This window comes from Amblyomma maculatum, chromosome 1 (assembly GCF_055883805.1).
Source record: "Amblyomma maculatum isolate TAMU_Amacu chromosome 1, ASM5588380v1, whole genome shotgun sequence".
Taxonomy (NCBI): Eukaryota; Metazoa; Arthropoda; class Arachnida; order Ixodida; family Ixodidae; genus Amblyomma; species Amblyomma maculatum.
In genome coordinates, this window is record NC_139344.1 from 432,478,919 (window position 1) to 432,551,007 (window position 72,089).

The 72,089-nt window shown below is 46.0% G+C and overlaps 1 protein-coding gene and 2 pseudogenes across 1 annotated transcript; 2 read left to right on the forward strand and 1 right to left on the reverse strand.

Annotated features, from left to right (window-relative positions):
- Positions 1-3,552: 3,552 nt before the first annotated feature.
- LOC146209406 (4-vinylphenol methyltransferase 2-like) lies at positions 3,553-33,651 on the reverse strand. The gene is made up of 4 exons (XM_084600096.1): positions 33,464-33,651; positions 25,592-25,937; positions 21,955-22,111; positions 3,553-3,990 (listed from the first exon to the last, which is right to left on the reverse strand). The coding sequence occupies exons 1-4, from the start codon at positions 33,604-33,606 to the stop codon at positions 3,821-3,823; spliced, it is 816 nt and encodes a 271-aa protein (XP_084456222.1). The 5' UTR covers positions 33,607-33,651; the 3' UTR covers positions 3,553-3,820.
- A 10,914-nt stretch (positions 33,652-44,565) lies between these two features.
- Positions 44,566-46,419, forward strand: LOC146209407 (uncharacterized; annotated as a pseudogene).
- A 10,996-nt stretch (positions 46,420-57,415) lies between these two features.
- LOC146209408 (uncharacterized) lies at positions 57,416-59,628 on the forward strand (annotated as a pseudogene).
- The last annotated feature ends 12,461 nt before the right edge of the window (positions 59,629-72,089 follow it).

Here is a 72,089-nt window from a genome sequence, read left to right on the forward strand (position 1 = left end):
ATTCATACGATCGCCCTTCACTAGTAGAGGGCAGCGCATTCATCACATATGTATTTCAATAAACGCGCTCGCATGGAGTCTATAGACCAACAGAGTGCTTGTAAAGTGACTCTCGCGGCGCCACAGTTGAGTGGAGGTGAAAATCAAGTATAGTCTTGTGCAAAGCACTCATAGAAATACATGAATGCAAAAGATTTTAAAACAGCTTTCTAGTTTCACAGCAAATCTATGGTGAAGCTTTTGATACACACTAAAACAGATAATGATAGCATGAAGCGCCATTTCAAAGAAGACATTTGTAAACATAGCCAAACATGTGATAAAATTGCATACAAGTTAATCACAGAACTGGCGTGAAGGTGCTTTGCGACTCGATAAATGTTTAGTAGCGTAATAATTCGTGTCTGGTGAGACACCTGTCTTTCGCACCTCTCGAATGTAGCAGTGTTGTCTGAAGAGTATTATTTAGATTTTCCGCACGTTAAAAACGCTTTTTATTTCTTTACCCCCTCGCAGATTTCCGTCTCAAAACGTAGAACAATGCCACACTGGCTCTTTTTTGCGACGTGGAGCCTTAAACGCTATTTTGTTAAATTAAGTATGTTGTAGTGAGCAAGGAGTGAGACAAGGCTGCATACTGTCGCCCTGCCTATTCATCCAATATGCTGAGGGCATCGTCAGGAACGCCGGTCTGGACGAGTATTCAGCTGGAGTGAAGATCGCTGGAAAACGTATCAACAACCTTAGATATGCGGACGATACAACTTTAATGGTAGAAAGTGAAGTGGAACTCGAGAGACATCTGATGCACGTACAAGGAGAGAGTGAGAAGTTTGGGCTTAAACTGAACATTAAAAAGACAAAGATCATGTCGTCTTGTCCTATCAAGTCCTGGAGCATCAAGGGACAAGAAGTGAAAACTCCGACAGATTTTCTCTTCTTGGGCTCCAAGGTTGCCCCGGAAGGAGACTGCAGCCATGAAATTAGAAGACGCCTGTTTCTGGGAAAGGGAGCCATGGCTAGCCTTGACCGCCTAGTAAAGAGCAGAGCCATTAGACTGCCAACCAAGATTCGTATAACTCGTGCTTTGGTCTTTCCAGTTGTGATATATGAATGCGAGAGTTGGACTGTGAAGAAGGGTGACCGCCGAAGAATTGACGCATTTGAATTGTGGTGCTGCCGGAGACTCTTGAGGGTTCCTTGGACGGCCAGACGATCAAATCAGTCGATATTGTCGACCATAAAGCCTGACTGCTCATCGGAGGGTCAAATCTAAAGTTACAGCTCAGCTACTTTGGTCATCTGATGAGAAGAAAGGAGTCGCTGAAGAAAGATTTAATGTTGAGAAAGGTTGAGGGTCCCCGGAGAAGGGGTAGGCAGCGAACGCGGTGGTTAGATGGCATCCTCGAGGCGCTGCAGATGAAGTTATGTGATGTTAGGAAGAATGTGAGAGACTAGAAAGCGTGGCGTTATATGGTCCATAGGGTCACGAAGAGTTGGACATGGCTGAACAGAACTGAACTGAGTGAAATGTAAAACTTCAACCTCGGCCACTGGCACGCGATATGTGCACGCTGCCATTATGCCACAGTGCTTGGACGTTTGAATCTGAATAATGAGTCATCTTATAAATGCAGTTGTCCTAAAAACGTCCCTTCTCACATATTTGAATTTGAAAATACCGTGCTTTTAATTACTCATGTAAGCCTCAATAAATGCGTAAGTCTATATTTGCATATGTATTGAGCCGCATATGGGTAAGAGTAGGGATTTCAATTACAGGCGTCATAATTATGTGACAACTAGCAAAAATGTCGCGTGAATAGATGGCAAAATGATATCAATAGATGAAGGGACAGAAAAAGGGATAAATAGTCTCAAAAACGAATAAATAAGGGCATCGAGAGACAACTGAGGCTCCTAGTATTTGTAACAGTGCATGCTTTAGCATTTTTACAATGCGGCAGACTGCAGAAATTTGAACACTTCCAGAGAGCTCCGCGAAGATATGATGCCCTTAATTTAGCTAACGCAGTGTTCGTCGAATAGGAGTCTGCGGATCCCAGCGAGTCCATAATGGGACTTTTAGGGTACGCGAAATTTACGCCAAAACAGATAAAAAATATCCAGTGATAGCTCTGCCAAGGCTGGGCACAGCTTTGCACGGATAAATGCACACAGCTTCAAAGCGATCTTTAGTTGCTTAAAGCGAACGAAACACGAGAGAGTTTGGCAACGGAGAGCGTGCGCTAGAGATAGAACGGCTACTGCGTTTGTTGTTACTTACATTGGTGAAACTCGACCAATGGCTAGATTGATGGGCGACTGCAATACAAAGGGCCTCGGCCGTTCAACGAGCGAACGGGGCGCTGTTGGCAGGAGTTGAATTCATTCTAGCAGCATGCATACCGGGGATGACACATCGCCTCTTCCTCACGTCCTCTGCAGGCCGTGGCGATCTGGCTTGTCGATTTCGCGTTTTTTAGAGCAGTTTAGGCATGACTCAATTCCAATTCAACGACATGCTCCCGCAACAGAAGCGGTACTCCGCAAAAGCTCTCTGCACAAGATCACCACCACCAGTTCAAGGGGTCTCCCAACCATAGCACCGGTTCACAAAGGGTACCCGACATACATATGGCTGAAAATCACTAATGTAACGAATGCACTACCCTTGATAAGAGGCTCTGCAATCTTACCTGCGGAACACTGTGCTGGGCTTAATTGTTGCCGCATATGTCATGCTTATACTTTCTGATCCCTTCGCTGTATTCCTGATTTCTTATGCTTTCATGAAATACGTTGTCGAAAGCATGCATAGCAGACATTGACTATAAATGCGTGATTCGCGAACATAAGCGTCACTTACCGTGGCAAATACACAGATAAATCCACCACTATTAACCATTTAATATCATTTCCATTCCTCTCTCAAAAGAAATTCAATGCGTTTCGTGGACAAAACAAAGCAAATCCAAACAAACTTTCTCCGTATTGTATGATGAACAGCTGAAATTCACTGAATTTCTCTTAGCGTCCATATCCGAACGAAAGGGAAGGAATAAGTGAGCTACCGATGAAGAAACGGAAGCATCGATGAATTCAGCACCCGTTGCCTGCAGATCTCTCCAAATTTCCTGAAGGGTCATACGCCCCGCCTGCAACACACCGCGGTGTATACTGCCGCTTCCTCTCTCGCACCCAATGCCTGAGGACTGCACTTGTCTATTCCAGCCAACCTATACGTTAGTTAGAGCCGCATTCGCGTAAGACAAACGAATAATACCCTGTGTATTGTTTCTGAGCACGGCTTATTGAGGAGGCAGTCTTTTGTGAAGTGCGTCTCTTTTACTGCTGTAGCGTGGCAGTCGGGTAAGCGTCACTACAGGCACTTCTGCTGGCTTCGGATCAGTTTACCTTGAAAGCTCGCACAAGCCAAATGTGAGAATGATGACGACGCTGTACGTCCGTGTAGTTTTATATGCACGCTTCGTAACCAAACCAGATGCAACGAAGAATACCGCGAACATTTTGTGGCTTACTGACCGTTTATAATGCTCGGTATTTTAGGTAGCGACACGGTCAACGGCCAATCACATTGCACTAAGCCTTTACATTGGCTAGTCAAGAACGTTGTGTGCAGTCATCTGTGATTACATATTGTTACAAAAATGTTTGAGGGTCATTATGATTGACAAAAGTTTATTCTAGCACTAAACAGACGCCCCTGTTCTCCAGCAGATATTAGTCAATGCTTTTAATAAACGTTTTTGACCTCACTGGCGCAGTTTGTTGAGAACAAAGTAGGATGCAGTCAAGCCTAATCGAAAGGTTTCTGCGCGTGGACAACCACCACCTTCCGGTCCATGTCTTTTCCTTCTTGTGTGTCGGCCCAAAGCTTGTCCGTGTACTCAGTTACAAACTTCCGGAGCTCTTCCTTCTCTTCATCATTGAGCAGGGGGTAAACGGGGTTGAAGGACAGAAGATTGCCTGAAAAAATATGGACGAGATACGAAAGTATTTTCAACGCGTTCACACTTCCATATTCTCTTCTAAATCTAGTTGTGCTTTCCCTCCGATACCCTGGCCAGTACAGCCTAAACTGCCATTAATGCGGCGAAAGAGCCAAGTACGACCACTCTGGAACTGCGCAGATTATCCGCCCCCGGATAATCCGCTGGAATACCCGCCAGCGGATATTATTTACACAGCTTCCTCTTCCTGAGCGATGGGGAACCGGGCTTGTCGGCTTGGAAACAAAGTCTTATTTACTGGCCAATGAGGTCGCTACCAACCATTGGCTAACGGCCATCAAGCGCGTCTCTCTTCCTACATGCTCTGAACGGCGAAAAAATGTCTTACAATGAAATACATACTGCATTTTTCGTTTTCCGTTGAAGCTGTCTTGAGAACAAAAAATAAAGCTTTGATCTGTTAACCACTTTTCTCTGCATAATGCACAGGATGCCGACAGTTTGCGTTTGCAATGGCCAGGGCACGGAGCTGCATTGGGTGTTCGAACACAGTTTTATATATTAAGCAAATGTTCCTCTACCGCGCCCAATAATTTATTAGAGAAAAAAAGCAGATGGGGTAATGAAAGCTCAACAAATAGCTACAAAGCGGTCAGGATCGGGTGCGAATTTCCTGCGAACGAAGAGCTGCTTCAGATTTATTTTGTTTATTTATTTATTTAAATACCCTAAGGGCCCAATTGGGCATTACATAGGGCAAGAAGCATATAAAAATGGTTACATAAAATGCGCATGGTTTCATGTCATACATAATACAAATACAGTAATAACAATAATGAAAGAACAGTGTGATTTGTTTTAAAATTTAGCTCAGTATTGTACATTGTGGGCGTGGTAAAGTATGCCAAAAACCAAAAATTATGTACATGTATAAGGCCGCCAATGGTGCAAAGCCGGCAAATTCAAAGCGACTGCGGAGCTGCGCTAGACTCAACAAATGTTAGTAATCATGAACGGAAAGATAATGCTTCGTTATTGGAAACACTGCTGCTTGGTGAAGCATTCCCCTCCTTTATAGGCAAGACTAATGGGGAATTGTGATATTTGTTTGTGCGGGCAAAAACTGTCTGAATTTTATGTGCATGGTCGGTAAGAGATGATATGTCATATGCTGCTCTGATGTGCGTGCACGCGAAAGATGAATTTGGGCAGTAGAGGGAGTGGAACAACGATAGGCGAAAGAATTTCCTTCGTATATCAAGGTCGAGAAGATTTAAGAATTTCCTTAATGCAGTGACGCTCTCGTATGGGGATTCAGTTCAATTCAGTCGTTCGGTCGTGTCCGACTCTTCGTGACCCAATGGAAAATGTCACGCCACGCTTTCCGGTCTCTCACTATCTTCATAACATCACATAACTTCATCTGCAGTGCCTCGAGGATGGCATCTAACCATCGCGTTCGCTGCCTAACCCTTCTCCGGTGACCCTAAACCTTTCCCAACATCAAATCTTTCTCCAGCGACTCCTCTCTTCTCATCAGATGACCAAAGTAGCTGAGCTTTAACTTTAGAATTTGACCCTCCAATGAGCAGTCAGGGTTTATGGTCGACAATATCGACTGATTTCATCTTCTGGCAGTCCAAGGAACTCTCAAATCTTCGCCAGCACCACAATTCAAACGCGTCAATTCTTCGGCGGTCAGCCTTTTTCACAGTCCAACTCTCGCATCCATACATCACAACTGCAAAGACCTTAGCACGAGTTATACGGATCTTGGTTGGCAGACTAATGTCTCTGCCCTTTACTAGGCGGTCAAGGCTAACCATCGCTCCCTTTCCCAGAAGCAGGCGTCTCCTAACTTCATGGCTGCAGTCTCCTTCCGAGGTGATCTTGGAGCCCAAGAAGAGAAAATCTGTAACAGCTTTTACTTCTTCTCCATTGATGCTCCAGGACTTGATAGGGCGAGACGCCATGATCTTTGTCTTTTTAATGCACAGTTTAAGCCAAAACTTCTCACTCTCTTCTTGTACGCGCATCAGAAGTCTGTTTTGTTCCACTTCACCTTCTGCCATTAAAGTGGTATCATCCGCATATCTAAGGTTGTTGATACGTTTTCCAGCAATCTTCACTCCAGCTGAAGACTCGTCCAGACCGTCCTTCCTCATGATGCACTCTGCATATAGGTTAAATAGGCAGGGCGACAGTATGCAGCCTTGCCTCACTCCTTTCTCAATTGGTAACCAATCAGTAAGACCATGCCCAGTTCTGACTGTGGCCTCTTGTCCTTCATACAGGTTCCTGAGGAGACAGATGAGGTGAATTGGAACTGCCATCTCTTGGAGAGCTTGCCACAATCTGCTGTGATCTACGCAGTCAAACGCTTTCGGATAATCAATAAAGAAGAAGTAGATGGGTTTCTGGAACTCTCTTGCTTTTTCCATGATGATGGGGATTACGACCGTAGAACGAAGTGGGCTGCCTTATTTTGCACAGATTATATGGAGCTGGATAATGCGTCTTGCTGTGGATGCCATACTACGGAACAATGATCTAAATATGCTCGAAATAAAAGTGCGTAGGGCTGTAGCCTGGTATCAGGGTGAGCTAAGGATAGACGACGTTTGAGAAGGCCTAATTTTTTCAAAGATTTGCTAGTAATATATTCTATGTGGCTATGACAATTGAGGTCCGCGGAAAGAACAACGCCTAAGTATTTGAAAGATTACGTGCGCTCAATTAGACTGGTATTTATATTATAGCGGGTAACAGGAGTTTTACAAGGTTCTGAGGAAATCATCTGTTTGGTTTTATCGGTTTTTATTTCCATCTGCCAAAGACTACCAATTACCTAGCCTATCTAGATCTGTTTGCAGGGCAACAATATCGTTAGGATTAGATATTGCCTTAAAAATATTACAATTGTCGGCAAAAAGGCGTGTGGAGGAGCTAATTTCTTTCACGATGCCAATAATATAAATAAAAAGCAAAGGTGGGCCTAAAATAGATCCTTGCGATACACCTGATTTAACATGTTTAGGTTCAGACGTAATGTTATTCGCATATACCATTGTTGCCTGTTTGATAAAAGTTGTTCTATTCACTTTGTAGTACTATGATCAAGTTGTAAGTTTAGTGTCCACACGCAAAAACTTCTTGCAAAGCTCGAATGCCAAAGTTTGTTGAAGAAACATAAAATTGAAATCGGAACTCCATTCGAACATATTTTCATTTGCAGCACATATAAAGCATTAATTTCGCGAAAAAAGAAGGTGATGTAATGAGAAGTGGCGGGGGAAGCATTTCAAAACATTTTTTCCCATAATGCAAACGCTTCCTGTAACCATTGAATGAAGTCAAAAGGGGAAGCTTATGAATATCTGTTTTTTACCGCGTCTCCACAGGCATGATGCACGATACATTTTGCGTCTAACTAAAGTCATTACTATTGAGAAATCCGCCAAAGACAGCCATAGAGGGAAAAAAGTAGGGGTGTAAGTGTAAGAATATTCGGAAGTTTCGAATAGCGAATCGAATATCATAATATTCGATTCGTTAAACGAATCAAATAGTGGTGAAAATTTTTCGAAGCTGTTCGAATGTATATCTTCGCAAATTTTCGAATAATGTTCGAATACTTTTCGAATAATTGGCACGAATTAACGTCTCGGTTACCTCCAACCGTTCTCGCGAAGGCAGCGTCAGCTCCGAGCAGGCACAGCTTGCTGCCGCAATAAACCTACGCGAGAAGCAGAGATCACCGTTTTAGGGAGCCTACATGCTTCAGCGTGCCCGCGACACGGTCCATTCGCACGGAAACATTCTTAAAGATTGGGCATATCACGAATCGCGGAGGCAACTTCTCGTAGTCGTGAAATATTACAGTCCAGAACCATTTGTTGGTGAATATCCCTAGTTACATCATGATGCCCAAGACTGCCTTTATTTTGTTCCCATAGTTAAAAACTTTTTTACGTATAGTGCGGCCATTGCAACATGCCCAGTGTTGCATATACTCATTTAAATCTTTGTGACATGCGCTTTGTTTCACTGCATCTGCACTACTTCTAATGTTCCACCTTTTGCGATATCAAATTTTATCTTTGTGAATGGTCGTTTCTCATAACTGTTGCAACAAGTTTCAGTCATAGTCATTAAGGGCTCAAATAAAAACTGTAGATTAATCTAAACATGTATCTGCATTTTCTGTGTGATTTCCCCGCAGTGTTAGAACCTTAATCTAGTCAAGCATTTTTAAATTTTTGATGACTAGTGTGAGAAATCCTTGTCTTAGTTGATGTGATGTTGTTTTACTGATGCCATGTTGACAGTACTTAATTTCTAGTTGTGCATTCTAGTAGTGCCAGGCTGTACTTCTAGCCAGGTTGCATCTAGTAATTTTATTAACTCCTGCCAACTCCACTTGACTTTACTGAGTGCTATTTTCTTTTGCTTATGGCTCTGTGCAATGTTTTTGCTTTTAAATATTTAGATTTTATCTCGCCTGTAGTCAAGGTTGATGCAGCTGTACATTGTTGTGCACTATATATTAAACGGCATTTTGAATAAAATTGAATTTCAGACACTTTTTAATGTTTTGTAGTCAACGTACAAATGCTATGAACATAACTTGCAGAGTATTCGATTGGTATTCGATTTGCTGCTTTCACTTTTCGATTAGTATTCGATTCGTTTTTTAGCTACATTATTCGTATTCGATTCGGTAGCAACAGTGCACTATTCGTATCCGATTCGGTTTGGAAAAAGTACTATTAACACACCCCTAGAAAAAAGGTTAAGGTAACACCCGTTAGCACTTGTAATGTGTTTCCATTCTGGTGAAAATAATTAAACCAAGACACCACTGAACGAGGATTTATTTATTTATTTATACAAATACCTCACAGGTTCCAAACATGGAACATTGTGTGAGGGGGAGGGGTTACAGTGTATCAAAAGGAACAATGGTACATAGTTTAAAATACAAAAGGTAACAGTTATACAGGACTGGAACTGCAAATAAGTATTAGAGCATGCATGGGAAGTAATAAACAGAGGATTATGACATTATACAATAGTTAGCGGCATTGGACGAAATCAACCTGACACAGTGAACGCAATATAAAAAAGTTATTCTGACTGCAAAAAGGTACTCAATTCGTTTTTGAATTTTAGTGGGTCAGATATGTTAGCGATGCGTTCGGGAAGACCATTCCAACCCTTTATAACCCGTGGCAAGGCAAAGAAGTTAAATGCATGTGTTCGGCCGAATAGACGTTGAAAACTTATTTTATTATTCAGGCGGGCCCCGCCGGGGTGGTGCAGTGGTAAGACGCCCGACTACTGTGCCGGAGTTCCCGGGTTCGAACCCGACCGCGGCGGCTGCGTTTCGATGGAGGCGAAACGAAGTGGCGTCCGTGTGCTGTGCGATGTCAGCGCACGTTAAAGATCCCCAGGTGGTCGAAATTACTCCGTAGACCTCCACTACGGCTCCTCTTTCTCTCTTTCCACTTTCATTCCCACCTTCCTCCCTTCCCTTACGGCGCGGTTCGGGTGTCCACAGAGCAAGTGTGACAGTTACTGCGCCTTTCCCTTCCTGTGAACCAATTTATTTATTCAGGCGGTGAGAGGTGCGAGTCGGTCTAGTAAGTGGCACTGTTGATGCATGGTGGCTGTAGATTAGTTTGTGTAGCAAGCAGATAAGCGCGATATCCCGACGTGATTGTAAACTTGTGAGCGATAAGGACAACTTGATGTTAGTCACGCTGGTATGGCGGCTGTAATCATGGTAAATAAAACGTGCTGCACGGTTTTGAATAGCTTCTAGGGATTTGATTAGATACTCTTGATGTGGTGACCAGATGGCTGATGCATATTCTAGTTGAGGACGAACGTAAGTTAGAAATGCGAGCTTACGAGTAGAAATAGGTGCGCTATGTAGATTTCGCTTTAGATAGCCGAGCGTGCGCGATGCTTTGGCGGTTATATTTTCAATATGCGTCGCCCATGAAAGATTTCCGGTAAGATGAACGCCGAGATATTTATAAGAAGATGTGCGGGTTAGTGAAATCCTGTTGAGTGAATAATTGTGGGTTGAGAGGGAATGCTTCCTACTGACTGTCATTATTTTGCATTTTTCCGTGTTAAGTGTCATTTGCCATGATCTGCACCAGTTAGTTACGTACTCCAAGTCCTGCTGAAGGATGACATGGTCAGTGAGAGAACGGATTTTACGATAAATTATGCAGTCATCAGCGAACAGCCGAACTGATGATCTTATGTGAAATGGGAGGTCATTAATGTATATTAAAAATAATAAAGGACCGAGGACGCTACCTTGAGGAACGCCAGATGTGACGTCGCTAAGGGGAGATGAAAAGTTATTTAAAAGAGTGAACTGCTTGCGAAATGACATAAAGTTTCTAATCCAAGAGAGTGTTAGGTTGTCTAAATTAAGCAGTGACAATTTAGCTATGAGGCGACAGTGGGCGACGCGGTCGAATGCACGAGAGAAATCAATGAATATGCAGTCAGTCTGGCAATTTTCGTCCATGTTCTTAAAGAGGTCAGTAGGAAATTCTAATAATTGTGTATCACAGGAAAACCCTTTTCTGAAACCGTGTTGGTGTGCGAAGAAGAAACCGTTTCGCTCCAGGTGGAAGGTAACGTTAGATCCAATGATGTGTTCTAGTAATTTGCATGGACCACTTGTTAGCGATATGGGGCGGTAGTTACTGACAGAGTGTTTGTTACCAGATTTATACACGGGGATTATTTGACCAATCTTCCAGTCATGCGGAATTTCGCCAGTTTCTAATGACTGTTTGAAAATATGACAGAGGATGAGGCTAGAGGCATCTACAGTGTGTTTTAGAATTTTGGTATTTATTCCGTCTAATCCTGAAGAAGTAGATATTTTGAGACTTTTGATTAGAGATGCAATGCCTTCTATAGTGATGTCTATTGCACTCATGAAAGGGAAATCGGTTTCTTGTGGGCTAGGTAGGTTGGAATGGTCTTCGTTAGTGAAAACAGATGTGAAAAAATCATTAAAAACTGTTGCACAGCTGTCCTGAGGAATGGGACATCCGGTTGCATCCAGTAAAGAAATATTGTCGAACGTGCGTGATGGGGGGGAGATGGTTTTCCAAAATTTGGCTGGATTATTTTTCATGAGCGATTGAAGATCATGTGACAGAAATTTTCGCTTCGCCTTACGGACGGCATGGCGGTATGATGCTTCACATAACTTATATTGTGTTTTCGAATACTGCGTGCAAAGTCGCTTCGCTGATTTAAAAAGGCGTTTCTTCTTGTTTTTTAATGTACGAAGTGATTTGTTAAAGCAAGGTTTAGATACGTTAACACGAAACGTTATTAGAGGAATGTAATTGCGCACGAGTTCTGTCATTTTTTCCTTGTACAAAGACCAGTTTTTGTTAACAGATCGGGAGGAAAAATCGCGAAAAACTGTTCAGAGAAACATTCCAGACCACGATTTATAGCGTTGAAGTCAGCCTTGTTATAATTTAGGATTTGTTTAGGTTGAGCGCGACGTGAAAAAAAGGAGCATTAAGTGATAACTGTAGAAGTTTATGATCGCTGAATCCTTCATCAAAAGTAATGTGCCTGACCCTGTGCGGAGAAGTAGTTAAGATAAGGTCTAAAATATTAGCTTCTCGTGTAGGATGGTCTACCAACTGGACAAAAGAAAAGTCTAGTGTAAGTTGTACGAATTCATTGGAAGCAGAGGAATTACAAGATAAGTTACACCAATCAATGTCAGGGTAATTAAAATCTCCAAACAAAAAGATGTCAGACTTAGGAAACTTATTTCTAATGGCAATGATATTGTCATGAAGGTCGGGCACAAACTTAGGGGGACTGTCTGGAGGTCTGTAGCAGACGCCCAAAATAGAGTTACCCAAACGGGATTCTATTGCTACCCATACGATTTCTACTGCACTAGGGATATCGATAAAAAAAGACTGAATGTTATCTTTAACTGCGATTAATACTCCACCACCTTTTTTGTTCGTCCTATCTTTACGGTAAATTTGAAATTTATTGCTATCTGGCAGAACTTCTTCGCTACTAACGTCAGGGCGCAACCAAGTCTCTGTTAAAAGCAGTACGTCGCAGTGGCTATTATCGAGATATGAACATAGTTCAGTGCGTTTAGGGAAAAGGCTACGTATGTTAGTGAATGACAAATGGAGCGGCGGACATGGAATGATATCGCTAGTTGGCTGGACTGGGGTATTGATAACTCGATTGGTTTTACGTCGTGGCTATCTTGAAACTTCGGTTACTTGGTTAACATCAGTGTCATAAATATAGACTAAATCGCCCATGCGAAGTTTATCAACACTTAACTTGTAGGCGGTTTTTTTGGACTTCGCAAATTCTAGCAGTTTTTTCCTGGCTAGCCGTGTATGAAACGAAAAATCCTCACGTACAGCATAATCGGTGTCCTTAAACTTCTTCCCATTTTCCAGAATGAGATTCTTATCCTTAAAGAAGGTAAATTTAACGATGATTGGGCGGCATTTGCCAGCGTGGAACTGCCCTAGACGGTGTGCTCGTTGAATTTGTGTTGGCTCGAGATTTATTTCAAGTTTATCGCGGCAAAGCTCAATTACTTTGCTTTCTGCAGTTGACCAAGTTTCAGACGACTCGTCCGCCACGCCAAAGAAAAGCAGATTCGATCGCCTTATCCTGTTTTCGGCGTCTTCGCATCTCGACTCAATTTTGCGAAGCTGCGTGCCAATGGTACCTAGGGTGTTAGGACCGGGCGCATCCTCTGACGTGGTTTCCTTCGTCTTGGATTCAGCAAGGTCTACTTCAGACAGGAATTATTTTAGTTACCTGTTATTCGAGACGTCGTTTTACGCTTATTGTGTATTAAACCAATAATGACTCGTTACTATTTACTTGCTTCGAATGATATCCATGTTGAGAGATAATGCCGGTTTCCTTTTGCAAACTTACTAAGTTCAACGTAGCTACCCCGTACCGATGCAGACAAAAGTAAACGGAGAAGGCTTCTTCCCACTAAAACGTTTTCACGCGTTGCATAATTGTAACTGGCAGTCGTGGTATGTGCGAACAGATAGTAGACGTCTGTGCCCTTTCATTTGGAGAAATTTTCTTATCTCCTGAATAGAAGGCTTGATATATAATTTGAACGGAAAAGCGTGCTCCGTTTACTTATGGCCGCAGCTGTACCTATTGTGCATTTAGTATCTAAGGTGTCAGCATGTCAATCTGCGTGCAAATATTTATTCTTCATTGCAAGCCCTATAAATAAGCTTTACAAACTTGTATTTGTTTATTCCATACACAGGGATATGTAATCATTTTTTACAGTTTTGCGAGCATTACTGACTGCTAAATATGGCACTAGCTATATAGTGAACACTTGAAAGAACACTTTCAAATATTCTTTATTATAGTAATTTCATTATCGATGGAACGGATTAATATAACTTTTCTTGTGGCGTACAAAGTTATCGTTTTTAATCAGCAATCTCATTTACAGCGGAAAGTTAAATGTATTGGTTCCTGTGTCCCCCTAGTTTATGCGACATTTTTTTAGCTGCTCTGGATAAGGAACTTGCATAGTTGCTCTTATCAGGACCCATTTTTTTAATTTTAGGTGTGTGGACGATTATCTTACTATTTTATCCACTGAAGCTTGCAACCCATTTCAAGCTAATGTGTCCAGTATTAAAAATGTACTTTTAGCCTCATAGGTCGTGGCCTACGTTTTGCGCATGTGCTCTCAGGCGAGAGAAACCTGCATTCTTTAGACCTACGATTAGTGTTGCAGGCGGACAATTTATGCTGGGGTTACTTGCCCCAAACTGCCAAGAAACTGTTTCCTTTCAAATTGTCGCATTATAAAATTGTAAAGCGCCCATCACCTCTTTATGCATGGAGTCCTTTCTTTGAAAGTACTCTCCGCACAAAATGCTCCCTAGCCTAGAAAGTAAGACTGCCAGCCAATTGGATGCTGACTCTATTTGCGAGTGTTCATTGCCGTCGCTGAATCCCCCCTCTGAAAAACAAAACGCTGCACCAGTGAGAACATTCCCTAAGCACAGGACTCCGCGGTGAAACCTTAAGTTATGCCCTATGTACACAAAGTGTCACGCATTCTTAAGAAGGTGGCTATCAAACTCAGTGTACCGCTAGTTTTTCGGCCCCTAACGAGCTGAAAGCTTATAACCCGAATTTGTGGGGATGAATGCCCAGAGTGCAGGTTAAACCTTCAGCGTACTTTCATCCACCACGTGGAAGCAGGCTATTACAGATACTCCTGACCCGCAGAAGTCGGATGGTTGCTTCTGGCCCTACAGGGTTGGAGCTGGTAGGTCCTCGCCGTTTGAGGTGGGGCTAGCCTGCCACCGGTGGTTGTAGCGGTTGTACGCCGTGATTTCAACCGCCACCATTTCGATGGCGGACGACGGTCATTGCGATGCGCATCTTTATCTTTTTTTTTATTTCTTTCCTTTCTATTTTCTTCTGTCCGCACGAGGCAGATGAGCTGGCTCAGCAACAGAGCCAGTAGCAAGCCCATGCATTTTCTTTTGCTTCTTCCCACAGCCGCAACAACAACAACAACCCGCATAATGTACTATATATTGGCCAAATGGGGAGGTGTATTATAGGCGGCTTGCAAAATATGCCACTTTGGTCAGTCATGTCACGACATGCAAGCTCGAGGCTCGACTAGGAAAGGCGAAACTTCTATGTAGAATTAAGAACAAAGAGGCTAGCCTATTGTTGGGAGCCTTTCATATAGCGAAAATGAACTCCATATGCGTCAGCGGTACGGTACGCTACGCCAGTCAACCAATGTGCGGCGGAGTACAACTTTTTGTGTAAGGGTGGTGCGAGACGATAAGTCACGGCTTTAAAAACACACGTCGAGTGAATGTGAGCCTGTTTGCCTTATGAATGTGTGTGCCTTTCTTATGCAATAAGCAACAATTGGAAGTTGACGCCTGTCCCTTGTCCGTTCGTTGCTCTTTTGTGTATTAATGTTCTACGCCAAGAAGTTTTCCCAATTTTCAAAACATAAAATTAGCAAAGACTAGATATTTATCCTAATAATCAATCCACATGTGTGATTAGCCCCACTTGATTCTTGGAAACTTCACCATCAATAGTATGCGATCAATTTTTAGAGGAACTCTTATGTGACCGTTCAGTGGCTTAGTCGTGTCGCCTTTGGTGCTGTTGCCGGATTAACCGAGTAAAAGAAGAGTCCCGAGCCATGCTGAAGTCACGAGTCAATACAATTTCCTCAGAAGGCAAGAAGAACCACGACCTATGCGTCACTGACTCGACGCTATTCATTGCCTTTTCGGAAAAATTTTGATTGACTCGCTAGAAAAATAAATGCTGATTTGTAACTGCACATACATATATACGCATTTTTCAAATTCATTGCTGCAATAGTCAAAGTCAAAGTTTATTTCCCATCTAACACTACAAATGGAGGAATCGTAGAAAAAAGCTGCCCATGGGCAGCTTGATGAGTCTACAGTCCTAATTATTGGCAGGGAGGCAACACAAGAGTTCATGCAGTTTTAAAAACAAGCACATCAAGAAAGTCAGAGAATACACGAAACAGCAATATGTCTACGTAATGAAACTTACACCATGTTATTCAAAAACAAATTATGTAGTTCGCGACATGGAAAAGAAAACAAACCGAGGTTAATGTGCATATACCTATTTAGAAAAGATGGAAGAGTGTACTGAAGGCATTCCCTACCAAGATTTAGTCGAGGTGTTGCCACTGTCCATTCTTCACCACGTGTTGTTGGATAGACTGATTCATTTTCCATAGTTCTGCTAAATTCTTAAGATGTGTTACAGTATTCCTGATTTCTGTCTTAAAAGTAACACTGAGGCGATATTTATAAAGATTTTGTGCTTTAATAACTCTAGAATGACAAAAGAAAGCTCCATAATCCATAACTACAGCGCAAACGACAGGACAGAGATGAAGGAAGGACACCTTTATCTTCACAAAGTGTCGGACAATCTAAAAATAATTGGCAAACATGCAAACTTTGACGTCGTCTTTTCGACGCCCAAACGATTGTCCAGCCTGATTAAGAATATAAATTCAGAGAATAATGAATCGCTCAAGTGCCCGATAAAGAACGGTAAACAATTCGTGCCTTGCCAGGAAGGGGTGGTATATTCGCTGCCACTGTCTTGTGGTAAGCGATGCATCGGCCAAACTGGCCGCTATATTAACGAAAGACTCAAAGAAGATGAGTATAATGTTTCACGTGTCGCTATCACTGGCCACGTGGCGAAACACTGCAGGCACTGCAATGACAATGAAGATGACGATGATACCAACTTCTGTGCGCCAAACTATAAGGAATGTAAAGTGTTAGGAAAGAACCGTCAGTCGTTAGTAAGGGAGATAATAGAAGCTCACTTAATAGAAAGGCTCTCAGAAGAATGCATCAGTGCTTCATCTGTCGCGTTGTCAGAAAAAGAAAGACGGTACCTTGATTGCGAATATTGGCAAGTGCCTGCTCACTGATTATGTTGTATTCACTCGCATGTGATTTGCATGCTGACACCTGCCTGAAATACTAGTATGTCATTCACGCATGTAAGTGTGCATCGCATTCTTTCTGGCCGCCAGGGAGGTATTTATACCTGCTGGCATCCAATAAAACTTTAGCTGTTAGTCAGCGCTGTGTGGTGTCCCTCCTTCATATCTGTCCTGTCGTTTGCGCTCTAGTTATGGATCATCAAAAACACCAACTCGCTCAACAAATGCTTTTGTCGAAGAGAAAGCTGCACTTGGATGTCGGAATGGTGAATTATATGTATTTCGAAGATACTTTTTTTGCATTAAATGAATACGCTCAAGGTTAGTGAATGTTGTAGTGCCCCACAATAACTGGCAATAGTTTAAATGCGAGTTGAATATTGAATTATATACCAGCATCTTAGTTTTTGTGGGAAGTATGTATTTTAGACGGCCTGTAACACCAGTGATTTGAGCTTTTTTTTTCAAGATATACTAGACATGATAATTCCATGACATACTGGCAGAAAATATAACCCAGAGGCATTTAAACTGCTCAACTATTTCTACAGCCCGCGAGTTTAATATATTATCGTGCGGTGGGATAACTGTTTTTCGGCCTAAATATGACAGCTTTGGTCTTACTCTCGTTTATTTGCATCAGGTTAACTGCAGACCAGACTTGAAGAGCTTTCATTGTGGCATTACATTGTTTGATAGGTTCATGAACATTTTAACCTGAAAAAAAAATACGCTCATATCGTTGGCATAGATAAAAAACTATATTATTACTAATGTTGACAGCATTGTTTAGGTAAATATTGAAGAGTAGAGGCACTCGCGCACTGCCTTGGGGGACACCGCAGAAGAGCGGCTTCGGTTCAGACCGTATACCATTTATGAACACCACTTGCTGTCTTAACGACAAATAGGAACTTAACAGTGAGAGCGCTTTTCCTCGGATACCACAGCAGTGTCATTTCTTTAGTACTATTTTATGATTTACCATGTCAAAAGCCTTTGCGAAGTCCACAAATACACCAATGAGAATAGCTTTGTTTCCAACCTACTATATTATATATTCCTTTTGTTGGAGTAATCCAAGTTCAGTTGATTTGCTTTAGCAGAAGCCAAACTGAAATGGTGTTATCAAGTGAAATTTATGGATGAAATTTGACAATCTTAGATGGAGCATGTTCTCAAATGCTTTCGAAAACACTGGCAAAACAGAGATTGGTCTGTAGTTGGCGAAGGCGTTGCGATCTCCTTTTTTGTAAAGAACAACAACTTTTGCTAATTGCATTTTTACCGAAAAAATGGCAGTTTCTAAACACATTTTAAAGATGTGAGCAAGTATGGGCGCAATTATATCAACTACATGCTTGACTGGCCGTATTTGGATATCATCAATGTCACAGCTACTGCTATTGTTAAGATTTGTTATCACCGACACTACTTCCTCTACCATGACTGGATGCAAAAATATTGTTTCATCATTCTGAATTCAAACATATTTGGAAGCGTCAGATCCGGCAGCACGGGTAGCCAAGCTCGTTAAAAAGTATTGAATACATTAGTCAGTTCACGCCAGAAACTTCCTTTCCATCAATATTTAATTTTGTTAATGCAGAGCTCGAACTGTCCCGCTGCAGAAGTGTATTTAATCTCGACCATAGTACACCATTTCAAACATTCTTAACCTGTAGAAGTGACACGTGATAGGCTGTTCGTGCAGACTGCAGTTTTTTAGTCGGTTTATTCCTACATTCCTTAAATACCGCAAGGTCCTCAACCTTCCGGCTGCTCTAACATTTTCTATGCAGCTTGTCTTTCATTTGTATTTCTCTGCGAAGCTCTAGCGTTACCCATGGCTTGCGGATTCTGCGTCTTTTCACACGTGGTACAAGATGAAAGCAGTCGTAATAAATTGTAAAACTTCTCAAATGTAACTCGAATTGAGCATTAGAGAGTGTTGTATTCTTCCTAAAACGTTTCTTTCGATACGGCAAAAAAAATCATTTTCTGAAGCCTTGGAACGTGAAGCAACCAGGCTCGTCTTCCTGCCCAGAATCATAAATGAACGCTTGAGGGGCGAAGAAGGCTTGGCGCAGGCGCTACGTACGCTGCTTGCATTTCCCGTAAGGAGAGGGACAAATTCGAACTGCATTTTCTACTTTACAGTGTCATGCACTCTGTCTCACAAACACAACGATCGCGAAGCAGACAAATATTGTCGTTTTCCTTCCATTAGGCAGGAACGCACGCCGGTACTTGATGCGGAAATGCAGTGTGAACTATGTGTTTTTAATCTCTTGCGCACGTCATCAGTGGCTATGCCGCTTACACTCAGTTCCCTAGGCATTGTAGACACTCGTGTCAGTTTTGTTTGGATAATAAGGTGCCATGTTTTCTAAAGCTGCAGGCTTTCAGGAAGTGAAGATTTTTTGGTTTCAAAGTTAGGGGTAGGGGGGGGGGGGGTAGCTTATGTTCTGTCCAAGGCTTGGAGCTCTGTGTTGGCCGTGTCCAACCTTAGTTTTAAATAAAAACATAACTAGTGAGGTCTTAACAGATATTAAATACAATTTTTTTTTTCATTATATTATCCCAGTTGCTGCTGATATTATGTTCCTATATATATATATATATATTGATACAAACTATAGTCGACGACGAAGCGGAGACAATCAGTGGCTAGTTGACGTAGACGATGAAGTGGTTGCTAGTTGGCGTAGACGACGAAGTTGGTTGCCTGGAACCGCGCTCAGACCGCTGCTCGGACCGCTCTCGGACTTCGGCAGTCTTCTAGGATCAGGGCGTTGCCTGGACGTTTGGCGCAATACCCGTTACAGTCTGGTGGAGGTGCTGGGTAGGTGTTCGGCTCGCGTAAGCGATGACCCGTTCTGCACCGTCTTGCCACTGAATTAGTACTGCACCAACCCCAACGTTGCTGGCATCAGTGTGAACGTCAGTTGCGGCGTTTTCGTCAAAATGGCCTAGTATCGCAGGATTCTGTAGGCGGCTGCAAAGCTCAAGGAAAGCGGCCTCTTGTTCACTTCCCCACAGGAACGGCGTGCCATCTCGAGTCAGTGTTGTTAGCGGTTCTGCGATGCGCGAAAATTCTCGTACAAAGCGTCTGTAATAGGAGCGGAAAACCGGAAACGGCAGCTTTCTTTTCAGGGTCCGGGCGAACACCTTTTGCGCTGACCACGTGACCAAGTAAGCGAAGTTCCTCAAAACCGAAGTGAGATTTCTCCGCTTTGATTGTCAGGTTGGCGTCTCGGAGAGCTTTTAACACAAGGCGTAACCTTTCTAGGTGTCGGTCGAAGGTGGTCGAAAATATGACGACATCGTCCAGGTAAACCAAACACGACTGCCACTTCAAACCGGACAGAACGGTGTCAATCATGTGTTGGAACGTGGCCGGTGCCGAACATGGGCCGAGCGGTAGCTCCTTAAACTCATACAAGCCATCGGGTGTCACGAAAGCCAACTTCTCCCGGTATCTCTCATCCAGTTCTATTTGCCAGTACCCACTTTTTAGGTCTAGCGACGAGAAGTATCGGGCATCTCTCAGTCGATCGAGTGCGTCGTCTATGCGGGAAAGTGGGTAAACATCCTTTTTAGGGACGAGATTAAGTTTTCTGTAATCGACACAGAACCGCAGAGTATTGTCCTTCTTTCTGACGAGAACAACCGGCGAAGCCCACGGGCTTGTAGACGGCTGAGTGACATCGTCGGAAAGCATTTCGGTGACCTGTCTCTGAATAGCTGCTCGTTCCGTTGGAGAAACGCGGTATGGGCGTTGGAATACGGAGCGCGTAGTCTCGTCTGTTATTATACGGTGCTTGGCGACCGGAGTTCGGCCCACTTTGGAAGACGTTGCGAAGCAGTCGGAAATATCTGCCAAGACAGCCGAAAGCAGATCCTTCTGAGCCGGCGATAACTCGGTGTTTATTTCGACAGGTGGCAGAACGTGACGAGGTCCAGTGTCGTCTCGAAGGGCTTCTTCCACGGTGCACAAATGTAGACACTCCGCGACGTCTTGGAGGAAGGAGATCACCGTGCCTTTGACGATGTGCTGAAATTCGTTCGAAAATTTGGTGAGCAGAACGGTAGTGCAGCCATCCCGCAGGTGGACGAGGCCTCGGGCAACAATGAGACCCCGCTCAAGCAGCAGCGGGATATGACCCTCCGCCATGCCCTCAAATTCATAAATAGGTCATTCTGCACGCTCATTACGACACTGCACCGTGGTGGCATCGTGACATCATCCTCCACAATACGCAGAGCATGGCTACAGGGATCGCGGGTGTCGAGGCGTGCCACTGCCCGTTTAGTCGAGAATGTGACTCGTGCTTCGTGTAGATCGATCACAGCACCGTTTGCCTGCAGAAAGTCGAGCCCCAGAATCAAATCTCTCGTACATTCGCGCAAGACAACGAATTCCCCGACGTAGACGAAACCGCGGATGCCAATTCGGGCTGTGCACCTTCCGACCGGGCTAATGAGGTGACCTCCAGCCGTGCGAATGCTAGGGCCCAACCATGGCGTCACAACTTTGCTCAATTCCTGGGCGAGGACGTGGCTCATCACTGAATAATCTGCACCGATGTCAAGTAACGCGATCGTGTCAGTTCCGTCAAGTGTCACGCAAAAATCAGAAGTAGCGCGTCGGATGCTGTCGCTACCCTGCCCCTGTGAGAAATCAGCATATCGGCGTATCGACGGCGGAGGATCTTCAATTTTTCCGACAGCAGCGGCCCTGCCTCCGGAGACCGCTGGAATTAGTTTTACCGGTGTGGACTGGGAGAACGCTGCTCAGTATTGCTGGGGTCTCTGCGAAAGCTTGGGGAACGGTACCGCAGCGCAGATGACGATCCTGAGTCATAGCGCCTGTATCTCCCAGACCTCTGACTGGCCGACAGATGAGCTTCTATTTCGAGCGGTCGTTCGCCGTTCCGTGGACAGGGCGCATCGGGTCCGAAGCCGCGAAATATATATATATATATATATATATATATATATATATATATATATATATATATATATATATATATATATATATATATATATATATATATATATATATATATATATATTTACCTTTGAAACTCCTCATTTGTCGAAATTGTAGAAAGCGTTCAATGAAAACAGCCGATGTTAGAAAGTTTTCGTTCGAGACATCGGAAGCTTTCAGGTGGCCTGCTTAGTATTGAGACAATTATTTCAACAAGTAACTCAGCAGAGTGGAGAAGTATGTACAAAGGCGTCTGCCACCTTTCTCTTACCTGTTTTATTTCGGCTACATTTAGCGCTCTGTAACTAATAAGGGTAGCAGTATTCTGACTGAAATAATCTGTTTTCCCAGTGCTTATAAGGACTGCTTGTAAAGTCGTCCATGTGTAGGATACTCACAGATCAACTCATCTTTAGTGCGCTTCACAGGAGGGTAAGCGAAAACCTCGCAGGCCAGTGGAATAAGGTCAGCCATCTCTACGAGGTCCCTTGCGTATTTCCTCAAACGTCGTACATCTCTGGCGCCAGTTATGGCAGGCAAAAAGTTTTCGATAGCCTGCGCAGAACAGAAGGAAGATAAAAATGACAAGCTTTAATTTTGGCTGAACAATATGAACACAAGAACGGGTGAAGCAAACGTGATCAAAAACAAAGTACCCAGCAGTCAACTAAAATTGCTACCGAAAATTATTCGTCCAGAGTTTATAGTCGCAGCTTGCCGAAAGCCATTTTAGTGTTTTTAGAACACCAAGCAAAAAAAAAAACGAAAGTTCAGTCGGGACGTAAATAGGTCTGGTGGCAGACTCTAGAAGTTTGTCACCAGCAATTTTAGTATTTCTTCCGCCTGCTATCATCTGAGCCCTCCTAAATGCTCGCTTGCTATGCGTTTTTGCATCGTGCACTAATGCTTTGTAACTTCTCTCTTGAAAATGACGCTTATTTTAGCATTGAAAAGGTTATTTTAAAATATATTTTGTTATCATTTGTTTTCTGTGCAAATTGATGAGGGCCCAATCAGCAGCAAATTCAAATGGTAAGTGTGTTACAATCACATGTCTCTACGCTCTACAAAAACATCTCTGAAAGTTGGCCTTCAAACGCTGTCCATTAGGAATGCCTTTTTGTTGGAATAAACTAAAATTAGTAAATAGTCTCATGAAACCTTACTCGTTCCTGATTTTACAACTACAGTTATAGTGTCAGTGCGAAATAATACAACGTTTCATATGACAGATCCCACAGCTGCCTATGTTTTCAGTGTGGATTAAAAGGACAACATATAAAGCGTAAAGGGGGGACACACAGTTTATGGATTACACATGTGCGAGTACATGGACTCTGTGTGGCCATGTGGAATTCATATGCCAAGTATAAAGAAAGACCACAAAAGTCACATGGAGAAATATGAAAAACATGTCGATTTTGACATATTTCTTCATATAATACGGACTCCAGATTCCCATCATTTCCTCCCAAATTAAGACGCAAACATTGAACTTGCGGTTGTAATGTCACATAGGTCATCTGACAAAATCTCCAAACATTTCTACGTGCCTAAAGGGCGGGAACAGCGCATAGCACACCACAGATCTTGAAAATGTGTCGTCATCGACATAGCCACAGTTGCATGAATTGTACCGTTTTGTTCATTCTACTCTTTGTTGACTGGCAGCCTCCGCAACTTTGCTTAATTCGTGCTTTAACGAGGGTACTGTATTGAGTAACGCTGTCGAAAATTATGGGAAAAAGTTGGGAGTGGCTTAACTTTGGTATGCCTGAATATACGTAGAAAAATGTGCGTTTCCCTGGCTGAACTTGTGGTCACTGCATGTTTACCAATGACAGACGTTGTGTACAGACATTTTTTATTATGTTTCTTCACCAAGCCATAGTGGAACTGCTGGCAGCTGACGATGGTGCTCACTCGACTCAAGAAAGAACCAGTACTGTCAAAATATGATTCACAAGAGCCGACGCAGCAAGACACCTTCGACGTATAGTCCGAAACGTTTCTAGACAATCATGGTCTACGCCTGGAGGCTGGACATCCAGATCACGCCACTTTGACCAATTGCTTCAACTGCATATATCATTTCGCCTCCCCCGCTGCTATGCTACAATGTTGTGTCGCCTGTGGATAGGAGTGCCGTTTACAACGCCTATTTCCAACGCATCGGAATGACTCTAACGTGTGATATGTGCAGGTGTGCTTAACCAATTGCGTACATACTTTGTGAATTCCATCATTTTTAGCGTGAGCCTGCCTTCCCAGCTGCTACGCTCCGCCCCTAGGACTCTCGCTCTCTTACACAAGCTAAGATTCTGAACCCTTGGTTGGACGAAACCTTTATAAGAATGGAAAGCCGGGATGGCACTCCAAAAGTTTTTAAAGGACTCGTTTTCTTCAAGACTTGAACTGTGCGCTCTCTACCTCCTTTTACTATAGATCTCTGGACATGCGACATACACCTTTCCTTGTCGCTCTTCCTTTCCTTTTTCTCCCTTTGTTGCCCTCCCAACGTTTAGGGTGGCCTACTGGGCATCACCTAGATATCCTCTCTGCCTTTCTATTCTCTCTATCTCTGTTCGGGCAGCTCCACTGCTCTCTTCGCTTTATTACTCTCATTCTCTCTTGTTTGAGTAGCCAATTGCCAGGAGACAGCCTCAGCATCGGAAGAGTTAATCGTTCCTTGCCTATAGCCTCGTTTAGCAGCTGTTGGACTCTGCTACTCTGCGTCCACGTTAAATGTTGTTATAGAGGCGCCTGTTCCATCGCCTTTTATACGCAATGCTGCGCATGCGACCCACGTATAGGGTGATAGAATGGCGTGGGCGAGGCGGCGATGAAGAGCGCAGCGAACCTATGGAATCTCTCTGGATAACATGATAACGGCGGATGCGCTGAATTAGCCTCTCCCGCTCAGTCGAAATACTCGACTGGTAGCGCAGTGTAGCTCTCGCTACAAAACGGAACCTCAATTTCGGCTCATTCTAAGAAATAAAGGAATTCCTTAAATGTCATTGTTGACTTTTTTCACCTTGCCTGATATGTAGCTTCCAGGAAGAGAGAATCCTGCTCCAATTAGTAATCAACGCGGTATGTTTTAAGCGCAAGATTCGTTTTGAGTTCTTTAAACATCGATTAGAGCAAGCACATTTACAGTGCTGCATCTAGTTTGATTCCAATGAGTAGTAACTTAGACAAGTTGATTGAGAAATTTGTACAGCATGCTTTTAGTTGGACATTATGGTCTGGCAATTTCGTGTTCATGCGTCCTAACTACCGAAATAAAACTGCTTGTCCTAAAGGGCCACTGCATAGAAGCTAAGTGTTACGAAGCGCGTATGCATAACGTTCGGTTGAAAATATGTTGCTGTCATCTTAACAAATCAATTGCGCACTTGTCCTGAGCTTTCACGGAAGAGAAGAAGGTCGGAGTCAAAGCGCAAAGAGAGAAAGGGGTGCCGTTGGGGCGGGCTGCGGAGCGATTTCAACCGTCTGGGGACCCCTAACGTGCACTTAAATTGCACAGCCCACGGACGCCTCTTCGTTTCGCCAACATCGAAACACAACTTCTGGCGGTCGAGTTCGAACCCGGGTACTCCAGAACAGTCGGGCATCTCAACCTCTTCGACACCTTAGTGGAGTCATCGTAACCAAAATGAGAAAGAATGGCTAGGTCACAATTTTTTATATAGAATCGCGCGTATTTTCTTTATTAGGGCACACAGGAGCTCTCAAGGCGAGCAAACGTCAGAGTCCTCTTCGTTAACGTGTTCCTTCCCGCACGTCCATGAGCACTAGTGTGGTCATAATATTGGTTCATAACAATTAATAATTATTATGACTCTAGCAGTGTTCATGGATTTGCGGAAAACACAACGTTTAGTTTTTAAATGAAACTTTCCAAGCGCAATATTTAGCTTTAGCTACTGGCTAAATACAAGCAGTCAATTTTTTTCGAGCACGGAAATATATTGGAGCTTTACTCATTGCTGTTTAGAGGGTAATATATTAGAGTACATCCCAACTTACCTCCCTGTACTTTGCCCAATGCGGATGTTCCAGCATAACCTCGAACAAGTCGTAGAAGTAGGAAGTCGTAAGCAGAACGGTGAAAAACTCTCCCCCAGGTGCCATGAGTTTTCTGAAGTTTTTCATGCCCTGGCTTTGGTCCCTCACCCACTGCAGCATGAAGAATGAGTAGACTCTCTGGAACTGACCCTGCTCCCGCACGAACCTATCTATGTCCCCCATGATGTCGAGCGGCAGGTACTCAATCTTCGGGTGAGGGTATTTCTTGGCGGCGAACCTGAGCATATTTTCCGAATAGTCGGCTGCCACAAGCCGTCGACATGGAGGGAGACGTGGCAGCAAATGCCTGCAACAAGACGGTTGCACTGGCTATGTATTCGCATGTTTGCTTCTTACTCAGGTCGAGCAATGAACAAAGGTCTTTCCGTGTAATTGCAAGAGAGTTGTGAAAAACCCCTTTTTCAACACCAAAGAACCCAGCGAATATCCGCCGTAACATGTCTCTAATGACTTTAGGCGCTGGAATGCCGGCATCCCATTATTGGCTTCTCTCTTGAACGTCTTGGACGAGCGCTTCTATCCTGAACGTAATCCGTCAAGAACTTTATTGTGATCAACTGAAAGCACTCAGACAAATGTAAGCTATCGACTTCCAAGAATGAATTGCATTTCGCTCCCGTTATCTGCAAACACAACAGAACGTCCTGCGAGAACAGCAGTCTGCCCAGAGAATGACAGGGCGCGGAACTAGAAGAAGGAATTGACGCGTAACCAGAAGCCAGCTTTACGACACTTCCCGGCAGGGCACTCAAATTAACCAGTACAAGCAAATACAAAGCCCCTTTCATCAGGCTGATTTCGTGACTGTCAGCACAACTATGGAGCAGTGCGGTTCCTTCGATTAGTCGCTACGAAGTCACATTGAAATGTCAGGCTTGTTTTAGGAAAGGAAATTAAGACTTTGTGAGAAATTCAATGTGCTGCTTCTGTTTAAGATTTGGATTCTAAGTACTAGCACTCTAGATCAATGACTTGGAGTTAGGGTGTCCAGTAAAACAAACTGCTATGGTACTTGAAGCCTTATACCTAATTAAAACGTTCCACAGCGCTAAATAAAAACTAGCACACACAACACACGCTTATGAACTGTAGGACGCGGGAATATTTCGCGCTTCGGCCGCTGCCTTTATGTGGCAGAGAGACGTAAGCAGCCTGATGTAAAAGTAAAATTGCAAGTGGTCGACATTATTCTTGTGTCTTTTACTATGGTGTCCGTCTTTACCGATATCGCATTGGCACGTTCAACCTCTTATGCCATTATCTCCCGCACAATACTGACTTTTACTTTACACTAGCAAAAGCTGTCCTTTTAGCGGTTGATTAGCGAGCGCACTCGAATTGCATGCTCCGATGACCTCTCTCCATTATGTCACCTTTAACAAAAACAACATAATATATTTCGTAGAACCGAAAATGAACATGCAAATGAACGTATAACGAATGTATTTTCTAGCGGGAATCATGTTTAGGCAAGAAAATGAGAAATATGACCCTAAGAGGCAATAATTGATAATTATTTCACAGGAAAGCCGAGGCGCAGTATGTCACGCTTTTTTTTTCTTTATTTCCTGTTAAAAATGAAAAGTGCAGTGCGACAAAGTGAAATTATACTACCACGAAGAGCTCTAGCAAAAAGTAAGGCTTCACAGAGTTTCAAAACCGCTTTGTGTTAGCCAGCTCACTCAAAACTGGCATCCATTCAGGTTTGTCACTTTGAGGATTATATATTGGGTTCAGGTAGTTTATAGTTTCAATGAAATACTCTCTCGCGGACGTCCTCGTACCCACGTCCTCGTGTCTCAAAGCCACTCTCGTTTTGCATACACTTAAAGCAAAGACACATGAATAAGTCATATGACACAGCCCCTTGATTATGGAGAGGAAGGAATCGTATACAATATGGTGTAATTAGCAAATGCTTTTGAAAGTCCTCTGCAGGTTATCCCACAGAAAGACTGCATTCCAGCAGTCAAAGAAAATATGGTCTACGGTTTCCGGTTTGTGGCAAATCAAGCAATTCATCTAAAACAAAAAACAAAAATTCATTTTTTCCTTCACCACGGTTTAACAGTTAATATACCACTGTGTTACAAGAAGGAAAAGCTTTTTGCTGACGACCATACTGGCATCTTTCTATCTTTTTTAAGACATCGTTACCTTCTCCCCCACAGTGTAATGGTCGATAAAAGGGCACTGACGTCACTGACAGGTGCTTTTTGGTTATACATTGAGGTGGTGGTGGTAGAAACATTTACTACCAATAATACAGACGGCGGGGGCGTTGCCCCCTACATTACATTTGAGAGACCCCTCCGTGTAAGGAGGGCCCTCTTAAAAGCAAAAGAAAGCTCTTGGAGGGCTATCCGAGTGAGAGTGCATATAATGATGTTGTGCTGGTCCTTATAAAAGTTACTGGTGAGTAGCGTCTCCCAGTAATATGGGGCCACCTCTGGTGAAAGAGGATGAGGGAATTAGAGGCAGGTAAGTAGTGTGTGCAAAAAGTCGCCAGGTGTGCCACAGAGCTTGCAGGAAGAAGAAAACTGGTCAGGAAAGCGGGCGTGCAGAAGGATGGGGTGTGGGGCTGTGCGCGTTTGTAGGTTGCGCCAATGGGCAGCTTGTGTTATTGTGAGATTCGGGGTAGGGGGTGCGTAAGTCCTCCTATTTTCTCTGTGGTAGATAAGGATATCCCGAAAGGACAGCAGGTACTCCCCGGAATCTTAGGAAGGCTGTTCTTCCCCAGCCTGGAAAATGCGGCCTCAGGCCAGGGAGTGAGCCTCCTCATTACCGGGAAGGCCTGCATGCGAAGGTGTCAAAATAAGGGTGACAAATGTTCGGGTTTGCCAAAAACGCAAATGGCGGTGGGTTTGGGCGGACACTAAACTATTGGTAAAATTTAGAACAGCGGATTTAGACACCGAAATTAATTTTGCAGCGGGTGTGTATGTCATGGCTAGTGTAATAGCTGCCGCCTCCACCTCTGTTGTAGAATCGGTGAGAATTGAGGAAGCAGTATTCCATTAGGAATCTCGCTTTTAAAATTTTGTTGTTATTGTGGCTGTAGGAAGAAGGAAAAGAAAATGCACGGGCCTGCTACTGTCTCTGCAGCTGAGCCACCTGCGCTGCCTCGCGAGGACAGGAGAGAAATTAAAGAAAGAAAAAGAAGCGGGAGAAAAAGCCGCGCGCCACAACAGTCGTCGTCCGCCACCTAAGCGGTAGCGGGTGCAATGACGGCCTACAACAGATAAAATATCGGTGGCAGGCTAGCGCCGCCGCAAGCGACGTTGACCGACCAGTCCCAGGCCCGTAGGGCTAGGAACAGCCACCTGCCAGGAACAGCCACACTTTTAAAATGTTAAAGGAAGCCACAACCTCGCGCAAAAAACACTCAGACTTCTAATCGGACTTCTAAATTTGATGTTTCTAGAGGACATCAAAAACTCGGGTAAGTCTTGTCTCAGTCTAACTTGGAAAACCGTACTCAGAAAAGGGTCAGTTTCGTTACGAAGAATGTAACTTGGTACTATTTGTCGTAAAAAGAAATGGGTGAAACCAAGTCCGCCACTTTTCACCGAGCGAAACCAATTTGTACGACTCGTTGTCTCCCAAACCGAACCCGAGACGAAAACCGCTGGCAATCTGTGAAATGTCTGTACGTAAACCCTTGACATGGATAATGATTGCAATACATACCAGATTTTGGAAACAATTATCAAATTGCATACAGTCGAACGCGCAAACAATGATAAATCACTTGTTCAAATACAAGAAGATGTGCTCCGCAACGTACCCCGCACAGGTGAAAATGTCATAATGGCCCTTGACATCAAGGGAGTATTTGATAACGTCAGTCACGAAGCGATCCTTAGAGGCTTAGACGACCTGGACTGCGGACGCAGAATCCACGGGTACGTCAAAGCCTTCCTGTCAGATAGCACTTCCACCACCGGCATGGGAGACCTTCGATCGAACAAAATTCACGCGCCAAACAAAGGAACACACCAAGGATCAGTCATCTCACCTATCCTCTTCAATATAGCTATGATAGGTCTAGCACGAAAACTAGAGAAAATCGAAGGCATCAGGCACGCCATGTATGCAGACGACATAACAGTCTGGACGAACACCGGTTCCTTCGGGTAGAAGGAACAAAAACTACAGGAAGCGGCCTCCTGTGTACAGAAATATCTCGGAAAAGAGGACTCGCATGCTCGACCGAGAAATCGGAACTGCTTTGAGTGTGGAGAGGCAAACAAAACCGAACCGTCCCAACCAGTGAAAACCTGAAACTCAACATCTACCTGGAAGGAATGCCCATTCCGGAAAAGACAACAATAAGAATATTAGGTATGTGGGTTCAATCGAACCAACGCAGTAGTCACACTTTTACAATGCTCAAAACAACAACTCTACAAGTGACACGCATGATCACCCGCATTACCAACAGGCGGCATGGCATGCTCGAAGAGGACACGCTAAAACTAGTTAGAAACCTGGTAGTGAGCCGAATTATGTACAGCCTGCCCTACCAGTGCCTCAACAAGAGTGAAATACAACAAGCGGATGCCCTGCTACGCAAAACGTATAAGACGGTGCGCCGATTACCGCGCAACACGTCTACAGAAAACCTCTTGGCGCTTGGATTGCAAAACACATTCGAAGAACTACGCGAGGCGCAGCTTGAGTGGCAAAAACTCAGGCTGCTGCAGGCAACGACTGGAAGAGCGCTCTTACAGAGACTCGGATACTGTGAGCAGATGCGAGAAATAGCGAGGACGGTAACGATCCCCGACGAACTTCGCAGGTCCCACAAGGTAGCTCCAATCCCGAGAAACATGGACCCTAACCTCCACCAAGGTAGAAGAGAAGCAAGGGCCGATTTTATTCAAAAAAAAAATATTCAAGACACAACCGTGTATGCAGACGCGTCCTCGAGAGGAGGACACAACAAAATTGCAATGGCCACGGTGGTCGATTCGTCTCTACGTGAAGTCACCAGCGCCTCTATCCGACACTGCACAGTAGCATAGGCCGATGAAGTAGCCATTGCTCTAGCGGTGGCGGAGGGCTATAGAGCTGGGCGGTCGCTAACGATACTCACGGACTCTCAAACAGCCTGTCGAAATTTCATGAATGGTAGGATTGGTCGTTACGCGCTCCGTATACTCCTCGAAGCGAGCGACAGAATTAAAAACCACGAAGAAAACAAGACCAGACACAAAATTATGTGGGTACCGGGGCACATGGGGGTGGCAGGGAATCAAGAGGCTGACAGGATAGCTCGAGCATACACTACTTTCCGAGCTTCTGACGGGTCCGCAGAACTTTTGCCAGCACCGGTATACTCGGCCATATAAGAAAACTATAGAGGAAGAAGAATGCGATATCCCCCACCGCACAGTTTTCTCACCAGAGGCAATTACAGGCAATTACAGACGGGTTCATACCCAAACCTACACATACTAAACAAAATGCACCCTACCATATACGCTGACAGATGTCCGTGGTGCGATGAAAAACCAACGCTATATCACATCACATGGGCCTGTCAAAGCATAGATGTGGTCCCAAAAATTCGAAACCCGAGTGCGGAGCAATGGGAGACTGCTGCCCAGCGACCGCTGCGAAGACCAGCAAGGTCTGGTACAGCGAGCCCAACGGGCGGCAGTAGCCAGCGGAGCCCTGGACTGAGGGCAACCGACCATTGTGCAAAAGTGGACGAAGTCGACGGAGAAGACTGGTGGATTCAGCAAGCAGACATCTCTGAAGACGTCCAAAAACCGCCAAGTAATATAGGGCTAAATAAAGTTTTTCCTCCTCCTCCTCCTCCTGCCAACGCTTGACCCGCGCCTTAAGGGAAGGAAAGGTGGGAGTGAAAGTGGATAGAGAGAAAGAGGTGCAGTAGTGGAGGACTGTGGAGTGATTTCGGACACCTGGGGAGCTTTAACGGGTGATTACATCGCAAAACACATGAGCGCCTGTTCGTTTCGCCTCCATCGAAACGGAACCGCCGGTGGTGGAGGTATGCATATGACGTCATCCGCTAGGGGCACTAGCGCCCGGAGCGGCATTCGCCATATACGTGGTCGTGACTCATGTGTGCGGGCGCCGCAAATAGCCGGAGCTAGTACTCAACTCGTGACCCGGGGTGCGCTATTCACGTCTTTCTGCCTGCGCTAGCGAAAACCACGCGAGTGAGTGGATACGTACTATACCCATGGACTTCGTGGAACAAGAAAAACATTAAAATATTCGACTTTGTGAAAACATCAGCTTGTACAACTGCGGTAACTTCGTCGTGGTGTGCGGCATATTACATCATCACTGCTGGGCGCTAAATTCATCGATATCGGGGCCTGCTTGTGAAATGCGCTCGTAAGTTTGCGACAGGCAAAGAAATTAAAACGTACAAATCTGAAAGCGTTGTAATTTTTCGCCAAGCGAGCAAAGCCAAGAGCCACACGTGCCTGAGGGCGTCGATGGCCGGCGTGCCGTTTTTAGAGGTGAGTAAATTGGGATATGTATGTTCCTTTAGCTATCGCTCGACTTGCAAGTTGCGTATTACAGAAGTATGAAGTGTCGCTGCACATCACGTTGTTGCGAACCTAAGTTCCATGCATTATGTGCATTTTAAGCAGAGCTATGTTGCCGACAGTAAATTTGAATAACATGCTTGGTGGGTGTGCTGTTTATGCTGGGAGCGCGTGGGAGTATTTGCTCGACCTTCTGTCATCCAAATTAACCAACAGCGTTGCTTCACTTTACTGCTTGAACAGCGTCTATGCAAGATTCGATTTGCAGCTTGCAGATTACTGCCACTAGAAATAAGAGTTTCGCGGCCATGTCAGCTTTGCAAGTGGGGTAATTAATGCGCTTTCTCATCAAGATGTGTTCTGCTATAGGGTTTTAGAGTTCTGCTGTGTGGCACTTAACAAAGGATTTAATGTGCTGCAAATTGTGTTGTGTACAATGGCCAGCCGGTCATTTTCTCTGGCTGTTGCTGCTGCGCGGGTGAATGCCTAGTTGCACACCGAACAGGCATTGTTATGTCCCGGCGGATCACGAAATTAGCGCTCCAGACTCCATGCGCATAAAGGGCTCCACAAAGAAAAGTGGATTTGGGAGTATTTACCAGCTTGATAAAACTTTACGGTTCCCTTCTAGTATACGGCGGGTACATGATACTGCGCGAGACGACTCGCGCGGATGCCACCAACCACCTCCGACATGGCGGTTGATGCGTGACAATGCTCGCGCCATCTGGTAGTACGGCCTCAGTGAATACTTCCTATAGAGCTCGGGTACCCCTGCACAGTTATCGGACATCATAACCACTGCACCACATCGGCGGGCCGGCTTTATTTTATTTTTAAATTTCTTTATTTCACGTTAATGCAAAGCTGAAAATAGATATGCAAAAGATGCACAACGACGTTATCTATCTGAAAGATCGTCTGCTCACAGGAATGCTCAGTCATCTGCTATACTACAGAATAAGACAGAAACTGGTTTCTAAAACGCTTGTAATTTAAAAGAGCGTTAGCCATCAATTCTGATTAAAAGTGAGCATACTTTATATAATGAAACAGCCATCACATACATGTGGGATACGGGAAGTCTTTAAGGAGACCTCGCCACGTTTAGGTCAGCATATTTAAATTGAAAGCTCGAAAGCCCTTTGTGTCTGAAGTGTTGTCTTTTTTGTTTTACCGGCGCCAAATATCTCGAGTTTTAAGGTGCACGTTATATTTCTCTGTTTATTTCTTCTCACTGCGCACTACGTTCCGTTCGTGCATCATCGACATCGTTCCATACTTGAACGTAAAGTTTCCAGGTCCGCATCCAACGTCGATGAACTGCTGCTGAGCCTGGTCATCGCAGATCTCGAACGCACTGTTGAAGGCGTCCAATATGGCTGCGTTGGCAGTCTCGTACCGCTCGGAACGCACCTCGAACATTTCGGCGTCATCGTGTTCCGGACACGTTGATTGCACTGGCTGCGGCGCCATCTGGAAACAATAAAATATAGTGAAACGTGAGGCTCTAAATTCGCTTAAGAAGTTTTTATGAGACTGATTTGTTACCTTTGCTTTTTACATTCTGTCTTGCTTCTCGTTTCTATATCAAGGCTAAATACTTGGCGTTTATTGCGACGACAAGCTAAAAAATCTAGAGAGCGCGCCGCCAAATATCTCGTCTCATATTACTTATATAGGCTCCTATGCAGGGAGATATATCGGGTATTTTGTTAATGCGAAAGCATTACTTCGCTATGCTCACAAAAATCTGTTCGCTGAACGTGTCCACAAAATCTTGCACGCAGCAGTTGTGAGTAATTGAGAAGGGGTAGAGGTTAATGAGTGGTTCAATCGATAGCGGGTAACGTGATGTTGTGTAGGAAAAAATATTTAGACTAATAAGTTATTTAGGTAATTAATTAGAATAACTAGTTCGCAGTAAAGGAACGGATCAATATCTGCCTCTCTTGTTATGTGAACACCTGAACCGCGCCATAAGGGAAGAAAGGAAGTTGGGAGTGAAAGCATAATGAGAAAAACGGGTGCCGTAGTGAATGTGACGTCACGTAACCGGCAGTAGAGCCGAAACAGGGAATAGGAGGGTATTGGTGCGCAGTTTGAAAGTAGCAAAGACTAAAAAGGGTAAGCAAGAAGTTGATTAATGTGACATAGAGGATGGGAAGTCACGCAACCGGAAGTAGAGCCGAAGAAGAGCATAGGAATTAGAAAGTACCAAAGACTGAAATGGACAAACAAGAAGTGAATTAAGCAACTAGTAGCAACGAGCAGCAGCATCCGCGCTTTCGAACTACTCCAATGCAGATTCTGCTGTGCTAATTACATGTTTTCTTCCTTTTTCCAGATCGTTATTTCAAACCCACGAGAGATGCTCCAGGACGGTCTGTCCAGGTATATGGTGTGTACAGCAAGGAGGGCATCATTCACGTAAGAGAGCTAGCAGATAAATTAAAAATAACGAAAATTAACTAATCACCGCTGATCAATTTTAATACTTGTGACATTAAGGGCAACATGAGAACGTATTGAAGGTCATCAGCATAAACGTTCAGACCTACTCTTATATTTTTTTATGCGCACTTCTGTGCGAAATATTTGACATCAAATAAATACATTTTAGTTAGTGAAATTTGCTATCCGCAATGAACAGAAGCATCTAAAGTGACATCTCATCATCATCCTCATCGCCAGCTTGACTATACCCACGGCAGGGCGAACGCCTCTCCTATATTTCTCCAATTAACCCGGTTATGTGCTGGCTGCATCCACTTGACCCCTGCGACCTTCTTAATCTCATCCGCCCACCTACAGCACTGCCGCCCCCTGCTACGCTTTCCTTCCCTTGGAAAACAGTTTGTTAGCCTAAGTGACCATCGGCTATCCTCTCTTCGCACAACATGTCCTGCCCATGCCCATTTCTTCTTCTTGATTTCCACCAGAATGTCAGTAACTTGAGTTATTTCTCTGACTCAATCTGCACGCTTCCTATCTCTTATTGTTACCCCTGCCGTTTTTCGTTCCATAGCCCTGTACGTTGTCCTCAACTTAAGTAGAACCCTCTTGGTTAGCCTCCACATTTCAGCCCCATAGGTGAGTGCAGGTAAGATGCAACTGTTGTATACTTTCCTCTTGAGCGATACCGGTAAGCTGCTAGTCATAATCAGCGAGTGCTTGCCAAATGCGCTCCATACCAATGTTATTATTCTTGTTATTTCCTTTTCATGGTCCGGATCTGCGGTTACTGCCTGTCCTAACTAGACGTATTCGCCTACTACTTTCAGTGCTTCGCTGCCTAACGTAAACTGCTGTTCCTTTTAGAGACTGTTGAACATTACCTTAGTCTACCGCATATTGATTTTCAAGCTTACCCTTCTACCTTTCCTGTCTAGTTCATCAATGATTATTTGTAGGGCATCCCCCGAGTGACGTAGCAAGGCAATGTATCAGCAAATCGCAGATTACTGAGGTATTCTAACTGCTCCCATTCCAAGTCTCTAAGCTATCCTATTCTATTCTAAGTACTATTCTAAGCAAGCTGTGAATAGTACTGGGAGGATCGTGTAGAACTATGATTGTTGTGCGGCCAGTATATATATCTTCCAGCACTTTAACGTACGGCTCGTCTGCCCTCTGGTTTCGCAATGCCTGCATCACCGCCGAGGTTTGTACTGAGTCAAATTCTTTTTCATAATCAATGAATGCTATGTATAAGGGCTGGTTATATTCCGAGCATTCTTCTCTGCGAAAGTGACATCTGCGACATTTATCAGTTCCTTTCAGTTCAGTCGTTCAGTCGTGTCCGACTCTTCGTGACCCTATGGACCATATCACGCCACGCTTTACGATCTGTGACTATCTTCCTAACATCGCATAACTTCATCTGCAGCGCCTAGAGGATGCCATCTAACCATCGCGTCCGCTGCCTACCCCTTCTCCGATAACCCTCAACCTTTCCCAACATCAAAGCTTTCTCCAGCGACTCCTCTCTTCTCATAATTTGAGCAAAGTTCAGTTCAGTTCAGGCGTTCAGTCGTGTCCGACTCTTCGTGACCCTATGGACCATGTCACGCCACGCTTTCCGGTCTCTCACTATCTTCTTAACATCACATAGCTTCATCTGCAATGCCTCGAGAATGCCATCTAACCATCGCGTTCGCTGCCTACCCCTTCTCCGGCGACCCTCAACCTTTCCCAACATCAAATCTTTCTCCAGCGACTCCTCTCTTCTCATCAGATGACCAAAGTAGCTGAGCTTTAACTTTAGAATTTGACCCTCCAATGAGCAGTCAGGGTTTATGGTCGACAATATCGACTGATTTGATCTTCTGGCAGTCCAAGGAACTCTTAAGAGTCTTCGCCTGCACCACAATTCAAACGCGTCAATTCTTCGGCGGTCAGCCTTTTTCACAGTCCAACTCTCGCATCCATACATCACAACTGGAAAGACCATAGCACGGGTTATACGGATCTTGGTTGGTAGACTAATGTCTCTGCTCTTTACTAGGCGGTCAAGGCTAACCATTGCTCTCTTTCCCAGAAGCAGGCGTCTCCTAATTTCATGGCTGCAGTCTCCTTCCGAGGTAATCTTGGCGCCCAAGAATAGAAAATCTGTCACAGCTTCCACTTCTTGTCCATTGATGCTCCAGGACTTGATAGGGCAAGACGCCATGATCTTCGTCTTTTTAATGTTCAGTTTAAGCCCAAACTTCTCACTCTCTTCTTGTACGCGCATCAGAAGTCTCTTGAGTTCCACTTCACTTTCTGCCATTAAAGTGGTATCATCCGCATATCTAAGGTTGTTGATACGTTTTCCAGCAATCTTCACTCCAGCTGAAGACTCGTCCAGACCAGCCTTCCTCATGATGCACTCTGCATATAGGTTAAATAGGCAGGGCGACAGTATGCACCCTTGCCTCACCCCTTTCTCAATCGGAAACCAATCAGTAAGACCATGCCCAGTTCTGACTGTGGCCTCTTGCCCTTCATAAAGGTTCCTGAGGAGACAGATGAGGTGAATTGGAACTCCCATCTCTTGGAGAGCTTGCCACAATCTGCTGTGATCTACGCAGTCAAACGCTTTCGCATAATCAATAAAGCAGAAGTAAATGGGTTTCTGGAACTCTCTTGCTTTTTCCATGATCCAGCGAAGGTTGGCAATTTGGTCTCTAGTTCCTCTGCCCTTGCGAAACCCAGCTTGCACGTCCGGAAGCTCCCGATCCACATACTGCTGTAGCCTACCTTGCAGGATTTTTAACATCACCTTGCTAGCATGCGAAATAAGCGCGATCGTGCGGTAGTTGGAACAATCTTTGGCACTGCCTTTCTTTGGAATGGGGATGTAAACTGACCTCCTCCAATCCTGTGGCCACTGCAGGGTTATCCAAATCTTTTGACATAATGTATGCAGTGTGTTAACAGCGTCGTGGTTGAGGTTTTGAAGCAACTCAGCTGGAATACCATCAATTCCGCTAGCTTTGTTCTTAGCAAGGCTGGCTAAGGCCCATTCAACTTCACTCTTCAGGATGCCCGGCTCGAGATCAGAAATCACAACCGTCCTATGTTGGGTTTGCACATCCGGGCCCTTCTTGTACAGTTCTTCTGTGTATTCCTGCCACCTCTTCTTTATCTCTGAGGCTTCAGTGAGGTCCTTGCCTCGTTTGTCCTTTATCACGCCCAGCTTAGCACAGAAGCTTCCTTTGATATGTTTGATTGTCTTATACAGAGCTCTTGTGTTCCTTAATTGGCTGTTGTCCTCAACTGCTTGACACTGTATGTTCAGGAAGGCATTCTTATCTCTCCTTGCTATTTTCTGAAAATCCGCATTGAGCACCTTGTACCTTTCTCTTTCCCCCATACCTTTTGCCATCCTCCTGTCCTCAGCTATTTGCAAAGCCTCTTCAGATAACCAGTTTGCTTTTTTGCATTTCTTTTGCTTTGGAACTACCTTAGTAGCAACTTCTTGTATTATATCACGAACATCAGTCCACATCTCTTCGGGCTCTTTGTCTTCTAGATCTAATTCTTGAAATCGATTCCTCACTTCCACAGCATATTCTAATGGAATCTGATCCAGATCATACCTGAAAGGCCTTCTAGTTTTCTGCGCTTTCCTCAATCAATCAATGAGCAAAGTAGCTAAGTTTTAACTTTAGAATTTGACCCTCCAAAGAGCAGTCAGGATTTATGGTCGACAATATCGGCTGATTTGATCTTCTGGCATTCCAAGGAACCCTCAAGAGTCTCCGGCAGCACTACAATTGAAACGCGTCAATTCTTCACAGGTCAGACGTTTTCACAGTCCGACTCTAGCGACATTTATACTCTTAGCTAATTTATTTTGAAGATGTGCATTGTTAGAAGCCAATTTTACGAGCTGAAATGCGTATTCCAGAAGTTAAAGTATTGAAATCCATTGCAGATGAAAATAATTTAAAATACTTCAATAAATGTTTGCGTCGACCGGCTTAAAGTTATTAACACAAAGCCGAAGCCGCCCTTGAAGCCGAAGGCAAACATTGAATCGTTAATTTTAGTAAATAATCGTTTCTCTAGTGCGGCCTACCACGTACATATATATAGTGCTAAGCTAATGAGACTACCTCAGTATTCTGCGATTTACTGATGACATTGCCTCGCTAAGGGGGGGGGGGGCACCTGGCGGCAGAGGACAACGGACGAACTCCACATGAGCTCCGCTGATTTCGTGTTTTTACCCTAGACAGTGAGACTCTGCAATACTTCCGTTGATATCACCGGTTTCCTGAAGACGAGCGGAATCCAGGGACACCAACCAGAAGTACGTAAAACGAGTTTGGACCATTTTAGGTCCACGTTTCCCCGTGGCCACGCCAGATCCCTCGCTAGGCCTACTGCGCCGCGCCGAAGAATACGGAGCTCTGCGTCGCAGTGGCGTTCGCCACCTGCGTCGCAGCAGCGTTCGCCAGCTGGGCTGCGCCGTGGACCGTGCCCGCGCGCCGTAGTTCGTCATGAGGGTCACCGTAGAAGGCATCCCAATTTCTCGAGAAGAATTAGCAGCCAGTGATTGGTTGAATAAAGTAAACAAGCTCCGGGAAGCGCGAACAACATCAGGGCCTGCCGTGCCAGATTTCCCTGGAGAAAAAGCGGGACCGAACCAAGCGTCCCAAATCGACAATGGGCTACGTGCGAAGACGAAAGCTGAACTCACGCCTCGGCAGCGAGGACGCTTACTAGCCAAAAATCTGTAGCATCGAACCAGCCTCGCTTACCCAGCAACGCTCTCAAGCTAATTGTGCGCCCACGGGGCGGACTGCTACTCTCCAAGATTACAACCTACCAACTACTGGAAGCGATTTGCACTGCTGCTCACTTCACCAGGGACGCTGTTCGTCACGAAGACCTAATACAAGCTAACCTTATCCAGAATACTTTCTCGTACTGCACCCCAGTCGTTGAAAGAGCTGAACGGGTGATGCAACTCAAAGAGATCGCCATTGACAACAAGGCGTATGAGATATCCGTCTACTGCGCTCCAGATGACAGTTCGAGCCGTGGTGTGATCCGCGGCGTCGACCTCCGACTGGATCGAAATACAATCCAAGCAGAGTTACAAGACAACCGTAACCCACCCATTGTGGACTTTCGGCGGCTCGGGAACACCACCGCAGTACTCATCACATTCGCTCAGCGCCAAGTGCCTACCTGGGTCTACTTTTGCAATAGTCGCCACAGATGCAACTTATTCAAGAAGAAGTATGAGGTGTGCTATCGCTGGGGCGAGCTCGGTCATCGAGCCGATGTTTGTGCAAGCACAACTACCAACTGCAGAGGTTGCGGACTATCCAATCCTACCAACGACCACACGTGCAAACCAATCTGCCGCCTGTGCGGCAAAGAACATCTCACGGGCGATAGTCGCTGCAGGGAAATCTTCAGGATTCCTTACGAAGTCAAGCGCAGGAAGTGGGAGAAAATTCGAAATGCTGAGGAAGAGAAACTCAAGACCCAAGAGACCGCCAAGCGGATCACACTCCAGCGCACCAGCCGATGGTACCGGCAACGCTCCGATAGCCAGCAGCGGCAGCTCCGAGACCGCTCGAGCTCTTTTCCACCGCTCAAGTCTCCCGCTACACGGATGGGTTCTACGAGAACAACTTATACTCAGAGTAGAGGCTCTCGAAAAGCCGACGGCCACACTCACTCCGTCTCCCCCGCATCCGCAGGATTCATATGATTCAGTACCTATGGATATCGCTCCTCCCAACAGATCAGCACAAAAACGCAAAGCAACGTCCGACACCGACTCACCCGCGGAGGGTTGGCAGTCGCGTTTTGCCAAAGTTGAGGAAAGCTGCAACCTAAGTCAAACTCGCATCAAGGCTTTAGAAGCACACATCGAACGCTCACTTCACACAATCGGCTCACAAGTCACGCAACAATTTGAGATGCTGAGCAAAGCTATACAAGCACAGGGCAAACTCCTCGCTGCCGTGGTACCCGCGGCCCCTGCGGCGACACCCGTTCAAACCCTACAAATATCCCAGCCTAATCATGGCGAGCAGCTCGGGTAACATCACCATCTGGCAGTGGAACTGTCGTGGGTTCGCGCGTAAGCGTCCGGTCCTCCAGCAGTTCCTTGCCGCGAGTGATCGCCCCGAACTAATAGCTCTCCAGGAATGCGACAAGAACACGAAACTTGCCGGTTACAGTACATACCTATCGGAACGAGTAAAACCTCGAATAGCTACTCTCGTGAAACGTAATCTCACTGTCCTCCAGCACAATTTAGATCCAGCTTTCTACGAATACGTCTTCTTAGAAATATTACCTCGACCCTCGCGTAAACGTTGCACTAGTCTGTTTATAATTAATGTCTACAGCCCTCCCCGAGCTCATAAGGATATTTTCGGTCCGCTTTTCCTCAAAGCCCAGCAGCTGGCGCAGGGCAGGGGCAACCCCTCCTCATTCTCGGTGTCTTTAATGCGCATCACCGCGCTTGGGGCTACCACTATGACTCTGCTAAAGGTCGAAGCCTTTGGAATGACTGGCATACGCACCAGCTGATCCTTATCACGGACGTGTCCTACCCCACTAGACACGGTACGGGCCTACAGCGTGATACAACGCCGGATCTTGCCTTTACGACCTCCGGAGTTAAAGCGACTTGGTGTCACACTCCACTCACAAAAACTTTGGGAGTGATCACTTCGTACTCGAAATCGTAATACACGAGCCCACCAGGCAATGTACGCGGCCGGCTCAGGTGATTGACTGGGACTCCTTCCGGTCGCACAGGAAACAGCAGGACAAACCTCCCGCTATTACTGATATCAAGGCGTGGACAACCAAAATTGTCAAACAAGTGGCCGACGCCACTCAAACCGTCGAGTTAGAGGACAGTATCCCACACTGCGACCGCTACTACGCCCATCTGTGGGAGCGCAAGAAGTCGCTCGAAGCTCTACTTGCCACTCGGAAATGGGACCGCAATGTCCGGCGTAGACTGGCGCGCGCACATACGAATATCGAGAACTATGCAATAGAACTCACACGACAGAGCTGGCACAACATATGTGACCAGATGAACAAGACTCCAAACGCTCGTAAGACGTGGAACCTCCTTCGACATTTACTCGACCCAGCAGGAGGCAAGCTCCAGACACGCCAACAGCTCGAGCGAATCTTCCACCAGTATCCAGGCACGTCTGATGAGCTCAAACAAGAACTTATAAGTACTTACATCCGCCCTGAACCAACAATCAACCTCCCCTTCTATCAGGGCGCGGACAATCTCCGTCTAGACGCTCCAATCACTTTTGCGGAGGTCCGAGCAGAACTCAATCGCCTCAAGACGACTTCGGCGGCCGGCCCTGACCGCATTCCAAATAAAATGCTTAGGAATCTAGACGACGCATCCATTCATGCTCTTACCGACTATTTTCAAGAATGTTGGGTCAGCGGTACCATCCCTCAAGAGTGGAAATGCGCCAATCTAGTCCTCATTTCCAAGCCGGGCAAACCACCAACCTTGGCCAACCTCCGCCCCATCTCCCTCACGTCCTGCGTTGGGAAGCTGATGGAACACGTTATCCAGACCAGACTCTCACGATACCTTGAAGACAACCATTTTCTACCAGACACAATGTTCGGCTTCCGCCCTCATTTAGCGGCCCCTGACATTATGCTTCTTCTCCATCATCAGGTAGTCATGAGACGTACACTAGACACGAAAGTCATCGTCGGCCTCGATGTTGCCAAGGCATTCGACAACGTCCTCCATGAAGCGATTCTTCAACAACTTCAAGCTCACGGTGTTGGACATCGCATGTATGCGTACATCCGAAACTTTCTCACCGACCGCACAGTGCAACTTAAAGCCGGCACTGGGGATCCTTCCATCATCTCTCCGGGAAACCGTGGCACGCCGCAAGGCGCCGTACTTTCGCCGATGCTTTTTAACGTCGCACTGATAGGCCTGCCGAAGCTACTGGCCGACATCCCCCACCTGCATCACAGCATTTATGCTGACGACCTCACACTTTGGATCACGTGCGGCAGTGACGGCCAGATTGAAGAGACTTTACAGACCGCGATCGAACGGATTGGAGATTATCTAAGTACAGTTGGCCTCACTTGCTCGGCGACAAAGTCCGAGTATATCATCATCCCATCCCCGGGACGACGTCCTTCAAATATACTTGCTGACATCAACCTCCAGGTGCAAGGAAACCCGATTCCTCGAACAGACAACATCAGGATCTTGGGCTTACATCTACAGGCCAACGGCAGCAACAACATCACGATCCAACGCATCGACCAGTCGGTAGTACAGATCGGACGCCTCCTTAAGCGAATCTCCAACAAACATCATGGCATGCGAGAGTCCAACCTCCTGAGCCTCGTTCAAGCTTTCATCTGCTCCCGCATCACCTACTCTGGACCCTACTTACGTCTCACTCGTGCCGAAAGCGAACGGCTAGAGGCATCACTTCGAAAAGCATACAAGACGGCCCTAGGTCTTCCCATGTCCACAGCTACACATAAGCTCATGGCTCTCGGAATCTCCAATACCGTGAGCGAACTCATCGAGGCAACCCTCACCGCCCAGTATGAGCGGCTCTCACTCACACACGCTGGCCGAGCAGTACTGCAGCAAGTTGGGATCTCCCCGCCGAGATCGGCCCCAAGTTACGCTGAACTTACACCGGAATATCGCCTAAATTTCCGCATTCCCAAACGGATGCACCCGGAACACCACGCCCAGAGACGGGCCGATCGGGCTCGTCAATTCGAGAAACGCTTTAGTGGACGTCCGGATGTCACGTATACGGACGCCTCTTACCATCCATCGAGGCCAGCGATGGTGGCGGTAGCCCTCGCCCCTCACCGCAGCTGGTACATAGCCTGCAGCATTCGCAATGCAGAAGCAGTCACCGCAGCTGAGGAGGTTGCCATTGCGCTAGCGCTAGCCGACCCTAATACCAAAGTCGTCATCAGTGATTCTCAACAGGCTATTCGCAATTACGATGCTGGCCGTATCTCTTGCCAAGCGTTATACATTCTACGTTCTACAGCACCCTCTTCCACATCTCGCTTACTTCTTTGGGCTCCAGCCCACGAGTCGCTCAGCGGAAACGCCCAGGCACACACTCTCGCTCGAGATCTCAGCTGCCGAGTCGAGAGTATGATCAGCCACCCTGCTTCCGCTGACACTAATATATCACGCGCTTCTCTACTCACCACTTACACGGACATACTCCAGCACTACCGACTCCAAAGGTGTACATATCCTCCCGCACACCGAGATCTAACAAGACGCGAGGCCATCCAATGGCGCAAATTACAAACTGGCAGCTTTCCACACCCCCTCTATACAGCAGGATCTTTCCGGATCAGATAGCCCCCATGTGTAAACACTGCTCAACTCCGGCCACACTCATACACATGGTGTGGACTTGTACACATTAGAACACAGACAACACAAACATCCCAGAGACGTGGGAGTCTCTCCTGTGTACTTCCGAGCCAGCAGACCAACGCTGGCTTATCCAACGCGCGGTGGAGGCCGCGGCATCCCAAAGGATCCCCGCCGACCTCCTCTAAGTCAGCGCAACCGGCCCTTTGACTGGTGCCCTGTTTTTGGGCGCAATAAAAGAGTTCACCACCACCTTGCTAAGTAACTCAGGAGATGAACTGCAAAGAATGATTGGTGACTTAGGCAGGAAAAGTAGAAAGGTAAGTGTTGTATCCTTATTTCAGTTTCGTTTCTTTCAGTGTGCATATCGTCATCGTCATTCAATATGATTCCCTATATAAGTGGCTTCACTGTGGCGAATAAAGGAGGGTTTTTGCATACTGCGCTTGCGTGGTCCCGTGTCATGCGTATGGTCTGGATCAGACACCACATATTGGCGACGAGGATCAGTATCGGAGCCATGTCACTCGGGTGTTTCCCAGCACCGCCCCCTTTCTTGCCTGCACCCGGTGACCCGGCTGTGCCTTGGCAGCAGTGGAAACGCGTATTCCTGAATTTCCTGGAGGCCATTGCCGGCGATGAACTGAAGCCGAAGCGTTGCAAGGCAATTCTGCTAAACTCGCTCGGGGTTGAAGACCAGCGAATATTCTACAGCATTCTTGCACAAGGAGCAGACGCGACTGCGGACTCCAAGGCCGAGGAAAAGGTGGACCAGTTCAAGGACGCGCTTGCTGCTCTGGATACGCATTTCGCGAGCGCTACGAATGATTTGGTGGAGCGGCGCCGGTTTCGCCAAAGACAACTGCCTGGTGAGACATTTCAAGCATTTAAAAACAGTCTTCGGGACCTTGCGTCTACTTGCAAGTTTGGCAGTGCTACCGATAGCATGATTCGAGACCAATTACTGGAAGGCACTTCGTCACGAACAACCCGTGAACGCATGCTTTATGAAGGGTCTTCGCTTACATTGCAGCCTGCTGTTGACATCGGGAAGCAAATTGAGCAAACACAACAAGAGCTCGGGGAATTCGCGCATAGCACTGTGAACAAGATTCGAGATGTGCGAAAAAGGTCACACTCTGAGCAAGGAAGTTGCTACAGGTGCGGCTCGTCATCGCATATGGCTAAATCGACTGCATGTCCGGCGAGGAACAAGCGTTGCCACTCCTATGGAAAAATTGGTCACTTTTCAAGCATGTGCTGATAGAAGAAAATGAAATATGCCGTTCGGAAGCCCGAGAAGGCCAACGCCGTCACGGTCTTCAAATCGGTGACCGTAATGCGTCGGCGAAAGATATTCGAGCCAAAATTTCCATCGGGAAGATAAGATTGTCGTTGATTGTCGACACAGGCGCTACGCTCTTTTGCTCAGTGAAGAGCACTACCACAAATATCTAGCCGACACGTACTCATTACGACCGCCGACTGCCAATTTGTGTAAGTATTCCGGAGAACAGATCAAGTTAAGCGGTTGCTTTCTTGCTGGCGTATCTTACAAGGGAAACAGAGCCAGTGTGCTTTTTCATGTCACAACCAAGGGCTCTTTGCTGCTGGGGCTTGATGCCGTTCGGAGCCTAGGAATCACTATCAATGGCTCAACCTTGAATAGCTGCCAGGTGACATGCCCTGATTCACTGCCTTCAGAATTTACGCATCAGTTTGCGCACTTGTTCGCGGAACAGTTAGGGCATGTGAAAGGCTTTGTTCACCACGTTAAATGCCGTTCATCTGTGAAACCAGTCGCTGCGAACCTCAGACGCCTGCCGCTCACGCTACGGCAACAGGTATCTTTAGAGATACAACGCCTGTTGGCCGAAGATACAATTGAACCTGTCGACGCATCGTAGTGGATTTCACCGATCGTCGTCATGCGGAAGAAGGACGGTTCAATTAGGTTGTGTGTGGACGTACGTGAAGTGAACAAAGCAGCAATTTCCGATGCTTTTCCTCTTCCGCATACAGAGGAATTACTTCATGAACTAGTTGGAGGAACGTGCTTCTCAACTTAGCGTCGGCATACCACCAGCTAGAACTGGCTCCGGAAAGTGGGGGACTAACCACCTTTATCACACACGAAGGATTGTTTCGTTTTAAGAGAGTGTGTTTTGGCCTTGCATCTGCCCCTTCAGCCTTTCAGAGAATGATGCAGCATATTTTGAAAGATTGTAAAGGCGTACTTTGTTACATTGATGATGTGATTGTGTGGGGCAAGACACGTGAGGAGCACCACAAGAATCTACACCAGGTGCTAAAACGCATTGGTGATTCAGGTTTGAAGCTCAACCAGATATGCACATTTGCTGTTTCAGAACTATCCTTTTTAGGGCATACGGTGAGCTCAAAAGGGCTCACACCATTGCAGTCTCAGGTTGTCGCTATTGTGAAAGTGCCTGCTCCTCATGATGTTGCCACTTTGAGGTCATTTCTGGGTCTCGCTGGTTACTATGCTCGGTTTGTGCCGCGATTTGCTGATCTCGTCGAGCCGCTTAGAAGGCTCCTGCGGTCTGGTCAACAGTTCACGTGGGATGATGAGGCTGAGCGTAGCTTCCAGCTTGTTAAGCCAGCTTTGTCTTCAAGCCCAGTTATACAAATGTTTAACCCAGACCTTGATGTAATTGTTACGACAGATGCTTCTGATAAGGATCTGGGAGCCGTTCTTCAGCAACGCGATTTTGACAGCGTACGCACGGTGGCCTTCGCATCACGTGCCCTGACTTCTTCTGAGCGGAAGTACTCCGCTGGGGAACGTGAAGCCCTTGCTTGTCTCTTCGCGTGCGAGCGCTGGCACGTCTACTTGTGGGGTAGAAAATTTTTGTTACGTACGGACCACCAGGCACTGGTGACGTTACTTTCAGCTGCCGGTACAGGACGCCGACCTTTGCGTACATCTAGATGGTCAGCTCGACTTTTGTATTATAACTTCGACATAGAGTACCAAAAGGGATCGCAAAATGTCGTGGCCAATGCGCTTTCACGCCTACCTCTTGACTGTGATTCGCAGAAGACGATGCAGGAAGAAATTGTGGCCGTTGTATCAGAGTGCCTAACAAAGGAACGGCTGCAGGTGGCCACTGCTGCAGACAGCACACTGCAACAGGTTGTTGTGCACGTGGTACATGGTTGGGCGCCTAGAAAAGCTTTGCCAGCAGAAGTAATGCCGTACTTTAACGTGTGGGAAGCGCTTTCTGTCGTCGATGGCCTTAGGATGCGCAGCGAGCAGGTAGTTGTTCCGAGTGAATTAACCTCGCTTCTTGTTGGTTTTGCGCACGAAGGTCACCCAGGATTTGTGAGGACGAAGCAGAGACTACGTGATCTTTACTGGTGGCCACGTTTGAATAAACAGGTAGAAGAAGCAATCCATTTTTGCCATTTCTGCCAGGATACGGACAAGTCTACTAAACCGTCGTTTGCACCGCTGCAGCCGGTGACGTTTACAGCGCTACCATGGCAGAAGTTAGCAATGGATATAGTGGGACCGATTGGCTGGGCCCCTTCAAACTGTAGGTACAGTCGAGCGCGATTTGAAGGTTATCGCGCGAGCGTCGACCGGGAACATGAACAGCGCCATGGCCCAGAATTCTCTGCCGAGGCGAGGGAGGTATTAGGCCAGCTTCCCTCACTCTTTTTGCTGCTCCTTCAGCAGCCGTCACTCCCTGCAGGGACGTCACTTTTTTTTTGTTATTTGGTTCTGCGAACAGGCAGTGACCGTTGTGCGCACGACGTATTCTTGTATTATCTGAAATTGGACCCTTTATCGCAACAAATAGAAAGCTTAGAATAGAGATAAAGGGCGGTGAGTTTATCGCGGGGGTGATGGTTGTTGTATGGAACTGCGAACGAGGGAGAGAAGAGGGCGAAATGATAATTTTTCTTGTTCCAAACCCGGCCGCCAGGTGCCTGGAGTGCTAGGCTGGTCGACGCTCGCGCGATAACATTCAAATCGCGCTCGACTGTACATGATATCGCTGATCGATTATCAATCCAAGTGGCCTGAGGTTGCCTTTTCATCTACAGCGACGTCACAGAGTGTGGACGATTTTTTGCAGAATGTGTTCAGCCGAGAAGGCTATCCGGAAGAAATTGTCACAGATAATGGGCCTCAGTTTAGTTCGCAAATGTTTGAAACATTCTTGAGAGAGAGGGCTATTGCGCATCGTTGTTCTTCTCTGTACTATCCACAGGGAAACGGCGCGATTGAACGTTTTACTCGCGAGCTGAAAGATTTCATGCAGGTTGCCCGATTTGAGCAACGGTCCCTCCAGGTGGTTAACTATCTCGGCATATATAGGTCGACGCCGCATGCGACAGTGGGTGTGTCACCAGCTAAGTTTCTCCACGGGCGCCAGCCAAGGACAAGACTCAATACAGTGGCTTTGCCGACAAGAGAGGGTAGCCATGCCAGTTCGAATAAAAATGTTCCTGCTAGGGTTAGGACGAAACAGATGTATGCAAAACAGTATACGGACAGGCGGCGAGGTGCGAAAAGACCAGCCTTTAGAGTAGGGGAATTCGTTCGTGTACGCAAGACAGCAGACGGTGGAAAAGCGTCGGTAACTACACGGTACCTTTCAAGATTGTCGGCAGAAAAGGCAAAAATAGCTTTTTGATGAGCGACGGTCGTTGCTGGAACGCGTCTAAACTAGTTCGGGTTTCCTGCAATCAATCGCAGACAATAGAACAATGGGCATGGGAATTGCCTCATCACTGCTCGGGTACCACTGGGCCTGAAAGCCGCGCAGACGCTGAACAGGGTGAATTGTTGCGATTGCCGGAAACAAGGGCTGAAGTTAATGAAGAAGTGGTTGCTCCTTTAGACGATTCGGTGGAGGAACCTTTGCGTCGCAGCACTAGGGTACGCCGTCCTGTAGAAAGAGTTGGGTTTTCTTTATCTGAACAATAAGTGTTTAGTTCGTGTTATTTTGGCTGTTGCAAATTACTATGTCTTATTTTTCAAGCGGGAGGCGATGTTGTATCCTTATTTCTTGTTTCAGTTTCGTTTCTTTCAGTGCACATATCGTCATCGTCATTCAGTATGATTCCCTATATAAGTGGCTTCATTGTGACGAATAAAGGAGGGTTTTTGCATACTGCGCTTGCGTGGTCCCGTGTCATGCGTCTGGTCTGAATCAGACACCACAGTAAGCTTGAAAATCAATATGCAGAAGACTAAGGTAATGTTTAACAGCCTCCGGAAGGCACAGCAGTTTACCTTAGTTAGCGAAGAACTGGAAGTAGTAGGCGAATATATGTCTACTTAGGACAGGTAGCAACCGCAGATCCGGACCAAGAGAAAAGAACACGAAGAATAAGATTTTGGATGGAGCGCATTATGATTGACTAGCAGCTTACTGGAATCGCTCAAGAGGAAAGTATACAACAGTTGCATCTTAACTGTACTACCCTAAGGGGCTGAAGCGTGTAGGCTAATAAAGAGGGCTCTACTTAAGTTGAAGACAACGCAGAGGGCTATGGAACGGAAAATGGTAGGGGTAACACTAGGAGATAGGAAGCGCGCAGAATGGGTCAGAGAAATGACTCAAGTTACTGACATTCTAGTGGAAATCAAGAAGAAGAAATGAGAATGGGCAGGACATGTTGTGTGAAGAGAGCATAACCGATGGTTGCATAGGGTAACAAACTGGATTCCAAGGAAAGCAAAGCATAGCAGGGGCCGACAGAAAGTTAGGTGGGCGGATGAGGTTAAGAAGTTCGCAGGGGTCAAGTGGATGAAGCTTGCACAGAATTGGGTTAATTGCAGAAATATGGGAGAGGCCTTCGCCCTGCAGTGGGTATAGTCAGGCTGATGATCACCACGTACTACATATTACCAGCATTGCTGTACAGTCCACCTGCAAAGACCGCGCCAGAGTATATCTCGCAGGGTTTAAAGTGACAAATAACAAAATTGTAAAAATTCCCGGTATAACCTATGAAAGTCATGAAGTTTTGAAGGGTTAATGGCGTGGGGAGAGGGACAGTCGTGGATGTAGGGAATAAAACAGTTGTGCAGCCGTGTTAGCTGTAGTCAACTCAAGAAATAATATTTTTACGACGTGAAGCCTTTACACAGGACAGAATCGTGTCAGACTTGGATATTCAGGTTCTGGTCTAGCTCAGCCGAGCTACATCCACCTCCTTCTCCACTCACGCCATGTTCATCCTGTACGTCGTCCTCCTTACTCTGTAAAAATGTCATAGATAACGAAACAAGTGTGCGGAAAAGATTGTATTCTATCTTTCCCACTTATCCTCTCCGTGTGTTTTAAGTTAGAACAGACGGTTCAGAAAGAGAAATTTGTAGAGGGAAGACAAAGAGAATAATAGCGACGACTGAATGGGAAAAATGTGAGGAGCCCATCGTGGTTTACTTTGATTGCTGGATCGAGTCCGGACAGTTGAACGCCCCTACACTGTGTCAATCTGTGAAAACGCGCCGCATCACATCACCAGATAGCACAGTCTGAACACGCCAGCTGCGATGACTGCTCAATTTACAGGGAACAATAAAGGAAATTATATCGAAGCGCCTGTACGGGGTACATGCGTTTTATTTTTATTTTCGCTGCGTGTCTTTATTCGGAGCAGCTTGTATAGTCGGTAATGCCGAATTCACAGCAGTGAGGGGCGCTTATCTTTTTACTCAGCGAATTAACTTAAACAGAAATGGGTTTGTCATCTTTTAGTTTATATTATCGGCATACATTTTCAAGTTTCGCAAAGTAAGGTATAATTTCAATTTCATATCTTGAAATCCACATCTGTTTATTATAAGATAAAGTCATGATTATTAGAAATTACAGGCTATCTTTATGAATTTTTACTTGATATCCTAATAAATTTGCCGACTATAGGGCCCCCTCCACTTAGGCCACGTGCCAGCGAGTGCTTCAGAATGTACGGGCAGTAAGGAAATGAAGATGGATAACATATATGAATGATCAGTATATATGAAGTATATAACAGGCACAATAATACAGTGGAATATTGAGCTAGGTGATCTGCCCAAATGATGAAACACGCAGCTGAACAGACACCGATGTTTCTCTGATTTTTTTCTCCTTCTTATTCCTCTTCTCCTTCTCCTCCTTCTACTTCTTCGTGTTCTTTTTCTTCTTCTTTTTCATCATTATTCTTCTTCTACCTTGATAAAACGCACATATCCACGAAGTGGAATTGGCCAGGGTTCAGTGAGGACTGTGAAATGTACTATAGATACGGCATTAGTGTAAGAAATCAGTTATCAAATAAACAAAAACCCAGGATTTAAGATCAAGGACTAGAATGAAAGGAAAGAAATACTGAGCAAGGTATCTAAAATTTTTATATTTGATTGTCGGGGGTGCGAGGAGAATTTAGGAACGCCAGCAAAGACCTTGCCACAGTGATGTAGTAAAGTAGTTATGTAGTGATGTAGTAAAGTTTGACTTAACGCAAATCCTTGGGCACTCGCACCTAAGGAGAGAATCGGAACCGGCAAAGCAAATGCAAATTGTGCTATTAGAACTTCGAAATGTACAATTATTTGATGTGAAAACCTTCGCCAAGGGCGAACGAAACGCTCAATAGTTTCAATCTCTCCAGACGCCGCTCAAGAACTTGTGGGAGTGAACCCGTATCTAAATCTGTAGATATTAAAGAGGGCAATCCTGGCTCCCCAGTGCACATTCTTCTTTCTTCACTTCTATATACACATAACTTCTTCACTCTCCTGGCAGTAAGCTAGCAATTCCATCTCCTTCTTTAATAGAGAAACGGAAGGCGTACTAGCAGACTGTTCACTAACCACAGTGTTCTCCAAGGCTTCCAAATTGTCTCGCGTCAACATGTCTTTATTCTTTTTCAAACCTTCAATGTTATAAACGTAAGCTGGGCATTTCTTTTCTTGTATACCTTACAGTCTTCGCAATGCTCCGCAAGGTTAATGCCAGACTTCTCCGATATTGAGGTGGCTTGTTCACTAATCCTGTCGTTCACATATCTCACCGTGTGGCCAATGTACTTCCCAGAAGACAGGGGAATCTGGTGCACTATTCTTTGAATGATTTCCGAATAGCTCTCTCCGTGTGCATCTTAATAAAAAGTTTTATCTTACCGTGACCCGCCACCACGCGTTCCACTGCGCATGCCCAAATCCTTCGACTCCGATAGATGGCGTCACATACGGGATGTCGGCACATAGACCTGCCGCGTCACGACCAATCAGCTTGTGCACCCCGCCCACGCACGGTAGCGGGTCACGGTGGCGGATCGTGGATCACGGTAAGCTAAATGTCTCTAATATATTGCCTTTTCCATTCGCCAATGCCCACATACCTTTTATTTTGTTGGGAGCCTTAGAAATGATTTGAATGCCGTGTTGCCGACCAATGTTCACGTTGTGGGCAAAGCCATGAAGGTATGGTGCCAAAAATAAATTCTTCCTCTGCGCTAAACGTCCAGTCCATCTTCTTAGCTTGTTCTGCAACACTAAGCTTTGGCTATGGTTTATAGATAAGCCATCTGAAATCTTGTTTCCACAAGTCCTATCACTGGTGTAAGAGACTGTGGCTCATAAGCTGATACACCAAAGCCGCCTTCTCAATGCCCCTTTTACTGTCTTGAAATGGTTCGATTACACAAAAGTAAATGCTTGTTTGCTTCAGGTTTATAACTCCAACATTGATGCACTGCCAAAAATTCGAGGCGTAAATCTAAGAGCTTAGAGTTCCAGCTTCTATGAGCTCCCAGAAAAACCTGATATCCCGACAACATTTTCAAAAGCACCAAGTGTTATAACTCCAAGTACTTCTGTCTCATTTCCCTTTGAAATACGCATAGCATCAAAATTCATTGATGTAACAAATGATCATTACGAAGCATCTGCCTGTTAATTCTTCTTGAATCCTTCTATCAAAGGGCGCAAGGTACGTTTCACTTTGGCCAGGTGCAACCCTCGAAAATATACAAACTTCACTGTTTTGAACATGTTCCCTCATGGGCAGCAACCATTTCGTCCAGGTAGGATCCTATTAACTCCAGAAAAGTATGCACAGACACACCTACGCTATTAACAGGCATTTAGCAAATATTCCAAAAAAGCAAAACTGAATAGTTCTATAATATCAACAAGTGTTTTTCATAATATCACCGATATTAATTTTTTACCTAATGACCCTCTCTTATTAGAAATCCATTAGCTACATTTTGTCAAATAGTTGAAATCTAAGGGAGTTAGTGATGCGACATACTGTTAAACATGCTATACATCCCCTGCCATCAAAATCCCCTAGACGTTACATTTTCAGTCCTGCCCTTTCTAATAAACAAGATATCAAGGAATGCTACAGGTGTTCGGGTTATGGACGTAGTACAAAATTATTCGGGTTATAAATATTTGACTGAGATTTTACATATATTTGGGCCAGATGTACAACCAAAGCTTCTCACAGTGACCTGACATCTTTTTCATGCTTTTAAATAAACGCCCGTCTCTTAAGGGTAAACGAAGGATACCTCACAATCAGTGTATTCACAACTTTCAGAAGTTTACTTGCAACTATATACTACAATATATTTCAAATATCTTAGCTTAATCAATGACAAATTATTTTTATGGTATATGTTTTCCTATCTTTAAAAGAGAAAAACCGCTATTAAGAACCCCCTCTTACCTCTCGCAAAAGCGTGGTGGTAACGTTGAGTGGAAGTGGAAAAGTAATAGTTGCTAGGGCTTCGATGCACTGCCACCCTATTATTGTCGAGCTGGAAAAACTTCACAAAACATCATACAAAGCTTGACATTTGACTAGCAAGCATAGATGTATGTCCACAGGCCTGGAAAATTGGACATCATGTATTCGCGAGGGACTGGCAAACGTTTTGGCGAAGCCTGAAACGCAAAAAAAAAACAGGGACGTGACAGACACACAGGACAGCGCTATGACAGATCAACTGACATAGCGCTATAACGGACCGACGCTGCCTATTGTGCGATTCAGGCTTCGGCAAAAATGCGCCGAAAGGATAAACTAGCACAAGAAACAGCTTTGGCATGGATAAGCACGATTCTCGACGCGTCGAGGCCATCGCGACTATTTCAGATGCATAAAAACGACGAAAGCTATGTCGATTGCTGCCACGGAGCTAAAAAAGAACGTTAGGGCGCGCCAGCGGTAACTCACCTTCAGCGGTCCTCTTATCAAGCCTAAATACATCGTCATCATCATCAGCCCCACTTACTCACTGCAGGGCGAAGACCTTTACCATGTTAAGGACGTCCTCCAAGGGGAGACCTTTTACTGCTATGTCCTCTCGTAGAGCATTCAAGCGAAGTGCGTCGCTGTGAATTCTTTAGATGATCCTCCAAGGATCGAATCCCGCTGGAGCGCCTTCACAGGGCGAAGCGCTGTTTGTAGCCGTTCGTAACGTGCTGCTCCCACGTACGGCTCGCACATTGATGCACTCTACCATCGCCACGATGCCGCCTATCTGATTGGCGTGAAAGAAACGTCTACATCATACTTCGTTGTAGCACGTACAGTGACAAAAAGCGTAGAGAAGAGACGGGGAAAGCAACGGCCTACGGCATCGCACCTTGTATGCTTGGGTTGCAGCCGGACCAAAAGCCTGCTGTACCGGCTACAAGGTTCTTTTCATTTTCGTCAGACGTTCCTTGGATTTAGCTTTACAAAACATTTCAATGGAGCGGTATACCTGGTATGGTTTGAATGTTTTTCGTGCACACTTACCTCAGCAGCAACGCGGGATGAACTCCACCTCCAGCCATGGCAATTTAGATCACTGATACGTGCATATTTACTCGAATTGGAATATTGAAAATGCTTCGGCATCGCAACCGATGCGACAACAGTGATTATAAGAGTTCTGTATGGTTTTTTTGACCGATTCACTGAATCGTTGCAGTAAGTAAACACTTGCATTTACTTATCCTGAGAAGCCATGGCTCTTCGTCTTTTCCGCTGCAATGACATGAGCTAGCTTCGATCCGAGGCTTGGTTATGCTTCATCAGAAAAGTGGCGATTCATTCTCTACGAAACGCTTCTTTTGACGAATGTTTCAACAATGCGTTCGTAACACAACCAATATGGCTGATGGCAGCGGCCATTGTGCAGGACAGGGCTACAAAAACCAGCTCTACGCACTGATTGGCTTACTTTACAGGACGCTGCGAAGCCGAGGCCACTGGGCGAAAAATATCTGACCGTGCTAGATCGGGGGCGAGTTCTCGAGTTATTCGAAGGTTTTTCTCCCCATGGAGGTCGGCCCTACCATGGAGGTCGGCCCTACCTCTGATGTTGAGTGGCCTGGTTTACCATCAAAGGCCATCACCAGGCCTCATCCCAGTTTGGTTGCCACACGTGCTGGAATTTCCGATAACCCCGACAGCCAGCAGGTGAAACAAATGCCGAAACAGCTGGTTCGTACAATGCTGGTGCTGCTCTCTGGTATCAACATGAAAATAGCGAAGCTTCCTGTTCAGTTTTTGGACGCATTTGAGCCGCTCTGGCGGCATTGCAATAATTTACAATGGCTGACGATGCTAGACGATGCTATCGCAACCGCTGAGTCACTTAGTTTTTTTGCGGGCGCGAGACGGCCCAATAAAGAGTTTCTTCAGTGCAGTCAACGACTATTCATTTGTGTCCTCGACCTTGTCCCCACCGCGTGACAATATCCTTTTCCAAAGCAAGCGTATTGAGCTGTTATTTATGTGGTACCATATAATACTGAGTTCACGTCGAGACTTTCCATGCATCAGCTAACAAATCCCTAAAACCTAAATCTAACCGCACACAACTGTTAGCACAGCGCTGCTACAACTATGTGATACGGGTGGAGTGCGCAGAATGTGTGACTAAACCAGAAACAGCTGGAGACGAAAACAGAAGACATAGTAGGAATTTTCACAGCGATGGGGCATCGTTTGTGCAACTAGTTGCGATTTTGAAAATGTTTCAAGCTTCGTTTATGCAGTAGTTTAAAATTATGAGCTTCAATTAGGGTACGATTTTCATGACTTCATACATAATGATCCAACTTTATATGAACGTTTTTGTTGATCCGAAATGTACTATATCAGGGCAAGCAACAATACGCTGTACATGAGACATGAAGCTTTGAACCCGTATATAATAGTACGCACTCTAGTGCACTATTCTCAGCGAAACTTCGTAGGGCTTGTGTCTACAGGAATATATTTGCCGGAACAGTCGCTTAGGAAACTAGTCCAGACACCGTAGGATTATGATGATATATAAACATTATTCATGCTCTACTAAGGATAACTGAAAACTGGTTTCCAGGGCAAACCCATCCCGTAAATTTCTGCTCCAGGCAGTACAGAATATAAATAAAAAAATGTCCAAATATATGGTAATAGGCTAATATAGGTCTGTCACATTAGTTGGAAGACACAATTTCCTTCTTTGAAAGACGCCAGTTTTAGAGTGTATTCCGCGTGGATAAAGTAAACGTTCGTAACTTGAACTACGGTATGGCATGTAGAGTAAAGGTATCACTTCCCAAAGATAACAACTCACCTGCATTTCTGGTCACAATTGCACTGCCATGTATTAAGCGCTCTTTCTCAATGGTAAATTCACTCATCTTGAGCTGCAGTGCTTTAAAGAGTGTACAGGACATTTTACGAACTCCAGTTCAAAACCTCGCTTTGGAAAGATTTCGGCTTCCACCGAAGACTTCTGGCTGCAAAACGTGCTTGTTTTCTGCCGGCAACGACTTTGCATCCCGCTGAACTCTCAAGTAGGACTTCGAATGCGTAGCTATCATTGACAAATCGGGGAAATCTCAACGGCGAAACCCTACAGACCCCCCCCCCCCCCCCCATAAATAAACTATAATGCGTGCCAGGCAATCGTAGCTTTCTGGCCATATAAACAGCAGTGTTGCGTGACACAAGCCTAAATCTCTTTCGCGCTTGCATTCGGGCCACAAGGCAAGAATAAAGCAATTGTGTTTCACCACGTGTGGAAATTCAGTTGACAGTTTCACATGTGATAACTTCGAAAAAAGACGATTATTTGAGGCCAATTTCATGCGAGTGGTGTAGAAAGCAGAGAGAGAATATCAAGCAGGACAGTGTACTCTGTAAGCAGGGCGTTGCATATAACTGTTTATTCATAGACAAAACCGTCGGTGTATATTGAATGCAGTAGAGATATTGATTCCGCTCGTTTTATCATTAGTGACGTTTATCCAATGCTTGGTGCCTAGATATGTTTATGCCGGGGCTCAAAGTTGCGAAATCCCATATAAGCATGGTGGACGTCTGGTAAATAAGAAAGAAAGCAAAAACAAGTAGTTAGGTTCAGAAGAAACACAGCCTCATGTGGGGCCGTATGTTCTTTAAGTGCTGACGCTGTTTCTCTGATCGAATATTTCCAAGGGCTGCTAGACAGACATATAAATGAACTGTCTGGCTATATTAGAATACGAATATGCGGTGAAAGTAGGAGCTCAGTTTCATTTTCATCAACGTGATTACCATGTATATGAGACTAATGTCAATGCTTTAGAGTGTGCTGCTTTGTCACCATTGTCAACCTCTCTGCACTCACTGCAGTGCAAAGTGCAAAGGCTTCTTGAATTAATTGCCCGATGCGATTGGAAGAATTCGTATATTCGTGCTGTATGCTTCAGCGGTGAACGAAAGCAAGCCGCTATCCTAGCAATGACGTTGATGCCACTATTTTGTTTTGATTAAAGCAGCATAGACATAGATGTACGCGGAAAGAAGGCAGGGGGAATGTGAGCCGAACTATTTTTTGTGGAAGGCTTGAATACTTTCCTGGAATACTTTATCAGTACAATATATATTTTGACTAAAGTTCCACTGAATACGATGACTTCTTTATTTTGCAGAATTATGGAGGACGCTTAGGACCATCTAAGATTGTGAAGCTGAAGCCTAGATGGAAGTTTTGTAGCCGATTCTTTCTTACCCTTCCGAGCTGCGTAAGGAGTGTTTTCAGAGACACATAGTCCCGTTTCTCTACCTAAGTGTGTCTTATATAAAAGTGCGTCGCATACATAGAACCGAAAATGCAGTGATATTGACGCGTGTCTCTCGGAACCGAGGGAAAAAAAAAGACGAAGCTGAGTGTGTGCGACTGATTCGTTCATATGTTGCCGCCTTCTACTCAGTGGAGGTGCGGGGTGCGATTCCCCTTTTGCTGGGTTCCACTCCTCAACGGCAACCGAGAGCCACCACGGATTTGACACAGGGCCACCGCAGTACCAGCCGCCGCCTCCGAGGTCAGTCGCCAGAGTTCGGGCCTTTGTCCTGGACGCCAGTGCCCACCATGCATATATCGAACACGAACATTGTGGCTAACGGAGAGAGTTCACCCCAGTTCGTCGTCCTCCAGTCTCAGAATCCACCGTACATCGATGGGGAGCATTTATGAGGACGCTGCAGACTGGCTAGATGAATTCGAACAGGCCGCCAACTACAACGGCTAGGATGAGCAAAGGAAGCTGCACAATGTGTACATTGCTCACGAAGTCCGACACGGCGGTACGGACAGAAACTCAACATGTGACCGACCACCCCACAGTGGTAACAAAGGGGCCGCTGGTCATGGACACGCCATACGTCACTCTTTCGAAACCGTGCCTCGGCTAGAAGAAGAGGAAGACGCGGACTTGGTTCAGGTGGTGGGGCGTCTACTCTGGCTCTAGGGGAGTCGTACCCACTGTGTTGCTGGGTTGGATTAGGCACAGTGGTGTTCGCTCTTGGAAAATTGCATAGGGTATTCTTCTGAAGCACGGATGCGTACGTAGGCACATTCAGTGGCGGTGGCTGCACAGCAGGCACAGACGGCTCCGGAACAACTTGCCTAACTTCCTCACGTACGACCTCCGCGAGTGACGGAAGCCTCAATGATGACGTTAGATCCTGTAGCTGCTGAATGTGTCTCAGAGGCCCACACGTTTTCTTCGTGCAAACCTGCTGGATGTAATTGACACTAATGAGAGTGATTTTTCTGCTTATGAGAGAAGTGAAGATGAAGTGTCTGGAGACAGCAGTGACGAAGAAGAGGACGACTCAACTGTGGTTGACAAGGCTGAAGCAGAAGGTCTGAACATGACAGATTTTCCTACAGGTGATGTGAAATCAATTAACGCGAAGAAGCGGTACACATGGCTGAAAAAGGAGTTCGATAACGAACCGGTGAGTGTCGAGAACGACTTTCCGTTGCCACCTGCAGAGCCGCTGATCGCTAAGCACTACTTTGACATGTTCATTTCCCGGTCCATGTTGAAAGCTGTTGCGGATGAGAGCAACATATACTACTTTCACAAACACGGAACGCCCCTAAACCTTAGAGTTAAAGAAATGACATCTGTGCTGGGAATGTTCTTCAGGATGGGACCCGTAAATATGCACAGAGTCCTTGCCGACTGAGAATGCGGAATCAGGTACGAATTAGTAGCCCAGGTTATGGCGCGTAAAGGTTTGAAAAAATAACCAGGCACTTGCATTTTTTTGATACTTAAGCTGCCACTGAACAAGTTAAAGAAGACAACTGCTGAAAAGTACGTCCATGGCTCACTTCCTTGCGCAGCAACATGTGTGGCTTGCCACAAGCAAAAAAGTCAGCAGTGGACGAAATCTTGAACCCTTTCCGTGGACGGTGTTACATCTACATGCCTATTAAAACTAAAAGCAAATGGGGCCTGAAGCTTTGGGTACGTTATGGAGAATCAGGTCTGTGCTACGATTTTGATGTATATCAATGCAGCAACAAATGTTTTTATGGCTACCAGGATGGCTATCAGCTTGGGTTGGGAGCTGGTGTTGTGCTCCAGTTATGTTCGAGCCTTCCGAAGCGAGTCAACAATCTAGTCTTTGCTGGCAACTTCTTTACTGGCCCTCACCTTGTAGAAGAGCTCACAAGAATTCAAATCTCCACGAAAACAGACTCAAGTGCGGCAAGTTAATGGATGACAAACTGATAGAAAAGCGAGGTCGGGGTGCCTGTGATACTTCAGTTGCCTCCTGTGATCAGAAGGCAATGGTGGCCTTGAAGTGGTACGACAACCGCTCTGTAACTCTCCTTTCCAACTGCATTGGTGCCAACCCAGTTACCTCCATGAAAAGATGGAATAGCAAGAAAAAAAAAACATGTCTTTGTAGATTGCCCAGCGATCATTTCTGCCTACAACAGATCGATGGGTGGTGTGGACCTTCTTGACAAAATGTGCTTCTCATATCGTTTTCCCATAAGGTCAAAGCACTGGTATATGTATTTATTTTGGCATACGCTGAAAACCGCTGCAGTTAGTGCATGGCTCATGCAGAAAAGAATCTTTCATCAGCAAGGATCGTCGCCCACACCCTTGAGAGAATTCCTTTCCGAGCTCGCTACAAGCCTTATCTTGTACAACAAGCGACCGCCAGTGCGCCCTTCAGTTCAGAATGTTACAATACTAAAGAAAATGTGCTTAGATGTCTCTCGCGACGTCAGAAAAGGCAGCAAGGAACACTGGCCCATATGGAATACACGGTGGAACCGCTGCAAGGCATTCCCAGGGGGCTACACCTATGTATCTTGTTCGCAGTGTCAGGTGATGCTTTGTTTGAACAAGGTTCGCAACTGTTTTGTGAGTTACCACCAGTAGGATGCGGACAGTCTTGCTTATGCTTTTTATTGTTTTGGAAGTGATATGCACCAAAAGGGACGGTGCTAATAAAAAGTTTGTTCACTTGGCCTAGCCTCAGTCTTGTACATTGCTGCCCAGTGTTGCATATATGCAACACTCCATATTTAAGTCACAAACTATACCTTCGAATTTTTTATTGAATATTCATCCTGCCAGTGACTCTAAGGACCCGAGGAAGAAATATTTTAAAATTTGGAACAGTGTTTCTTATATTGGAAATTAATGAGTTAAAGCGTCACCAGAACCGTTGAAGCCGGAAGCATAGACGGCCGGTGACATGGCGGACACGTCACAGTTATAGTACTGTGCCCTGTGTTGAAGTGTTTCTTTCATCGTGGTGGCCTTCGCTAGAAAATCTGATGTCTAGCCGGGTGGATTGCGCACGAGCCCAGTAAATAATTCTTATTTCACCCCACGCATTAGGTGGCACACGTTCGTCTCCTCAGACATATTTGGATCAGCACGCGTAAAAAGGTGTAAAATGTCCTCATAATACATTCCAACTCTTTCGTTCGGGGCTTGGCAGCGAGATCGCAGTGCCGACTCCGCACACTCCCTTCGGTCATTGGCGGTGTATGTCGCCAACAGCTGGTGACGAAAGAGGCCCCATGATAGTAGCATCGTTTCGTGGTTGACGAACCACGTCCGCGCCGGACGTCGTGGCTTTAATCCGCATGCACGATGTCCTCTGAGAGGTGATCGACCACCTGAAATCGAAGAGTACCCTTCGGCGCATACGGATTCCCCAGACGTCCCACAATACGGGTTCCGCGTCAATACCTCTGCCCGTTATTGTTCCCCAAGTTCACGTTCCTCTATATGCCGCACTGGCAGCTCGCCGAGCCCCCGCTCCCCACGCCGTCGGGAAAACTAGGAACAGCGACCAGCGGAGGTGAGGCCGCTGACGAGCGAACTGCCCAACATCCTCCATCAGGTTTATTATAGATAATGTCTGTCAGACGGAGTCATGTAACGATGAACCTGAGTGCGCAGCTTCGGACATAACGGTTTCTATCGATGAGTTTCTCATTATTGCGGTAGTTGACACGGGGGCGGACTATTCAGTTATGAGCAGTTGGTTAGACAGGAAATTGAAGAAAGTTTTAACCAAGTGGAGTGGGCCTCAGATTCGCACGGCAGGGGGATACCTTATCACCACGGCTGAAAGATGCTTTGCGAGAGTTGCAATTGACGGATTTGTTTATGTTGGCGACTTCGTTGTTCGTACCCACTGTTCGCAAGACGTCCTATTCGGCTTGGACTTCTTGCACGTTAACGGTGCAATAATTAACTTGCAAGAATCACGTGTGACGTTTTCGCCGAGCCAAGCCATTGCAAGATCTAGCGTCGCCAGTTCATCAAGCGCCTTACGTATTACAGCTGATGACGTTATAGTACCGCAAAGGTACCGCATTATGGTCATGGTAGAAAGCGACTAACTATGCGACCGCGACGTACTGGCAGAGAGGAACGTAGGCCTTCTTCCTGAGAAAGGGGTCTGCGCTGCAAGAGGACTTCTTCGCACGCGGGATGGTTGTGCGAAGCTTCGAATTACGAATTTCGGGGCCGAGTTTCAGCACATTGCTAAAGGAACGGCCATCGTCTATTTTGCCGACTTTATTGAGCCAGCGAACATCTTTGCTCTGGCGCCGCCGTCGCCAGCCGGATGCGACACACCCGACATCCTATAAACTATGGACATTAATCCCAGTCTGTCGGTGGTTGAGCGGCGGCGACTCCTGGAGCTCCTTCGGGATTTTGCTGGATGCTTTGCAACGTCTTCGAAAGTTGGGCGCACCCCAGTAGCCAAACACCACATTATCGTTGACGCGGAGACCAAGCCGATTTCAAACACCCATACCGCGTGTCGTCAAAGGAACGTGCGGCTATTTGAAGCCAGGTGCCAGAAATGCTTATCGACGACATGGTGCAGCCATCTACCAGCCCCTGGGCTTCGCCTGTAGTGTTGGTGCAGAAAAAAGACAATACCTTGCGTTTCTGCGTTGATTATCGCAAGGTAATTCAGGTAACGAAATGGGACGTATACCCGCTCCCGCGTATCGGTCATTGGACCGGTTACGCAATGCCAAATATTTCTCGTCGCTTGGCCTCAAGAATGGCTACTGGCAGATAGAAGTGGACGAAAGGGAGAGAGAGAAAATAGCGTTCGTTACCCCCGACGGCCATTATGAATTTAAAGTGCTTCCTTACGGTCTCTTTTCTGCGCCAGCAACCTTCCAAAGAATGATGGACACCGTTATCTCTGGACTGAAATGGCAAGCGTGCCTAGCCTATCTGGACGATGTCGTCATTTTCGCGTCTAGTTTTGAGGAGCACCTCAACCGGCTGCGAATGATACTACAGGCGCTGCGTTCAGCCCAACTGACGATAAAACCGCAGAAATGCCATTTCGGATTCCAGGAGCTCCGCTTTCTCGGGCGTAAAACCAGATCATGACAAGACTGCTGCTGTAGAAACCTTCCGGCGTCCATCCGACAAAAAGTCTGTTAGAAAATTTTGGGGGCTTTGTGCCTATTACAGGCGTCTCGTCTAGAATTTTTTAACGATTTTACGCTTCTTACCCGAAACAATGTTCCTTTCGCGTGGCAAGAAGAACAAGAGGATGCCTTCAACGAGTTACATCGGCGACTGCAGGCCACCCCGATTATTGCGCAGTTTATGAAAACGCTGCGGTGGATATTCATACCGATGCCAGTAATTTTGGACTCGGTGCAGTTCTGATTCAGTTGCAAAATGGCATCGAGAAAGTTATCGCTTACGAAAGTCGTTCTCTTTGAAAAGCAGAGGCAAACTACTCAACTACGGAAAAGGGATGTCTCGCGGTAGTCTGGGCGATAACTAAGTTCCGACCCTATCTTTACGGACGCCCCTTTAGGGCTGCGAGCGACCATCCATTCGTTATGCTGGCTAGGCAACCTCAAAGACCCCTCTGGACGGCCTGCAAGTTGAGCCTCCATCTCCAAATGTACGACATTACGGCTGTATACAAGTGCGGCCGTAAGCACGACGGCGATTGCTTGTCGCGTGCACCAGTTCATGCTGCCCCTCCCGACGGTGAAGACGGCGACTTCCCGTTTTTGCTATAGTCACGACCACCGACATGGCCCAGCGTCAACGGGCTGACCCCGGTTTACGCCCACTTATTGAACATCTCGTAGGCCTTGGTGTAGTGTCCCACGTGCTTTCGCGCGGGGTTTATCCCCCAACAGCGTTCGCAATCGCGTCCTATATAAGAGAAACTTTCAACACAACAAGGAAACCTTTCTTCTCGTTGTGCCGTCCGACCTCCGGCAAGAAATCTTGCACGCATGCCATGATTAGCCTTCGGCTGGTCATTTAGGAGTCACTCGAAGATTAGCATGGATTCGACAAAAGTATTATTGGTCTAAGTTGCTGCGTTCAGTCCAGCACTATGTGAGAACAATGGAGATTGCTAGCGGCAAAAGACACCTCCGCTGAAGCCTGCAGGGCTTCTTCAGCCAACACCTCCGCCAACAGCCCCTTTCCAGCAATTGCGTATGGATCTTCTGGGCCCTTTCCCAAGGTTCGCGCCAGGGAACAGATGGATAGTAGTGGCGACTGACTACTTAAAGCAATATGCCGAGACACAGCCACTTTCCCGTGCAACTGCTGCTGAAGTTGCCCGGTTGTTTCTCAATACAATCCTACTGCGCCACGGTGCCCCATCGGTTATTATTACTGACCGCGGTACAGCCTTTACGGCCAAATTAATGCAGGCTGTCTTCACTCTTACTCGCACAAGTCATCGTAGGGCTACTGCTTACCACCCGCAAACAAATGGACTGACTGAACGCCTCAATAGAACACTTGCAGACATGATTTCCATGTACGTCGACGTTGAACATCGCACGTTGGATGAACTTCTTCCATATGCAACTTTTGCATACAATACGGCTGAACAGGAGACGACGCGTCTTGTGCCATTCCAGCTAGTATACGGTCATCCCGTCACCACAATTTTTGACGCTATGCTACCCATAAGTCACAGTGACGATGCCACCAACTACTATGCGGACGTCGACATATTTCTGCAGCGGGCCGAAGAAGCGCGCCAGCTCGCACGGTGCCGTATTCAACATCAACAACACCGCGATGCCAATCGGTACAACCTCCGACACCGAGACGTTCACTACCAACCTGGCGATCTTGTATGGGTGTAGACACCAGTGCGCCGTCGAGGACTCTCCGAGAAGCTACTTCGTCGTTACTTTGGGCCATACGAGGCCATTCGGTGTCTTAGTAACGTGACATACGATGTAGTTCCTTGGGGTCAACGACCCTCAATACGGCGGCGCTCATGTGCTGAAACTGTTCAGGTAGTGCGGATGAAATCATATTATGATAGCGAGTGATATTTTGCTTGTGTGCAGCTTTCTGTTCCCTGCTTCTGTGCGCATCTAGTTTGAGGACACTCCCAGCGTCGAGTCGCCGCTCTCAAAAAGGGGGGGGGGGGAACTAATGCAGTGTGCCTCTCGGAACCGAGGAAAAAGAGGACGAAGCAATGCCGCGTGCCTCTCGGAACTGAGGAAAAAAAGAGGACAAAGCTGAGTGTGTGAGACTGATCCGTTCAGAAGTTGCCGCCTTCTGGACTAGTAGGGAACCACCCTGGAAGATTTTTTTATATTAAATAAAGTTGTTTCCATCCATCCTAGTCGTTACAATATATTGATAACCTCATAACTTGTGAAATCTCGACATGCGTCACTATTCCGTAGATTTTGAGGGGCATTGTTTTGAAGTTCTCTGTGTTAATTCCGGTGTCATGCAGGGTTGTTGTGTAGACCTTCTCCTCTATTAATATACTTCCTGGACTTAACATTCTGCAAAAAAGAGTGTGTGAATATCCGATTGCATGCGCAAGACTTCTTTCTATTCAAGGCTGGTAATAATACTAAGGATTAGATTTTGTTTGCTAAAAGTCTGAATGTTGTTTCTGAGTGCTATGGTATTTCGAATATAAAAATGAAGTCTCACAAATCTGTTTTCATGCGCATTAAAAACAAAAAGTCATCTTTTACTTACCAATACTATATCAAGCAGACCCGGTACAGACTCTTAAAGACACTTAGGCATTCCTTGTACAGATAATTTGAACTTGACCGCTCACTTTGAAAACTACTGCGCTTCTAGTTATCGTAAACAGGTCAAGCTAAGACACAGGCTGAAATACTCTCCTCATATGAAAAGGTTTTGGCCAATAACACGCTGATTAGAGCTCGAGTACAATACAGCAGCGAAGTTTGCATTCTTTTATCTAGAAGAAAATACCAACTTTCAACAGGTTAAAAGGTCCGCAGTCTTTACTAAATATATAACCGCTACCGACAACACGATTCCCTTCCAAACAAGTATTATCAACATGAAGTCCTTAGAGTACTGCAGAAGACTAGCTAGAACGGCATTCCGCTTTGAAAGAAACCATTTATAGTTACATCTTCACCGTTTCGACTTTGCACACCCTTCACCATCTAGAGTCGCTATCACTTTCACAAATTATGTTCATTGCACAAACAATGGCGCTCTTCTGGACTAGATGGTATATTTATTTTGTGTTCCAGCCTAAAGATTGAAACGAGGGTGACACAGAAGACACCGAACACAGAATTGCGTTCTGTGTCTTTTGTGTTTCTATCGTCTCAAAGATCAAACTAGCCCCATCAATAGACCAATTGTTCACCCGCGCAAACAACGTTTTATAGTCCTCCTGGCTAATGGAAACCGATGAGTGGAATAATCCATCCCAAAGCTGTCTACACCTGACAGTTACTGTAAAAAGAAGTGTAGGATGACGGGAATTTTGGTAATGCATGAACTTAGAACTGCTTAGTGCGTATAAGGAGTGTTTTCGACTAGGAACCCACGTATTGAATCAATAAACATTTCCAAGTCCGCATACATCGCGTCCGCTTACTCCTTTCATTTTGCCACTTTCCATTTTCTCGTTTTTAGCTGGGGAGGGCCTCAGTTCAGGCAATCTTGAAGCCATAGGCACAACGCAAGAGGATTATAGCACAGCTTCCGCCCTCCCTGTTGATCAACTTCCAAGCGACGCTCGCGGTATCACGGGATGTGTCACATCCTCCGTTATGGATGAAGGGGGGGGAGGGGGGGTGCTGAAAATGTTCTAAGTTCTGTGGCACACAATATTAATACCCAAGAAAGTATAAGGTTGGAATACCGTCGGTGTAGTTCTGTTGATAAGAGCACGAGACACAGTATTCGGAGGTCATGGGCTCTGTTCCCACAATCGGCGCGTTGTTTTTCCTTCTACTGTGCAATTAATTATCGTTCCCAATAAATCAATAAAGCACTAATGAAGGTCATTACCAATAATAAAGAGATAATAAAAAAATCACATACGCTTTCCTTAGCATCGCGGACTGCTGACTTCCTGCCATTAAGGACGTTTTAAAACAGTTTTAGGGCAGCTAGGGCTCAGATTTTATGTCGGCGGCAATGAATATCGTATTATAGCTTTCTATTGGCACAAAAAAGATTGACACTGCTTTTAATTAACACTAATATATAAACATGTCGCAAAACACAATCACCCTGTATTGAACTCACGATTCTCAGTGAGGTTTTGAAGTAAAAAATAATAAATGTTAAAGCTACAACAACGTGTATTGTCTGAATACAAAACTTGCGAGAACATTCTTTTGAGTGTTAATGCTGAATTAGATTAAATGAGATAAAAAAAGACGTCGATACTTTCTCTCTTTATGGAAACTGTTTTCTCTCTGTTACAATTAACTGCATACATGCGCAAACCCCCGCTTGCCTCTGTATAAGGTTCATTATTCGGTACTACTGACGTAGGGGATGGTAAGAGTTTCAGCTCTGCTGATGTACATTTTTAAAGGCACATCCTCGAGCAGGAAAAAAGCTGAAAACCGCAAAATACAGAAAAATAATTGAATAGCAGCAGTGTTATTCCATTAAATTCTTGAGTTCGTCCGGGGAGCAAGTTCTGCTCCAGTCCATGTATCAACTGGCAAAAGCTAATTTCACGGAGCATAAACCACATGGCGGTATAGCTGCACCCACAAAAACGCACAAAGGAATCACTCAACAGGTCGGCGGCACCGCAGCGCAGCCCGTGCAAGCTGCAATCTGTCTTTGTTGAAGTTTCAAGGACTATCCACTCAACAGGTCGGCGGCACCGCAGCGCAGCCCGAGCAAGCTGCAATCTGTCTTTGTTGAAGTTTCAAGGACTATCCACACATGGTCGCTTTAGTCGACTACAGATTTGCGCCAACGCCTATTTCTAAAGATATCAGCCACCTATATGTAATATATTAGATTTATATTGAAATATAGAATAAAATATAAAATGAAACATAGTCACACTTTCTAAATTGAGAAAAAGCATTTTCTACCTTAAACACAGCATGCATGTGTTTGCAGTAATTTTAGTGTAAAGTGTGCAGCATTTTGTCTTGCTATTGTTAACCCTGTAGAAAGAACACCCGTGGTGGTGGTGGTGAAAACGTTTAATAAAATATGGGGTTACATGAAGGTTGCTGTGGGGTCAGGCTTAGTGCCCTTCCCCTCATAAACACTAGGTGGAGTCCCTAGTACGGGACCCCAGTGGCTTCCGCTGCCGCCATTGCTTGTTTGACCAACGCTTTTTGGGCTTTCAGGTCGGAGCAGGCGAGTAGGGTCGCGTCCCAGTCATCCCGGGTGGTGTTTTGGTTAGGTGCAAAGGCAAGGTTGGAGGGGCACGCCCACACCATGTGGAAAAGGTCCGAGGACATTTCCCCGCAGTGTGGGCACTCCCCGGAGAAGGCACTGTCAAAGTGTTTAAGTGACGCCGGGCACATCATAGTATTCGTAAGGAGGCGAAGAAACACGCGTTCCTCCGCTCTTGTTGACCATTTACACGGGTGGGGGTAAATATTGTGCCTGTTTTGGTACAGCTGCGTAATTTCTCTGAAAGTGTAGGCTGGTGTAAATTCTTCTGAGGAGGAAGGAGACGAGGTTGCCCGGTTAGAAAGCGCGCGGGCGGCGGCATCTGCTGCCTCGTTTCCTTCTAGCCCAGAATGGGCCGGAGCAGATTATGAAGCGGCGGGATGGACTTTCCACGTACGAGCTGTTTTGCAGTAGTCGGTAGGTCAGGTCCGAGCTGTTTTTTAGTAGCCGGTAGGCCAGGTACGGGACCCAGCCCTGTTGAAAGTTCCTACACGCCCCTCGCGAGTCCGTTATGATTGTTTTGGAATCAGAATGTGTTGCTGCTAACGCGATGGCGACCTCCTCTGCCTGTGTTACGCTTCGGGCTTTAAATGTGAGCCCGTTTACCGTTTTGGACTCGTGGATCACTGCTGCCGTGTACCACCCGCCTTGGTGCGGGCCGGACGCGTCCACATAGTACACTCCGGGTTTCCTTTCGTAGTGATAAGCTAAGGCCTCTGCCCTGGCCATGCGCCTACCCTCGTGGTCGTCCTTTGACATATTAGTGGGGAGGGGTTTTACGTGCAGGGCGTATCGCCACTCCTGGGGAAGCCTTACTCTTTCCTCGGTTACAGTCGTGTGTTGTATGTGTAGACGGGTTAATAGGCGACGCCCCGACGGTGTCTGCGATAGTCGCGTGTATTGACTCGTTAGGCGGGCTTCTCTCAGCTCCTCGAACGAGTTCGTCATACCCAGACCTTGGAGTCTCAGGTTCGACGTGGTTATAGAGAGGTCGAGGGCCTTCTTCGCTATTTTGCGCGTGATCACCTCGAGGATGTTCTCGTCGTGTTTCTTGAGGTGGAGATAGGGGATCGAGTACAGGATTCTGCTTGTTACAAAGGCATTGGCTAGCCGTAGAGCATCTTTGCTTCTCAGTCCCCCTTTTTTGTTTGAGACTCTGCGGACCATTCGGCCCACCTGGTCTCCCACCTTTTTTAGCTTGTCGAGTGTGGTCGTCGCTAGCTTACGCTGGTGAATGAAAAGGCCCAGTACTCTAATTTCCTCTCTCTCGGGTATCGGTTCTGATCCATGTCGCAATTCTATCTTGTCTGTGCATTTTTTGGAGGGACGAATATGGACGAATTCGGATTTTTTTGGTGAGCACTGAAGGCCGCATTTTTTCGCGTACTCATTTACAGCGGTGGCTGCTTCCTGCAAGCTGGCCTCCATTTTTCCGAGAGAGCCCTGCGTGGCCCATATGGAGATGTCGTCCGCGTACAGCGCGTACTGCACGCCCGAGACTTTCTCCAGGTGGACCGGGAGATTTTTCATTGCCATGTTGAAAAGAAGCGGGGATAGCACCGCTCCCTGTGGTGTACCTCTCGTGCCTAATAGAAAGGGACCGTGGTCTGCGTTCTGGATCCTCACGTAGGCCTGTCTGTCTGAGAGGAAGCGTTTTATATACTCGAACGCGTTCTTTCCACACCCCGTCTCCGAAAGGTGTGTCAGGATGGCCTCGTGCGTCACATTATCGAAGGCTCCCTTCAGATCTAGGGCCAGCACTATCTTATCCCCGTTCGGATGTTCTATTGGATTCAATATTTCTCTGCTAAGCTGTAGCAGGACGTCCTGAGCCGATTTATTTGGCCTGAAGCCATACATCGAGTCGGCGAAGACTCGCTTATTTTCAAGATACTGGGAAAGTCTGTCTCTGACCATTGTTTCCATCAATTTGCCTACGCACGACGTGAGAGAAATGGGCCTGAGGTTGTCCGTATCTATGGCTTTGCCTGCCTTTGGGATAAAAGTTATGAGTGCCGTCTTCCATTCGGTGGGAAGAGGAACTTCGCCCGTCCAGATCGAATTGAAGTGTTCTAGCAGGGATTGGTACGCGTAGTCTGGTAGGTTTGCTAGGAGTTTTACCGTGATCCCATCCCTTCCTGGCGCGGTCCAGCGTTTCATTCTCGCTAGGGCTGCCTTGAGTTCGTATAGTTTGAAAGGTTCATCTAGCTCAACATTTTCGTCTCCACTGTACCTATAAGCTTCTCCCATTGGGTCTTGGGTCGTGCTCAAGTACTGGTCTGGGAGCTTGAGCGCTAACTGGGCCGTATTTCCTTGAAACGCGTGTATTGCTCTCTGCAGGTGTTTCTGCGACTAGGTGCGCGTCTGGTTTGGATCTATGAGAGCTCGGAAGAGACGCCATGTGTTTTTGCCAGACATCTGCCTAGCTGCCGCGTTGCACCTCTCTACCCAGTTAGCGTCCGCGAGTTGCGCCGCGTATTCTGCCGCCTCTTTTGTCATCGCCGCGATCCGAGTTTTTAGCTTGCGGTTATGTTTCTGCCTGCGCCATCTTTTAACCATGCTGCGTCTGGCTTCCCAGAGGTGGAGGAGGTGGGTGTCCACATCCGTCACCGCCTCAGAGAGCTTTACCCGCGTTTCCGTCGAACGGAGACTGGTCAGCAGCTGTTCGGTCCAGGCTTGGTATCCCTGCTCCTGGATAGAACTAACATTATATTCTTTTCTAAATTTTGCCCAGTCCGGCATCCTAGTCTGGCCTTCGGTCTGGTAAGGGGTTTAGTGCGGATCGTTATGTTGATCAGACAGTGGTCACTACCGAATGTTTCCTCCGTATTCGTCCACTCCACTCGCCTCGCGTTTTTTGAAAAAGTTAAGTCCGGACAAGTGTCCCTCTGCGCCGAGTTCCCAATTCGAGTGGGGTACGCCGGGTCGGTGTGTAGGGTTAGGCCCAATGTGGACGCTGCCTCCGCTAGCTTCCGTCCTCGTATGTCCTCTCGGTTGTAGCCCCATGAGAGGCTCTGCGCATTGAAATCTCCTAACACTAGTAACGGATCTCGTCCCGCTTCCCTGACAGCCCTACCCAGGAGTGTGGAGAAGGTTACATTTTTGCTTTAGGTGGGCAGTACACGTTCAGGATGTGGAGCGGCGGATCATCCTTTTTTATGGGCAGGAGAGTCACCATCACGTATGAAAAGCTGGCTTGTAATTCCAGATCTATCAAATTTGCTGTGAAATTTTTGTGCACGAAGATGCATGTTACGGGGTCGAGTTGGAACGTTTTGTAGTTTGAGGCTCGCGTTCCCGCCTGGCTCCTGTACGGCCACCACTGCCGGAGTATGCTCGTACGTGGAAAGGTGCATCCTAAGGTCCGCTCTCTTAGTCTTTGATTTAAAGCCTCGACTATTCCACTCTGTTAAAATTATAGGGCTCTCCTTAGTTCGTCCCGCCATGTTGTGCCTGAAGATTGTTATTCTGGAGGGGGAGCTGCTGCAGCTTCTCACCCTCACTGATCACCCTACGCATCTTGTGAGTTAC

Bases quoted from the DNA above. Each gene is read 5' to 3' on its own strand.
- LOC146209406 (XM_084600096.1), bottom strand. From the start codon at position 33,606: ATGTTCGAGGTGCGTTCCGAGCGGTACGAGACTGCCAACGCAGCCATA. The intron at 25,938-33,463 runs GTATGGAACGAT...GTCTTGTTGCAG, and splicing joins CCTGGAAACTTTACGTTCAA to GCATTTGCTGCCACGTCTCC. The intron at 22,112-25,591 runs GTAAGTTGGGAT...TGTTCTGCGCAG, and splicing joins ATTGGGCAAAGTACAGGGAG to GCTATCGAAAACTTTTTGCC.